This window comes from Copidosoma floridanum, unplaced genomic scaffold (assembly GCF_036245765.1).
Source record: "Copidosoma floridanum isolate Cflo_tuat_1 unplaced genomic scaffold, Cflo_Japanese_pri ptg000015l, whole genome shotgun sequence".
Lineage (NCBI taxonomy): Eukaryota > Metazoa > Arthropoda > Insecta > Hymenoptera > Encyrtidae > Copidosoma > Copidosoma floridanum.
The window spans coordinates 1,860,405-1,932,493 of record NW_028321892.1 but is presented as its reverse complement, the minus strand read 5'-3'; positions in this window follow the sequence as shown (position 1 = coordinate 1,932,493).

Below are 72,089 nucleotides of genomic sequence, written 5' to 3'. Positions count from 1 at the left end.
TCGCTTTTTTTATTTCGTACTTTTATACTTAGTGCCATTTTTTAACACATTTAAAACAATTTTCTTTAAAAGGAGATATAGAATACCTACACCTACACAACCAAAACATCAAATATCACAACAGACGTACGGAGAAGTTACGTGGCGTCAAACACAAATGCGAACCCCAGTAGCTCAAGGCGAGCAAGAAATCGAGAACGACTGCATCATCCACAATACAAACCACGACAATAATTATTATAGACAGAACACAGCAGTACCATTTTATTCTGCAGAAGAAGACGAGTTAGGTTGGGCAAAGAGAAATTACTTAAACGCCCAAGACCGATTTACAGTACCCCCACATTACACAGGAAATCCTAATTACGAACGCCCAATTCAGAACACACCGTCATCACTAAGTCACCAAGCAGCAAACATACCGATATTTGACGACGATTCCATTAAACTACCCCTTTACTAACAAATGGTAAGAGTAATATCGTGGACGGTAAGCCCCATATATGAAAAAATTTTTATAGGCTCACTAGCAAATAAGCTGAAAGAAGCAGCCGCCGAATTTATACTGCGCCTGGCGCAGTTCTCATCTATAGATGAATTCTTGGTAGAATTGAAAAATAGATATAGCGTTGACACGTTATTGGCAAAATTAAAAGTAATGACAACACAGAGGGGAATTAGTAGAGAAATAAAGCAGGTGCGTTCAAAAATTATACGATAGAATAATAACCCTATACGATTCGGACACGATACTGTCACCCGGGCGACGACACGCTTTAAAGGAGAGTGTTGAAAAAGAAGCTATAAAGCAATATGCGTACGAGAAACAATTACCTTACAACTACAGGGTAACATGCCTTAACCCAAAAACGTTAGGCAAAGCTATAGTAGCCACGCTGAAAATGGAAAGCGACTTAAGCCTACGAGAAATAATACCGGCACGAATCGAGGCCCAAATATACTGAGCGAGAGCAGAAACAAGAGATACGGACAATCGTACGAGCAGCCATGAGCAGGCAGAAGTACGCGACACAACAGATAAAAATAAAATAACTGGGGACTATCATTGCTTATATTGCAACGAATACGGGGAGCATGCTACAAAAGTATGTATGAAATTAGAAACAGACGCAGCAAACAAAAGTATTCTAAACCCAGACATAAAAGCAAATGATCCACCAGTGCAGGTATCACAAGATGAACAAAACGTAAAGGATAAGAATTGCGCTTACTGCAAACGCAGGGGGCACTATACAAGAAAATGCCGCACACTACTAAAAGACATAGAGAATGGAAGAATAAGTCAGTGCGACGGACGCAAAAAATTTAACAATGATAACAGGGAAAATACGAAAGGAAATTGTAACTACCGGAATAATTATAATCACCCCCCTAATACGTGTAGCCAAAACTATAACAACGATTAAAGAAGGAACCTATATAACAATACAGGCTACAACAGATATGATAACTACAACAGAAACGCTGATTACTCAAGAAATGATAATAACAATTACAATAACCAGTACGGTAACTACAATAATTATAAAGGAAATTATAATTATAACAGAAATGTGCTCCACAAGTTCCGAGCGGGCCCCAAGAATAGAGAAGAAGATAGAGCATAAAAACGAAACGGAGTTAGCTGGAGGAGAGTAGCAAGCAGAGTCAAATAAAATACGCATCGGAGGTAAAGATGGCGAGACATCACGCAAGGAAAAGTATATGAGAAATGAAGCAATTAAAGTATCGCTAGAAACAGACTCCGAGCTGGCTCCTGAAACGGCTGAGAATGCTCACAAAGAAAAAAGAATTGAAACAGAATTTATAAAAAGTAGCCCTTTAGCTGGTAAAGGAAAAATCCATGAAAGCATAAACCTACCTCTCCGCAAGGTAAATATATCGAGTACTGGAAGCACACCACCATTAGTAATATTAAACAGCAATCAGCTGCAATCTTATAGCGCAAAATTTTACGTGGATACTGGTGCCGAAGTATCAATTATAAAAGAATTCTGTCTCACAACAGACACGCCAATAGAGAGCAGAGAAAAATTCCTAATAACTGGTGTCACACACAGAGCACGCTGCACGTTAGGGACGACTAAAATACCTCTTTACGGTATAATAATGAATCTGCACGTAGTCCCCGATACCTTTCCGATAGAAATGGAAGGCATTATTGGCTGGGACGCTTTTAAGTTGTAGAATAGCCTTATAAGAGCCAAAGAAAATTATTAAGAATTAAAAGGCATTAGAATTTTATAACTAAAACCAGAATATTTCAAAATCCCTGCAAAATCGTTAGTTAGTCTTTGTCAACGGTAAAGTATCAGCTCTCACGATTTTTGGGAAACACGCATAGTGTCTTGCCACGAAGTGAATAACGAATTGGCACTAGAGGGATCAGCAATACAAGCAATTACTAAGGTACGGAGAAAAGCAACTTTGAATCAAGACTAAGGTGAAAGATTATCCAGGACTACAATAGAAGATTGAGCAAACAAGCATAAAAAGGGTATTGGTTTACATCGTTCTAGCCTAGAGTATGTGGTAAGTACTTAAGATTATAAATAAACAAATATGTTTATACAGTCCTGGGGGTCCTGTTAAATTTTTTAGTGCAATATAAATTCATTTTTGTTGTGTAATTGATTTTGCATTCGATTTTCTCATAACATCTGTGGCGCGTCATTAGAGTAATTTATCGTGTGTCAGAAATATTTTAGATTATGAAGAGAATTGATCGGATTGAAAGCGAGAAAATAATTCATAAATATATTATAATATAATTACGCATGCGATAACAATTAAAATAAAACGAGCTCACCATCATGGAATAGGAACGCAAAGAATCATACTCAATTTTATAAGTGCTTAAGAATTTTCATATAGGCAGAAAGTAAGGGATAACCAAAAAGAATAGTAGAGTACCTACAATAAAAAACTTTGACGAAGCGCAAAGTCACGCAATGAGTGTTAAGGAGGATAAAGCTCCCTCGTATCCAAAAAACGAATTAGAGTCGGAAATGCTGACTGTATTTTCAGAACAAAGCCTGGAATTCTAAAAAGATTGGGAAAAATTGAACAAAAAACAGCGCATTATAATGCTAAAATTTTTGAAAACAATGAAACCAAGCATTGCAAAAGGAAAATTTGCCTCAATGACTGTACAAGCAACTTGGCCAAGTTCGGAAAGTTTTAATATGGAAAATACCGTAGTAGGTGAGTCACTCTCGAAAAACGCGGGACATGGGGCCCAAAAGAAAATAAACGTCTACACCAGGGACGGGGTAGTACGTGCGGGAAAAACAATCAAAAATTTTAATATTTAACAAAACGCACAACATCAATTACCGCTGATTTCTGAAGAGCTCATGGCTCCAGGATTCGGGAGATTTGCTCGAACGCAGCAATGAGGTATTTTGGGACTTGTTGACGATTTGACAAAGGTGCAAAACCAAAGTGCAGGATGCCAACAAAGGGCACCGTGAGTTGATTTTCTCTGGGAAAGCAATAATTTAAATAAGGAATTTTTTCAACATAAACATTCGGTTCAGCTAGATATGGTACATACCAGCCACATAGCACACCAGCAAGCCGAATACATGTGGAGTTTAAATGCACACAACATACTAGATCATATAAATAGCGCATCGGGAGGCATCCCAATATTTAACAGGGATCCAATTTACTTTTCGCTATTAAAAGAGATGGTACAGATAGCGAAAACAACAGTTCCGTGGCTACATGAAAAATATTTTATAGGGACATTAGGTAATAAGTTAAAGGTTTTAGCTGCAGACTAATTTCGTGCACGGCTTTCACTACTTAACACGGTCGATAAATTTTGACTAGAACTCTCGCGATGATTTAGAAGCATGGGGGATGTGGAGACGCTGAATCGATTTCACAATACTGCAGCTGGGCGCACAGATTATGTAATAGAATCATGATGACCCATGATGGAAATCCACACCTAGGGGAAAGAGAGAAGACATTACTGAAAAAAATTCAAGTAGGGAAGCAGCTAAGCAATTAGTGTACGGCCCAAGGGCACCATAGAATTAGAATGTAGCCTGACTTAAGCCAGCAACGATAGAGGAAGCTGTAGAAGCACCCACAAGCGTAAACAACGAGGTGAGCTTGCGTAACACAGGACATAGACCATACAATTTCTTTACAACATAGGAAAGTTACCACAGAGATAAAAGGTATTTTGAAATAGGTGCATTAGCAATTAATAATGTACCAATAGAAAGCACAGGCACAGAATACGTAATGAGTGGGTTTGACGTAAATGATGAATGGTGTTCATACTGACGGGGACACTACAGACACTCTCTTAGTAGAGTGTTATTAGATAAGGAACTGGATATACACAATTTTTTGGAGGAAAGATTAGACAAACTGTGGGTGCAAGCTATAATTGACGTAAGAAGGCAAGATGTAGAAGGAATCCCGGGAATAAAGATTGACATGTGGGAGCCCAACGAAAATGTACCTAAGGTAGAATGCGTCACAGAAGTAAAGGAAAGAAACATACCAAATGTTGCGTAAAACTGACTAGTGAGTACAGTTTAAAGGGCCAAGGGATCAAACAGTTGGAAAGCTTAACTCACCATCAGACAAAATGGCACTGACAGAAAAGTGGCTGGTGTATCCTAACAATGATACACAAAGAGAAACGAATAAGTGCATTCAACCTTATAATATACTCTTTTCAGGGCCAGGACTGCGGCACGACCCGCTGGTAAACCACCTATTTCATAGTCTTATATTTTTATTTAATCTTAACTTTTCGACTGACAAGCTGAGAATCATATTTAAGAAAATTTTAAATACCTGCAAAGGTGTAGAGAGCCAGAGAAAACAGAAAATGTACTAAAACTGCGTACATCATATTGCAACGGATGAGGAAGAAGTCGGTGACATACATCTTAAAGGTAACGGCGAGAACGCCCATGACATGCCTCTAAAATGGAATTCTAACACCAAATCGAAAAGTGATTTACATTACGAAAAGCGCTAAGGGCCCTCGCCTGAACCACCACCACCAGACTCTTTAGGCAACTGCAAGCCATTAACTAACGACAATACTACGACAATAGTTATAATAATAATGATCATAATAATAATAATGATAATAATAAAAAACAACAATAATAATAATAATGATAATAATAAGAATAATAATAATAACAATCTCCAGGCAGGGGCAGTCAGCCTATGGGGTGCGTGCTGTCCGGGTAGCGGATGGAGGCAAGCTTTCCGCGGGTGTATGGCTTCAAGGCGCTGCGGCGGTCAGAGCTTATACCCGCGGGTGGTGGGAACGAAATAAAATAGTTCTCGTGATCCAAAACGCTGAGGAAAACACCTCGCAAAAAATCTAGGGTTGGTTCCTGAATAAAACCAAACATGGGTGACGCTAATATAAACAACGTACCCCAGGCAGTAACCTCTCAGACTCAGAGGAAATCTGCCGCCAGTTCTGACCTGGTGAAAGCCCGGGTAACTGGTGTTGGCCTCACGGATTCTGGGGGAGGCCATAGAGGTGTCCAGTACGAAAGTGCTATGCTTTCTAACATCCAAAAGCAAATGACAATTGGTGGTTGGTTAAACGATCGAACCAACAAACCACGGGATATAGACCAGAATAGCCAGAATAAACATCTGCTGACACTAGCTAAATCAACGGTAGTCACTCACCGACAGAAAACTTTGAACGACACAGAAAAGCAGCAGAAAAAAGTACGAGGTAGGATGATAGACGTCCTACAAAGTATTAAAAAAGCAATTGACAGGCAGCCAAACGTCAGCAGCACAGTCAAGGAAGCCAGAGTTCACCAAGACGAAATCTGTGGGATCTCAAAGGCTACCACCAGAAGACTGTAGGGGAAATTTTAGTGCTGAGAAAATCTCTGCCAGCTCGTGAAAATTAGACAGCCTCCGAAAAAGAGAGGTAGAGACGATAGCGCTACCAAGAATCGGAGCGTATCAAAAATAAGCAAGAACAACGACGACGACGACAAACTGTTGAGGGAAGTCGTAAATAAAAAGAAGCAGGCACTTTTGAATCACAAGGAGCAAGCGGCTGCTAGAAAAAAGCGGGTAGGAAGTACACTGACTTCAAACAAAGGTAGGCCAGCAAAGGAAATAAAGAAGCGGAGAAAGGCAAAGGAAAGAAACGAGACCATCCTCGTGAAACCAGCCGAAGGCAAGTCATACGCAGAAGTATTTAAAGCATTCCATAATGCGGTCAACCCGAGAGACTGTGGCGTGGAAGTTACCAGAATACGCAGCACAAAGGCTGGTTGTATTTGGTGGAGTTCGCCAAAACCACTTGAGACAAGGAGAACAAGGTGCAGACCATCTCACTGGTTATCGGTACCGCAGGAAAGGTACAATCAAGAAAATCTAGGGTTACCTTGGAGGTACTAGACTTAGAGGCAGTCGCCGATAAAGAAGAAGTTTTAGCAGCCATTTAAGAGGCTGCTAAAACTGGAGAAGATCCAGGCAAAATTAAAGTGGCCATGCTACTGCCACACCGATGGCTGGAAAAAATGACGCTGGCCGAAATGGACGATGCTGGCGTTCTGTCCCTTTTAAAGAAAGAGACGATAGCAGTGGGTTGGATCCGGTGCCAACAAAGGTGCAGGATTATCATCCAGCAATGCAACAGGGGCCTGGGATATGGGCACAAAAGATACGACTTCAAAATCACCGATACAATAGACAGAAGACGCATGGCACGCAAAACAGGATGGAATGTTAAGAAGCTAGACACAGAACGACTAGCAGAAAAAGTTAATAATGACATCGCTGCTATCCAAAACGTCGAACAAAACCTAAACACAGCATAAGAAGTACAGAAACTTACCGACGCAACTATACAACTCCTAAACACCGCATGCGAGGCCTCCATGCCCAGAAAAAAAATTTGGAACACTGAACGTTTAACTTACTTGTGGAACAAGAAAATTGTACAATTGAGGCGCCAATGTCTCAAACAAAGACGCCTCTGCCAAAGGGCCAGAAACAGACTAGAGGCCGGACAAAGGTACTCCGAGTCCCAGCTTCAAAGAAAGACGATACGAGCTGCTATCAAGAACAGCAAAAAGCAGTGCTGGTAGACTCTGTGCAGCTGGGGAGCATCTGCGTATTATTTTGCTTCATTTCTCTAAGTAAACAGAGAAGAGCAGCTTGGATGCACGACAGAAAATAGAAAATTTTTTAGAGGACCCAAAAGTTACCAGACAAGTTGGCAACGAAACACTAAAAGAAGCCCGAACCAGGGGCTAAGTCTCCGTGGCCCCAGCTTGAAGTGTAAATGCGAGAGCAGATTCCGAGCCGGGTGTCCCAGGAGAAAGGTCTTGCCAATTTAGTGGGTAGGGTAATAATGAGTCCCAGGGAAGTGTTTGTACACCCTTGTATCGTGCATAAAGGCATTCTGGACAACTTCGGAAAAAAAAACAATAATAATAATAAAAATATTGATAATATTATTATAAATAATGATGACAGAAACAATACAGGATAGAAAAATAATATTGATATTTTTCATTATTTCGCTGCCTCTGGACGAGGCACAAATGAACAACAAATTATACGAAAAAAAAATGTAAAATAACTGATGACTGCGTAACTAACAGACATTTAAAGAATCATCACATTCCCTTTCAAAGAATGAATATTGATCAAATACGTACAAAAATTTTTTGTTTAGAAAAGTTTTTTTCAAGTTCAGAATCTCTTTTAGCTTGAGCCAGATATAATCCGCTTGCAATAATAATAGTATGATAAGTTCGAGTCCATCAGCCATTGCCTTGACAATTTTAGGGTTCTGTTTGTCCACTATGTATGTAACTCTGTAAGCGTAAATTTAATATGTGTTATGATGATTATTGATTGATACCGTGTATGTACGAGTACTGTTGTAGTGTATTTTGTGCTGCTATTAATTGTCATGATGCGTAGGTTACGTGTGAAATATAAATATGAAAATAAAATGAGGTTTATGAGAGTATTATAAAATAAGCAGGGAATACATGGGTAGATCCAATCATTACTTATCATGCTAGGCCGAACTGTTTGCGGATTCAAAATACCAAGAAATAAGTAGTTGTAATCTATGCTGAAGCTCAATACTAGAAAAAAAAGTTTTACAATATAGTAACATGCAACTATGATGGAATACAACATGCGTTCTTAACTCAAAGCCTCGGAGTTGTTTTATTTTTTTATTTTTTTTATGCTTTTAATATCTTTTTTTCAATTGTCTGTGTCCAATGAAGTTTAAATAAGTGGTACTAATAATTAACTTAATGTAAAATTGCTTCTTGATTCTATAAGGTTAAAAATTAAAATCTTATTGTTAGTGATGTATTGCTCGACGTAGGAAGTATCTTGTTAAATGGTAGGGTTTAATAATTGGGTTTATTTTCTGCTACTTTTGATTTTTTGGCTTTGTTCCTGAAGTTTGTGTACATTGTTGTCTTCTTTATGCAATGGCATATCTTGGATATTTCATTATTTCACACTGTTGTTAACATTAAAAGGGTGTCAACTTTTTGTTTAATTTGTGTTTTGAACTCCTTTTAATTGGTTCGGCGTATCTCGTGCTATACTTGGGTCCATCGTTCTGCAACGTTAAAATGGTGTTCTCAGGATCCATTCTTATTACAAATCCTTGAGATAATCTTTCCTGCTGATCTCTAACGGCATAACAATATTCTAGGATATCAAATTGAGAGAAATGGTTAAAGAGATCTCTCTTCCTTTGTGTTTCTTCTATATTCTACGGTAAAAGACACATGAGTATTTTTGGATCAATGTTTGGTCTATTAATGTTACTTTTTTGTGATGTTGGTGATAAAATCCTATCTGCTTTACAAATAGTAGATTTCATTTTTAAAGTGGAAAATGTCTGAGCTTCCTCTCCTATTTTTGATGTTTTATTAGGTATTTTTATGAAATGCACTACTATTGTAAATAGTGGTTATAGTTCGATGTGTATAACTATGTAAATCTGAAAATATGAGCATTTTCTTGACGTTTTCCTCATCCTCTAATTGTTTAATAACTTTATGTCAAGGATGATTGACGTTGACCATAGTCCTTATTGTTATTTCATAACCAGGGTTCATCGTGCAGCCTGGAAGGAGAATAGTATCAAATTACAATTGATTTGTAAGTCCATTCCAAACTTTTAGGGTGTATGTTAAAAAATATGGCTAATTAGTCATATAATTATGTATATATATATATATATATATATATATTCCTCTGAATTCATAAAGCAGATATCATCTAAGCCAGAAAGTCCTTTAGCAATGCTTCTAATAACTCCAAAAGGTGTCACTCCATATGTTCGTTTGTTGAGAAGTGGAATAATATTTTTTCTCGCATGGGTTCCCACAGTATTAGTTATATTTAATAGTGTTGCTTTGAGATTTGTCAATTGTTTTATCTTAAAATTCAAGAGGCCCATCTTTAAAAAGTAAGTGCAATTAGGATAACCAAACTGTACAATATAATATTAAAAAGTTGAACTTATTTCATGAGTAGGTGTTAGTTTCAACATGGATTTACTAATATCCAGCCATATCACAATCTTCCACTCAGCTCTTTTGATTTCTATAATACCGATTCGTTCATAGTATACTCCAGGGTTCGTTTCAAGTGGTTATATGCTATAGTTGCCATGACTAGCATAGTATAAATCTGGACAACATACAAGCGCTATTGTTATTGAGATGGTCAATACAATTTGCATCGTTGTGTTTTCTTTTATTTTAGAATACATGTAGAATTTATTTCATACAAGGATATTATTATCATAAGGAAACTAGTTTTTAATTTATCCATGGGTTTCCGTATGGTTTTACCATTGATTTTTAAAAGTTACACATTATTTCCCTCTAAAACTGTTTGAACGTCTAGGGGTTCATTATAAAAGCGATCAAACTTATGGGAATGCATTTCTTTCTTTACTCAAATGTAGTCTCCTGGTTTAACATTCAGAGGCTTTTATTTTTTATCATATTTTATTTTTGCTTGTACTTTAATCTTTATTTGTTGATTTTCCGCTACAGTTTGCATTTCTCGGACTGACTTAATAAGATCTTGTAAATACAATGGATAGCTTCGTAACCTCTCGTCTTTACGTGTCTTTAAGGGCAACCTTGCTTTTCTCCCAAGTACTAGTTCATAGGGTGTAAAAATTGTTGCACTAACATTCGTGTGATACTCAAAAGCTGCTAATTTTGCTACATTATCCTAATCATCCTAAGTTTTAGAGTAAGTTCTTATAATGTCAGCGAGGGCAGCACGACTTTACTTTAGTAATTCGTTTGTTTAAGGAATATATGCTGATGTAGTTTGATGATTGGTCAGGGTTCTCATAAGTTATTCCAATAAATTAGACACAAATTTAGCATGTCTGACTAATATTAGATTTCGTACGAGTGCATCAGCGAGCGTGCTTTATGTAAGGTCTAGTACAGGGACTAATATTATATACTGAGTTTAATTACACTGTATGGTTGGCAAATGGCAGTTGCCATTTGGTTTTATTCTTAATTTACCAAAGATATCAATGAAAACTTTATTGAAAGCTTCAATAGGTGTATCTGTAAGCACTAAGAGCTCTCTTATTTTTATTCGTTAAATTTTTTTTGTCTTGACATTAACTGCATTTACGAACATAATTGAAAATATCATTCCATTTTCCAGGACAATAAAATCGGTCTTTTATTTTCCGATAAGTTTGGTTTCTTCCTTTATGTCCTTTAACAGGACTGTCATGTAGTGTTTGTAATATTTCATTACGTTCATGAATTTTCGAAAAATGAATCTTACCAGAACAGACAGTAATTCGGATAGGTGTTTTATCAAAAGTTGTTAAAAAAAATTGCGTTCCCAATCCAGGTTCTAATTCATCTGTACGATCTCTTCTTGAAATTCGGAAAGTTTTCAGATTTCGTCTCAACAATATTTTCCTAAGTGATTTAAAAGCTTTCGTGAGACTTTCTGAAGTTAATGTAGATGGTAGATGCTTTATTATTATCGATTGACAAAATATAATGTCCTCCATAAAGTGTTATTATTATTTGGCCAACTTTTAGTAGCTTTGATTTCAAATAACTAAAGTTAAGTGCACCTTTCGATATCAACAGTCTTGGGAAAAATGTGACTAATTGACTATTTTTGCTTATAAATTAAACTATATCATCTCTTTTGTATGTAAAACAATATCTGGTGTTGATAACATTGTTAATTAGCTTAGCTCTGTTAACGTTCTTATAATTGTCAGTACTACTGCTATTATTACTAAGACTTACATACACCTTTCCGTACTGTTGTTTGTATCGATTGATTGGTAAGAAAAGGTATTAGTCTGATAGAAACATAGAATCAGGTGCAGTACTTTAATTTATTGATTTTCTTGCATTGCAGTTTGTATGTTTGTTTTTTTTATTCAAGCTATCTGCGTGTCTCCTGTTATTCGTTTTAAGTACAGTGCTTTAGTCTGTGTTTTGCAATGACAAAAGTATTCGTGTGCATCAGTATATTAGAACTTAAGGGTGTATTTTCTTAAATACCAGGGGTAATTAATTATTTTCTATTTGTCACATATTTTCTAAAGATTTTACCTTCATCCAAAAAAGGTTTAAAGTCTGTTTTACATCTTTATGAGTCTTTAATTTTTTCATACAATACAGAATCACCAAGACTATCGGGATCATAGGTGTTTATTTTGATGAATATGTCCTAAATTTTGGGATCTAGTTTAACTTTATTAAAAAAACTGGTTACTAATAAAAAATTTGCATCAGTTAGCTCGGATTTATTATCTTTGTTAAACTTGTCTCAATATTCCTGAAGACTTTGGTAAAATTACTTTATTAAATTTTGTATTTTCTGATAAGTAACCTTATCAATTTCACTTGTCGTTGTTTAAGGTTGATTTTCAAGAACGTTGTCGTTGAAACCTTCACTTAGTGAAATAGGTGTAACGAAGATTTTAGTATTTGTTGCGTCTGAGTTTGAGTCACTATTTGTAATTAAGTCTACTTCCGTTTCAATCAGTTCTTATTTTAATTCACTCTGTCGAGGCTCATATACTGATGGTTCTGTATCTCTTGCTGACGATTTTTTAGTATCACTCGTGGCATTTTTGAAAAACACGGTTATCCTTGAAGATGAACCAAGGTTAATTTTATCCGTGACTTGTAATTGTTGCATTTTTTTATTTTAGGAACTATTAGGTCTTATTCTAGTAATTCCTGTATTCGTATCACTAGCGTCTAATGTTAAGGCTACTGATTTAATTGTTTTTAAATGAGCTAGAATCTTTTGTTGTATTTAAAGTGACTTTCATTGATATACTCTGTCGAGACGCAGATGATGTCTGTCATTGTAAAAATGTTTTCGTTTGTGTCCTATAAGTAATCACAGTCTGATCTAACTTTGGCAATTCCAGCAAAGGTCCGTTTGTTCCTAGTTTGGTCATGCTTCCTAGTATTGTTACTTCTACTGTCTCCTTCAAGGTTGTTGGCAATTCTTTAAGTTTAATCGTCGTTAAATTGGATGTTTGTACTATTTCTCATCTCTTAATTTGTAATTCTGTTTTATTTTCTGTATTTTTCTTTGACCTATCATCATAACTCTCAATAATAGTAATCCATTATTAATATTATTCTACGCATACAGAAATGGTCCTACTATAGTCCTAGATAATGCATCAGAACTGGTACTAAGTTCTCGTGACTTGTATTAGAAAGTATATCCATAACATAAAAATTTAAACATCCAGTGCCTTAAACTCTGACCTAAATCTTTTTTTGTATACATCAAATTGAACGGCTCATGATCAGCTACAAAAACGAATTCATGTCGTAATGAATATTAACAAAAATGGTGTATTGCGTATAGACATATTTTTTTTGCTTAATACTTCTCAAATAGCGTAGTCAAACGCATCTGTTGTCAACTTAAATGAGTTACTAAAGTTAATTAATTGTATAATAGGCACTTGACATTAAGGGTCTTTTAGTTCTCTGAGAACTCTTTTCTTGGATTTTACTCTTTTCCAATTTTTTTCCTTTTTTTTTAATACATCTAATAATGGCTTAGCTGTTTCTTAAAAATCTTTAATAAACCGCTTATGATATACTACTTGTCCTAATAATTGTCTGACATTTTTCATAGTTTTTAATCATCATTATCATCATCATCATTATCATCATCATCATTATCATCACCATCATCATCATCATCATCATTATCATCATTACTATCAACACAATAACCATTACCAGCATCATCAACATTTTCATCATAACCATTATCATCATTATCATCATTACTTTTAGCATTATTACGTAAAATATTGTTACGTACGTAGCGTAACGTATGGGTTGTTACGTACCAGAGCAAATAGCTATGCGTGGGTGCGTCCCCACTGGCCTAGCCCAAAAAGGGTAGAAAAAAGGGAAGTGAAGGCAAGGAAGGAAGCATAAAGTAAGAAAACAAAAGATAGATTAACTAGAAACACAAAAGCAGGGGGACCTGGCCCGTGAGATTAGAATATACGCGCATAGAAGTAATCTTCCCTCGAATAGAAGTAAATCTAATAAAGCATAAGTTTACCACAAGTTGGCCCAGTAGAAGCTCCTACACCATGAAATCTACGTAACACCATCGTTATAATTATTGAGCTTTATCTTTACCATTGCCATTAAAATCGTTTTATCATCATTATTAACATCACTATGGTCCTTATCCTTATTGTCAGCATTGTCAAAAACGTTGTTATCAGTAGATCTATACCACGACGATCTTTATGTAAATTGATATTACAATCGACAATATTATTATTATTAACTAATAATAATTAACATTGCAATCATCTTGATTTTAAATGTTATCTTCATCATTAACATTGTTACCATTATTAACGTTAACGTTGTCATTGATATTTTCGTCATTCTCATAATTATCATCATTTTCATCAGCATAATCACCATAGTTATAATCTTTGGAGTTTATTCTTTAGTATCATAATTGTTAGCATTATCATCATAATTATAACCATTATCATCATTATTATTATTATCATCCTAACCATTATCAGCATCATTATCATTATCATCATCATTATCATCGTCCTAATAATTGTCGTTATCATCATCATTAAAGTCTGGTTTAATTCTACTGCTTTCTAGTTAAATATTACTTCTTTTGACAAAAATGTAACTTTTCCTGGCTGGAGTACCATATTCGCTGATCTAAACTAGTTGAAAAGTAAGCTTACATTACAGTCATGATCTACTAGATGTTTTGCGCGAATAATTATATTATCTTAATGCACTAATTTTAACATTTAGTAAATTTCTTACTATAAGATTTAATAATTTTTGGAATGCAGTAGGAGCATTTTCAAACATTTAGGCATTCGTCTGTATTGGTTATGCCCATGGGGTCTCGTAACTGCTGTTGTATACTTGTCATGTTTAGCCATAGGACTAGCTACTACGATGAAATTTACTTGCTAGGTCAAAAACTGAGAAACATACGGATTCTCCTAACTGGTTTGTCACATATGCCATATTGAGCAATTTATATGTATTAGTCTTTTTATTAATTTTAAAGTAGTCAATTTATATTCTTAATCGTGGATTTCCATGGCTATCAGGTCTTAGACAATCCAGAGAGATGAATTATACGGGGATGACAAAGGCTTAATCAATTCGTTGTAAAGTTTTCTTGCTTCGTGTTCCTAAACTTGACTACATACTAGTGGGTGACGACATTTTTTGGTGTTAATAGGGATGGTATTTTCTCTCGAAATTGTATGTGCAACAAAATTAGTACAGGGTAAGGGATCTCCTAGTAGCAAAAAGATTTTTGGGAACTCGAAAATCCGTCGATAAATTTAATAAAGTATCATGGTCAAATTCAGGTGCGATATTTCGAAGGGTGGAGTTTCTCTTCGATTAACTTTAATTATTATATCATGCTTTTTAGTTTTTTTCGCCATGCTATTACACTGTCTGTTTTTATTGTTTACTTTCACTTTTTCTTAATATACGTCATCACACCCTACATTGACTTATGGTAAGTATCCTTAAGTGCAATTTAAATAAATTTAATTAATTCTTACATTTTGATGTGTTCAAGCACTGATCGTAAATTTAGTTAATTTGTTAGTGTTGTTTTGATCCTTGTTAAGGCAATGAATGCTGTTCCACACTAGGAGTATTTTTACTTTATTTATTGACAGGGGGTTGGAGCGTATCTTGGTTGTTTAGTAAATTATTTTTACTTAATACCCCACTTTTATTAGTTTTATCATCAATGGGCTTCATAAAATAATCATCCCTCTATGATTAAATCAATCTGTCATATTTATTTTAATAGTGCATATCAGCTTTCAAGTTTCCAAATTCTTGTAATTAGTAAACTAGACTTTTTGAGCTGGCCTACGACGTATTCGTTATAAAATTTTTGTTAGTCAGCTTTTTCCCTAGAATAATCCGTTTATTTGTTCGTATTAGGAGTGGTAGCTAAAACTAAATTTTTCTGCGCTTGTTTTTTAAGTTTTATTGAGTTAAGTTTCTTTTTAACTCTTTCCAATTGCTTTATTTCTTCAAGAGTTTGTAAAAAAGGAATGGGGCTCAGTACGTTACCTAATACTATAGCATCATGATTATGTGATAATGTGGCTTGTCGTTCTTTACAAAAGTTTCGACCTAATAAAACGCAATCTTTGATAGAAAAATCATTAGGGATCACATGGAAAGTAAAAGGTTTTCCTTGTATAGTTATATACGTTAAGCGCGCGGTGGCTCAGTCGGCTAGGTCACGGATTGGCACGCGGGAGACTGCGGGTTCGATTAGCGGCCAGTGCGGCTTTCAGGCAAGTACCTCTGTAAGTCTCACATGTGCTTTTTCACCACGCAATGCTCCTTGAGGAGGGCTTAGGCGACCTCCTCGCAGCAATAATTGACTAATTTCCCCCTACCCCCTCCCAGTAATGGGAGGCCTCCCATCACTCTTCCCTTCCTTCTTCCAAGTGCCAAGTGCCCATAGTAGTGCCCTTATTAAAAGGAGCCGGACGTAGAGCACTATAATATAAAAAAAAAAAACGTTACATACGTTGTTCCTTGAGTTGAGACTGGGTGGGGTGTAATTTTACAGAGATTAATAATTTTACTAGTCTCTACGCATGAGTATCAATGCCACTGGTCTAATTTGATTAGGTTTGTGGTGGCACCATTATCAATTATGAGTATGACAGGACGATTTTTATAACCAAGCTCTTTATGTCACGTGCTAGGGGGGCTAGAATTTTGAAAGTGACAGATTTCCATGACACAGAAGTCGCTTACTAGAATTCTCTTTCTCCTAATTCATTTTATTTTCCTTCTTACCCCGTCACCCTCACCATCAGTCCCCTACACACTTTCCCTAACCCTGTCTCTTCCAACCGTGCTGTACTTATCTCTTCCACACCTCCTCTCATCACTCCTCGTTTTGCTTTGCCCTGCCATTCCCCCTCACACTACACCATTAAAGCACACACACCAAGCATTTAATCTTTTATTAAATCATAACTTTTTTTCCCACAATAGTTCTTATTCAACTTTAAATTTTCTTCTTCTACAATTCTTCAAAAAAAAGAAAAAAAAAAAAACACTTTCCAAGAGATTTGAGCTCTCCACCTGCACACGAGCCCATTCTGCTACGAGCGCTCCCAACAAGAGAATTTTGGTTTTTTCTACTTATACTGTGGCTCATAACTTAATTTTAATTTAAATATTCTGATTACTAATTTATTTGATTCAATCATGTGCTGTTTTAGTTATTAAATTTATTGATTTTTTTTGTTGGATAATTATTTTCCAAACTTAGATACAAAATTTTTTTAGCAGCAGCTTTTCCATACATTAATAAATATGTGTTTTGTTTTTATTAATTTGTAAATTTTTAAATTAATAAATAAATAATTATCTATACAGTTTTTTTACTCTTTGCAAAGTTTTGCAACTTTTTTTCCATCAGTCTTAGATTTTTTAAAATCGTTTTTTATCAATGGTTTTTTTTAACGAGCTTCTATGAATGAAGTAATTAGTTTCCATTGCGTTTTATTCTTTTATAATTTTTGTATTTGGGAGTACAGTGATTTTTTGAGTTAAAAACGTTAATTAAAGTTAGCGGTGGCAAAGCTTAGAAAGGTAGGAGGAGCGCAAATATGTAAGAACGCTGGTAGTTATTTTTTCCACATGTATGTATACATATATATACTTTCATGAATACTTGACCTTTTCTAAAAGAAGCTAAAAAGAAAGCGCCCGGGATTCGAACACATGACCTTTTGATAGATTTCTTTTTCTTTTTTTTTCATCATTTTATTTCATTTCATTTTTCAATTTATTTTTTATTTTATTCCTTTTTTTTATTTAATTTTTCAATTATTTCAAGCGTTTAAACCGCAGGGCTATCGCGGTGTTAGGAATCACGGTAATTTTTATTGTCTACAATAAGTATGCTACTGGAAACATAGTTTTAAATTATCAAATTAATTAATTGACCTTACAAATGGTTAATATATTTTCTAAATAATAAATTTAAAAAGACAATGTAAGAAATAATTTAAAAATTAAATAAAAAAAAGGAATGAATTAAAAAAAAAAATTAAAAAATAAAATGAAATGAAATGATGAAAAAAAAAAATGAAATAAAAATCAAGAAAAAATAATTTAAAAAAAAATGTAAGAATATAAGTGAAATGGAAAAAAAAATAAATTTAGAAAAAAATAAAAGCAAAAAAAGTAATGCAATTAAAAATAAAAAAAAATGAAATAAAACCAAAAACGCATGAAAAATACATTTAAAAATACAATGGAATGAAAAAAAATAAAATACAAAAAAAAAATGAAAAAAAAATTCAATAAAAAATAAAAAAAAAGATTAAGTAGAAAATAAAAAATTAAATGAAATAAGGGAAATTAAAAAAAAAATAAAAAAAATTAAAAGAAGCAAACAAATGAGCACAAATGGGTCATTGGACCTGCGGTAAGAACGAATTTCTTCATACATGAGATGAGTGCCGAAAAATTATTTAACATGAGATGTGTGTCGGAGAATATCATAAAATAAAGAAACACAATATTTCAGGTAACAAGGAAGTCACGAGACCCATAGAAAGAACGAAGCTCTATAAAAACAAGTATTGCATTTATGTAGTTCAATAAAACAAAACCTTGAAAAACGAATAAGAAAAAAAAAAAAAAACTCTACAGTGGTTCACTTTTATGATTATGTCATGCATAAATTAAGTACTCACGAAGTTAAACTATCATAAGTACTAAGCTAATTTTTTTTCTTATTCGTTTTTCAAGTTTTGATTTTATTGAACTACTTAAATGCAGTACTAGTTCTTATAAAGCTTCGTTTTTTCCATAGATCTCGTAACCCCCTTGTTACCTGAGAAATTGAGTTTCTTTATTTTATGACGTTTTTTGACACACATCCCATGTTTAATTACTTTTCAACACTCATCTCATGTTTGAAGAACTTCGTTCTGACCGTTGGTCCCATGACCCATTTATTCCTTCTGGTTTTTTTTTTAATTTCCTTTTGGGACTGATAACTTTATGCTTATAGGCTCGTCGCATCATCTTCACCAAGTTTTTGACACGTACCGATGTGGACAGTTATGATTGTGTTGCAACATTCATTACCTGAGCCATAGTACTCAATGTTTGGTTCTGATTGAAATTTTGGGGGACTCACCTCATTACGACGTTCAGAGAGGAGCCACCTGCGAGTTTAAATGACAAGTTGAGTAACTATCTCTTAGCTGTTAATAGTTCTAAAAATTTTGCCTCTGATAATTGCAATTAAAGTTTTGTTGGTTGTGACTATTGTAATTACCACGATTATTATTTTGGGGTTATCTATTATAATTATTTATTGGACCTTGATAACCAGATAAGTTATTACTAGAATTAAAATTTAAATCTCGCTGTGCATAATAAACTTTAAGATTCTCAGTGTTATCTTGATTAAAATTATTTTGCCCATAGTTATTACTATTTCATTGATTTCCATGATACCAGCTTTTTTCGTACCTAAAATTTCCTTAAAAATTAATATTGTTATTTAATTTCCTAGTAGGATTTATATTTTCATTGCTGGTTTGGTGTTTATCAACTCGTCTTATTTAATTTAAAAACAATCCTTGAGCGGAACATTTTTGCCATTGAATATAGAAATGGATTAAATCACGTGCTAAAGTCAGAAGTTAGCATTGGAAGACTTCACCTGTGCCTCAGCTCCTCTCATATCAGCATTATTCTCTTCATTGACCATTTTCTCAATTGTACAATTTGCTTTCTGTGGGTTTTCTTCTTCTTCTTTGTGTTTATTTTTATTATGTATTCTGTGTGTGTGTGTAATGAAAAAAATATATGTATTATACTATCCTTTTGTTCGTTAATTTTTTTCCGAAAAATATTCTATGAAATCCTTGACACTCATCAAAAAGACATAAGTTAGAAAGAATGTACTTATGTGTGTATCTATATGTCTCTAATGTAAATGTTTGTTTGGTGTATGCATGTGCAATGAGTTTGCTTTAATTTTTATAGGTATATGCCTGTTGACGAAATGATAAGTGAACTATGTGTATGCCCAGAAACTGAAGTGAGAGAGTGTGATCAAGCGCGCTTGTATAATATTTTCTGCTTCAAGCAAGGAAGTATACGGTACAGGAATATTTAATACGGCATGTGCAGCTGTATATCCTAATTGCTACCCCACCATAGTCTAAGGCATGACTTAAAACTCTTTTTTCCTTCATTAAATGGCAGTATTTACCTTTTAGCGTGCTCTAATACGCTATTGCTGTATCTACTCTCGGCCACTGATTTGCATACGTATTGTGAATAGTGTATGGATATGTGTTTGTATGTTCTGCACAATTACGTAAATGTGTGAAAATTAAGGAGCTGACGCCATAATGCCAACTCCACAGTTTGTATCAATACAGTATTTATGTGCTTGCTTATATAAGGTGTTTGGTTCTGTTTGTTTATTTAGTCTCGGTCTTACATGAATTTATTATGTGTAAATACGCTAAGGGCGCCAATTTCGTGTATTATATATAAAAGTTAATATACTTCATAATCCATCATAACCAAAAGTGTGTGTTTGAATACCAAGCAGAATACAAATGCTGCACGCTACAACTATCTTTACTGCTACGTGCAGTCTGTCACATACAACATCTCCAATCCTACAGGAAGAGTCTCTCTGACTTAATTTAAGAGTAAAAATTTTTCTCTTACACTGTATAATAACGCACGCCTATATCTATACGGATCTGAAAGTGATCTGATGGACCCAACAGCGGTTTTCTTTAAGTAAAGTTGTATGTCCCTTTTGTTCTTATTAAGTACGGTTACACATCCCTAGAAATATATGCCCTGTGACCTAATATGGTAAATAATATTATTACACTCAAATGAGTGTCCTGTATGTATGAACAACGCGATATCTATGTGCCTAAAAATCATAAATAAGATGAGGGGAAATTATAGAAAGTTGTGAAATACAAGTCAACTTCCAGACTTTTCTTTTTTTTAATTTTAAAAGTTCCTTTTTCCGCAAAAATGATCGAATTGTCAAATTGTTCATTGACTTCTACTTTTAAAAAGTTAATTTCATTTTCCGATGATTTAGTGATTTATTTGTGTGAATGATATTAATAACTTTGTATTTAATCATCAATTAATTCCAATCTTTTTTCTAGAACATTCTTCTCTTTTATAGCTCCTGCACAAACAATTTCTTAACACATTTTTTATTTTTCTTATAACGCACAAAATTATGTGTCAGGGGTTTTATTTAGTATAGTTTTGGTAAAATCAATTATTCAACTTTGAGTATGTAAGTAATAGAAATAAATTGTATAAAATTTTTACCCCATCTTTAAGAGTTTTTCTCCTACAACTAAGGATAAAACGTGCGAATATGTCTGTGTATGTGTAAATGTTATTGTGGAAGATCGCTTTAAGTAGGAAATCCAGGGTACAGAGTATACTCTTTTTCAGCTGATCTAATAAAGATAAACAGCTCTGGTTAGCAAACTCAAGAAAAGAATATAAGAACCACACTAATAAGCAGATATAAGGTATCGAAAATCCAGGAGTCAAGCGAGACTGGACGGATAAATCGCTCTAATTAGCAGGTTCAGCATAAAATCAGAAAACTGATTTGTCTTGTTAGTGTAAATCTGTGTGTGTGTTGTAAAGAATCACTTTCTTTATTTTACTACTTTTATATACTACAGAATTTCATCTTATTTTCAAAACTTTTTCCGTTTTATAAGAACAAACTTTTTCCGTTCATTTAACTATTAATTGATAGCAGAATTACTGCTAATTTATTCATTTTCTTTAATAATAACAAGACAACGTATTAATAATGACCTCCGCAAAACCACAGCCCAAACAAGTTAGTGCACATGCCATCAAAACAGATATAACGCAGGTTTCATCTACATGTTTCATTTTAATAGTGTTCTATGTTTTTTTTAAATAAGCTGTAACAAAACATAGAAACCCACAAAAATAATAGAAGACTAAACAACGCATGACATAAGCACCTTAATGATGATAAACAAATGAAGATAGTGACAATGAAAATAATAATAACGATGATAAAAATGGTAATAGTAATGATATTAACAACACGTATAACGGTGAAAATAATATTAATAAAGATAATTATAATAATAATAATTATTATTATCATAAAATTTATCATTACAATGATGATAATAGTAATAATTATAACGATTAGAATAAGGACATAATTAATAATAATGATGATAACAAAGATGATGATAAGAAAAATAATTATGGTGATGATGATAATACTGATAAAAATTATACTAAAAATATTGATAATAATAACGATAAAAATAATGATCATATTTATGGTAATAACAAGAATAATGATAATAATAATAATAATACTAATAATAATTATGATTGTAACGATATGAGAAATGAGAATAGTGATAATAATAAAAATCATGTGAATAAGGATGATTATAATAACGATGATGAAATCAATTACAATACTTAAAAAAGTAAAGGTAAAGGAATAAATAACAATGATAACGCTAATGATGGTTATTGATATGATAATAATGATGATTATGATAGTAATATGCATGATTGTAATAAAAACGAAAATAATTATAAATAAAATACTAATCATAATAATATTATAATAATAATGATGATAGTTATAATGACGATAGTAATGGTTGTAGTTATAATAATCATTATGATAATTAAAATAAAGAATATAATGATAACAGTGCTAATAATAGTGCTAATAATAAAAATACTACTAAATTTGATAATAATAGCGATAATGGTAATAGTAAAAATAATAATAATAATACTAATAATAGTATAAGTAATGATCATGATGATAATAAAAAAATAATAAAGATATTATTAATGAAAATGCCTGAAAAAATTGTGTTCATCATAATAATAATGAGCACGGATATCTATGAACAATGATTGTAACGTTAATAGTAATGCTCTTAAGGTTCATGATGATAATAATAATAATAATAATAATAATAATAAGAATAATAATAATAATAATAATAATAAAAATAATGATTATAATAATAATAATAACAATAATAATAATAATGTTGAGAATTAAATGATAATGTTGAAAATGAAGATGACAAATATTATGTTCTAAATAATAAAAATAATAATGAAAACAATAGAAATAATAATAATAGAAATAGTGATACTGATGATGATGATGATGATAATGATGATGACGATGATTGATACTAATGATGATGATGATAATAATAATGATTATTATGATTATAATCATTATCATATTTAGGAAAATATAAGTAATAATTAGAATGACGATGACAAAAATAGTAAAAATGATACTTATTAGAATAAAGATAACGATAACAATAATAAAAATAACAAACATTATCAGAGTTGTTATGATAATAATAATACAGACGATGACGATACTTAACATAAACATGATAAAAATAATGTTAATAAAGATAGTGAGAATGATGATAATAATAATATTAATCATGATGATAATAATAACAATTTTAATGAAAATTGTAATATTTAAAGCAATAATGATTATGACGATGGTAAAAATAATAATTACAATAGTAAAAATGTCGATAATTATATGAATAATAATGATAGTAATGACAAAAAAATACTAACGATGATGATAATGATAATAACAATAAGAATGATGAACAAGATATTATATATAATCATTTCAATAATGACAATTATTATGATTAAGATCATAATAATAATAATGATGACAATAAAATAAAAAATAGAAATAATACTGTTGATTACGAACGTAAAAGTAACAATGACAATAAAAATTTCGAAGATAATGATGATAAAGACTATGATGTTGATGTTAGAATTAATAGTGATGAAAATAACGTTGATAATTATTATCATAAAAATAATTATAATTATAATAATAATAATAATGATGGTTATAATTATGATAGTAATGATGAATTTGTAAATAATGATAATAATACCAATTATGATAATAATATTTGTAATAATATTAAAGACGATTACACAAACGATAATGAAAATAAAGATGGTAAAAATAATAAAATTAATAACAGTAACGAAAATCATAAGAATTTCAATAATTATAATAGTTATGATTAAAATATTAGTGGTGATAATAATGATAATAAAAATAATAATGATTGTAATAATTTAATTAATTATATTAACTATAACGATAAAAATAATGCTAACGATAGTAGTAATTATGATAATCATAATAATAATAATTATAATAATAATAATTTTTATAATGCCGATGATTAAAATAAAAACAATAATACTTAAGATAATGACAATTATTATTATAAAAATTATAACATGAATATAATAAATGAATTAATAAGTATGGTAATGATGATGATAGTAATAATAGTCATAATAACGATGATACTAATGATAAAATGCAGTACAAGATATAATAATAATCATAGAAATGTCAATAACATATACAATAATAATGTTAACATTAATAATGATGACAATAATCGTGATAATAAGAATACAAATCGAAATAAAGAAAATTAAAACTAATTAAATTAATAAAGATAATGTAGCAAAGATACTTATAATGTTAACGACGAAGGTAATGATAATAATAATAATTATAATAATAATAAAGACTACGATCTTCATGATCATGATAGCAATAATAATAGAAATACCAACGATCAAGACAACAACGTTTATAAAAAAGGCCACAACAAATTTTTTGATAATTATGATAATAATGATGACAATAATGAACAAAAAAGAAAGAATATTTATAAAAATAGTATCAAAATAATAATGAAAGTGATTATAATAATAAAAATAAAAATATTGGTGATGCCAATGATAAAAATAATAACATAATCATCAATCATAAACAAAAATTTTTATATTTTAAGTGGTAATAAAATGATAATAATAATATTCAAATAACGATAGTGATAATAATAATGCCACTGATAGTAACGATGATAATTATAATATTTATTATTATAGTCATGATTGTGATAACGATGAGAAGATAGAAGTGCAGATAATGATATTAATGAAAAATTTGGTAATAATGATAATAATAACAATAATATGATGATAATAATAATAACAATAATAAAAATTATAATAATGATGATTTTCATGATAAAAATAAGGATAATGGTAATAATACTATTTTTTATGATAATATTTAGGATTATGCTGATAATATGTAAATAACAATAGTTATAATAATGATGCTCATAATGATAACAATAGTAATCATAATTATCATTATCATAGTTATGATTGCGATAACGATAAAGGTGAAAGATATGCAGATAATGATATAAATAATAAATTTGGTAATGATGATGATAATAACAATAATATAATGATTATGAGAATTATAATAATAATGATAATAACAATAATAGTAATTATTACTATTATCTTCATTATCATCATTTAATGCATCAAGATTATAATGCTTTCAATGATAATAATAAAGATAATAATAATTATACTATCAATCCTGATGTTTCTTAAGATAAAAATTACGGCGATAATAATAGTAATAATAATAATAATAATTATAATGATATTAATAGTGGAAACAAAAATTATAATTTTTTAAATAACAATCATAATTATGCTAATAACAATCAAATCAATACTGATAATAATAACGATTAACATATCAAAAATAATAATAAAAATATTTATGATAGGACAAAAAAAATAATAAGCTTCTTTATATGTTGCTATTAAAAATTATTGTAGTGAATTAAATAATGATAGAAAAAATGGGATAAAGAATTTAGTTATTAATAAAAAGAAAAATAATTAGAATCATAATACTAATAATACTTACAGTTATAACGTTAATAAAAAGCCTAATGATAATAAATAAAATTTTAATTGTAATAATAAAATAATCAATAGTAATGAGATAAAATATATAAATAATTACTCTGTTCAAATGTTCATGATAATAATAAGTAAGATAATAATAATGATGCAGTTTAGGTTGATAATAGTGGCAATAATAATCATAATGTTAAGAAAATCTGATAATAGTGATAATAATAAAAATGACTACAACAATGTTTAAAATAATAAAAATTATGGTAATGATTGTGATAATAATAATGATGATAAGAGTAATAATGTTAATTAAAATAATGATAGGGATGATGATGACGATGGTAGTGATAATGATAATCGTGATAATAATGGTTATGATAGTATTAATATTGTCAATAATCATAATTATAGTAATGATAATAATAACAATTATGAAAACAACAATTTTTATGATAATCTTCATCACATAAATAGAAATAAAGGTGGTTATAATTATAATAATCATGATGATAATAATGATAGTCATCATGACGAAAGTAATAATAATAATGCAGTACTACATGTAATGATAATCATACAAATGTCAATAATACCAATAATAATGATAATATTATGAATTATAATGATAACAATCGTGATCATTCCAGTAAAAGTCATGGGAACGAGAATGATAACAATAATCAAGATAAAAAAGCGAAGATACCAATATTGTTAATGACAACGGTAATAATAATAATAATGATCATAATAATAATAATAATAACTGTAATGTTAATTACAATAATAGCAATAATCATAAAAAGTTCAACGATTATCAAGAGAACCATGAATATAAAAATAGTCACAACAACTTTTTCAATAATTATGATGATAATGATGATAATTATGAATAGAAAATTAATGATATTTAGAAGAATAGTGTAAAAATATTGATAAAATCGATGATGATGGTAAAAATATTAATACTGGTGATGACCATGAAAATAATAATAACATAATTATCAATTATAATAAAGATTATTGATATAATAAGTAAAAATTAAATGATATTATAAGATTAAAATGTCAATTATAATAATAATTATGCTAATGATGGTAACGATGATAATTATGATGATTATTATAATAGTTATAATTGCAATAACGATGAAGTAGATAGAAATGCACATAATAATATTGATGACAAATTTAGTAATGATGATAATAATGACAATAGCATGATGATCATGACGATAATGATGATAATAATATTAACAATTTTATCAATTATTATCATTATTCTTTTTTATTATCATTTAAATCATCATAATTATGATGGTTTTAATGATAATAATAAAAAAATGATAAAAATACTAATAATAATGATGTTACTTAAGATAAAAGTTATAGTGATAATTATAACAATACTAATGATTTTGATGGTGTAATTAAAAATTATAATTTTAAAATAACAATTATAATTATGCTAATTATACTTATACTGATAATGATAGTAATAATAATAAAGATAATAATAATCATGAAAATAGTAGAATTTATGATTATAATGCTTTGTATAATGGTGCTGATTATAATTATAGTAGCAAATTCAATATAAAAGGAATATTGGGATCAATATTGGGGATATTAATAATATTCAGAACAATAAAAACTATGATAGTAATAATACTCACAAAGATAACGTTAATAAAAAGCGTTACGACAATAACTATAATGTTATTTGTTATATTAGGAATAATAATAGAAATAAGAATAATGATATTAATGGTTCCTGATGATGATAATTTAAATAATTATAATGGTGGAAAGTAGGTTGATAATAATGATAATATAAATAATTACGTAAAAAAATTCAATCACACTGATAGTAAAACAAGTAACAAGATTAATGTCCTTAATAATAATACTTATGGTGATTACTATAATAATAATTATAATAGTAGTCATGATTATAATAATAATGATGATAGTGATGATGATTATCATGACAATAATGACAACAATAATAAGTAATTATAATAATAATGATAATGATGATCATGGTAAATATTATAACATAAATGATGAAAAAAGTGTTAATAATCATGATAATCATGATGATAGTTATAATTACAATATTATTAATATATAATTCGTATAATAATGATGAAAGTATAAATGTTATAATTATAACAAAATTGTAATTTATAATTACAATGATAAAAATAAAAGAATCAATTATAATCGTAATGATTGTGATAGCAACAATATTTATTATACAGTTGGAAATAATATTAATAAATAAGATAATAAAGCGAAGATACCACTTATGTTAATGACAATGGTAATGATAATGATATTGATAATAATTATAAAAATAATCATAATCGTAATATCAATCATATTTATGATGACTTTATTGTTAATGATATTGTTAACAGTGATGATAAAAAAAATTCACGATAGTCAAGATGATTACGAGTATAATAACAGGCACAACGAATTCTTTTGATGTAAATGATAATAATGATGATGATAATAATTATAGAAATAATGATGATAACAAAAATAATATTATAGCTATCAGTAAAGTCAATGATAATGACAAAAATAATGATAATAGTAATGACAGTAATGATGATAATGACATTATTATTGATTATACAAGAAATTCTCAATATTATTAATGAAAATATAATAATGATGAGAATATTTAAATAACAATAATAATAATAAAGCTAATGATAAATACGATAATAATAAGGATAATCATGATTACAGTTATAATTGCGATGACGATGATATTGATAAAAATGCGGATAAAGATATTCATGACATATTTTGTAATAATGATAATAATAACAATGATATGATAATAATGACCATGATAATGATAGTAATGATAATAATAAAAATGATGGTGATAATGATTTAATGACAGTAAAAAGCAGAATAGTAATGATACTATTGATAACGATGTTAGTTTAGATGATGATAATAGTAATTAATAGTAATAATAATGATAATGACGTGAATTAGAATTATAACATTTATAATAACAATGATAATTATGAAGAATAAAAACAAATATAATGTTAACAAAAAGCCTAATAATAATAACTTCGATAATGGTTATGATAATGAAAATGATACTACAATTAGAAATAATAATTATATGAATTATTGCTATCGTAAGATAATCATGATAATGATAGCAATAATAATGATGATTATAACAATAATAATCATTATCATAACAAATTTCGTGAAGATGATTATAATAATTACAATGATAATAATTATTCTAATGATAACAAAACTTATATTCATGAAAATAATGACATGCACAGTGATGATAAAAATAATGATTAAAATTATAATGATAATGCTAATTGAGTTGATGATGATGATAATTATAAAAGTATATTGAAAAAGTGAGATGACACAGGCAAAAATAGAACTGACAAGAATAATGTTTTTTATTATTATAGTTATAGAAACGACCAAGATGATTAAATAAGTCAAGATAATAATAATAATAATAATAATAATAATAATAATGATAATAGTTATAATGATAACGATCATAATTATAACGAGAATTTAAAAAGAATTCACTGAAAAAGCGATAATGATAATAATAGTTATTATGATACTAAATATAGTTAAGATATTTATCATAATAAAAAAGAAATTAGTTATAATAGTTATTATAATTATAATAATGATAACGATGATGACAATTAAGATAGTAATAAAAGAAGTAACGATAATAATGATGATAAAGTCGATGACAATAATAATGATCATAATACTTTCAATAATAGTAGTTAAAATAATGATAATAATAGTTATAATTAGAACAATAATAATAAAAATAATAATAATAATGATCATTACAATAATACTAATACTAATAAAAATGACAGTTATAAAATTAATAAAAATGATAATTATTATTACTATGACAATGATAAAAAGATACTATTGATAGTCATTCCAATGATGATGATAATTTTAATTAGAATGATGATAATGACTTAAATAAAGATGATAATGATAGTGCTGATAATTGCGATGGTTATGATAACCAAGATAATGATAATGATATAATCAATGACGGAGATGATCGTAATAATATTAATAAAAAAACCATTATACTCAATATTATGACATTAATAATAGTGATGATATTGAAAATAATCATAATAATGATGATAGCGATTATGATTCTAATAATAATAACGATTTCACTGATAATGATGATGATAACAATAATGATAATAATGAATGTCATTGTATAAATGACAATTTAAATACCAACAATAATGATGATGATGATAATAAGGATAGTAAAAATGATAATAACGATGATGATAAGTATGATGATAATCACAATACAAAAATAACTGATAACGTTTATAGTAGTGAATATTATATTAATGATGATAATATCAATAATAATGATGATGATAATGATTATGATGATGATGATTATAATGACGATGATGATGATAATGATGATGATGATGATGATGATGATGATGATGATGATGATGATGGTGATAATGATAATGGCAATAATGATAGTAATAATAATAAAAATAATGAATATCATTATAATAATAATCTAAACAATTGTAATAATGATAATTATATTAATAGTAATGATGATATTAAGAAGGATAATATTAATGTCAATAATGATATAAATAATGTTAAAGATGACAATACTTATAATGATAGTTATAGTGATAAAAATGATAATAATATTAATAATGATGTCAATCGTGACTATAATAATGATTATAATATCTATTTTTATGGTGATGATTAGAATGATAACGATAATGATTATGTTTATGAAAATGCTACGAAAGATAAAGATAATGATAATAATAATTATTTTAATAATAGTAACAATTATATTCCTGACGATGGTAATAATAATAATTTCATTAATAATAATCTTGATCATTTAAATAATATTAATGATGATGATAATAATCATAATGACTTTAATATTGATCATGATGTTAACGATAATGATGGTTATAATGATGATTATAATAATTATAGTTATAATAATGACAATAATAACAATAAAGATTGTAATTAAAATATTTATAATAATTAAGATAATGATGATGATGATTATGAAGATGGTTATGATAGTAATAATGCTAATATTTAGGATAATATTCATAATAATATAATTACCAATAATGACATTGATAATAATAATGTTGATTATGAGTGTAATAATGTTTATGATTATAGTAATGATAATAAAAAAACTATTATGATGACCATAATAAAATTAATGATAATTCTTGGCCCAAGGCAGTCTGCTTGTGGGGCTTTGCTCTTTGGGCGGCGGATTAAGGCAAGCTTTTCACGGGCGTATGGCTTTAAGGCGCTGTTGCGGTCGAAACTTGTACCTGCGGCTGATTGAACTGAAATGAAAGAGCTAATATAGTACGAAATGCCGAGAAGAAAACCATTTCACAAATTTTAGAGTTGTTTTTTGCATGAAACCAAACATGGGTGTCGCTGATGAAAACAACGTTTCATAGGTGGCAACTTTCTAGAGAAAACCTGCTGCTAGTTTTGACCTGGAAAAAGTGCGGGTGACTGGGGCGAATGTGCTATGCTGTTTAACATTCGAAAGCAAATGACAACTGGAGGTTGATTGATTGAATGAGACCAATAAACCGCAGCAAATAGACCTGAATACCTAGAATGAACATTAGCTGGCGCTGGCTAAACCAACGGTAGTCGCTTACCTACAGAAAACCTTAAATGACACAGAAAAGGAGAAACAAAAAGTACTAGGTAGAATGATAGACATTTGACTGAGTACTTACAAAGCAATTGACAAGCAGCTATACGTTAGCAGCACAATCAAGAAAGCCAGATTTTACCTTGAAGAAATCTGTGGGCTCCTAAAGGACATCTCTTGGATGGCTGCTTAAACGTCCTTTTTATCGGCAACTGCCTCTAAGTCTAGTAACTCCAAGGTAACGCTAGATTCCCTTGATTGTACCTTTCTGCGGTACCAATAGCCAGGGAGATGGCCTGCGGTAACTTCTCCTTGTCTTTGGTATTTTTGGCAAGCTCCACCAAAATACAACCAGCCTATGTGCTGCGAATTCTGGTAATTTTCATGCCACAGTCTCTCAGGTCGAAGGCCTTGCAAAATACTCCTAGTAATTCCGCGTATGACTTTTCTTCGGCTACGAGAATGGCTTTGTTCCTTTCCTTTGCCTTTTTCCGCTTCTGAATTTTTTCCCTGTCCCTGGAGCCTCCTAAAGGACCCCAAAGGCTGCTGCCAGAGGACTGTTGGAGAGAAGTTAGTGCTGAGGTCATCTCTGCCAGCTCGTGTGATTAGACTGCCTCAAAAAAAGGGAGGTAGAGACGATGGCGCTATCAAGGATTGGAGCGTATAAAAAAAAAAAGAACGACGACGACGGCGAACTGTTAAAAAGAGGGGTAAACAAAAGAGAGCAGGCAGTTGCAAACCACAAAGAGCAAAAGAATGCTAGAAAAAAGCCGGTAGGTTACACACCATCTCCAAACAAATATAAGCCAGAAAAAAATTTAGAAGTGGAAAAAGGTAAAGGAAAGGAACAAGGCCATCCTCGTAGCTAAAGAAAAGTCATACGCAGAAGTACTAGAAGTATTTTGTAAGGCCTTTGACCTGAGAGACTGTGGCGTCAAAATTACCAGAATTTGGAGCACACAGGCTGGTTGTATTTTGGTGGAGCTCGCTAAAAATACTAAAGACAAGGAGAAGTTACCGCAGGCCATCTCACTGGCTACCGCAGAAAGGTGCAATCAAGGGAACCTACAGTTACCTTGGAGTTACTAGACTTAGAGGCAGTTGCCGATAAAGAGGACGTTTAGCAGCCATCTAAGAGGCTGCTTAAATAAGATGAGACCCAGGCAAAATTAAAATGGCTATGCTACCGCCAAATCAATGACAGAAAAGAATGGCACTGGCCGAAGTGGTCAAGGATGCGCTTTGTATTTTATTAAGAAAGGGACGATAGCAGTGGGTTGGATCAGGTGCCGACTGAGGCGCAGGATTATCGTCAAGCGATGCTACAGGTGCCAAGGATATGGGCCCCCAAGATATGACTGTAAAGGCCTAGACTAAACAGTCCTCTGCTGAAGATACAGAAAGGACAAGCACAGAGCTAAGGACTGCAAGGCCGAACCATGATGTGTCCTATGCAGTGAATCCGCGCATGAAGAAGAGGGCAATAATCATGTCCCTGGAGCCTGCTGCGCCTTTAGGTAGGTTCTGGACAGAAAAAAAAAGAAACTTGACATTATGCCCAGAGTTCTCCAAGAATACCTGAACGGGGCAATTGTTGCAGATGCCTTTCTGCCACAAATATTATGTGAAAGAAGGGTAGGGTCTGACAGGCAGTACGGACTATGGAAAAGAAGGTCTATCATAAGAGCAGTAGAAGAAGTAGTAAAAGCAGTTCCAAGCACACAAGACATATGCCATAGAGCAAGGCCCCTCGCTCTTTTGGTGATCTTAGATAAAAAGACAACTCTTAATCCAGCAAGATAAAGTGATATGCTTAACACTCTAAAACGCACATTCAGAACCTTAGACCGTCTGTTGAGAGAATAAAGAAATGATCTCAAGAACCCCTTTTTCAGCTACAAAGAAGAAAAAAAACTGCAGGGGCCTTCCAGGTATCCATACTTGGATCTGATCTCTGGAACGTGTTCTACAACCGACTGCTTTGCCAGGAAATGCAAGAGAGGATGTATTTGGTAAGATACGTGGACGACGCTGCTGTAGTTATCGTTCAATACCTAATGAAAATTGTCCAGATACAACTTAATAAGTTAAGCAGAGAGTGGCTTTATGAATGGAGAACTACAAACTTTAAGTTGCAGCAGGGAAGATAAAGATAATACTATTGACAAGGAAAGAGACAAATACCATTATCTCTCTCAAGGTACAAGAAAAGGAGGTAATGACGAAGTATGCCATAAAATACCTAGGGTCGACGCTGCATAGAGAGCTCACATATTGGAGCCACCTGTGGCAAGTAGTAGACAAGGTGACATCAAGAGTAGTGGCTCTAGGGCAAGTCATGCCGAACGTTAGAGGTCTAAAACCTGGAAAGTGCAAGCTCCTTATTTAAACGGCCCAGTCTATTATTATGTACAGGGCTAAGATATGGAAAAATAAAATGAATGTCGAAAAGAACAGAGTGAAAATAATCCAAGTTCAAAGAATAAAAGCCTTGAAGATAGCCTGTGCCTTTCTCACAGTCTTAGAGTCTGCGATAATGGTGATAGCAGGCGTAATCCACCACGACCTTCTTGCGAAGGAATGACGATTAAAGCACCTTACAGAGCAAGATCTAGGGAGCATTAAGGCGAAGAAAAATGGCCTGAAAATCACGTAGGAACGCTGGCAACAAAGATGGCAAGAGAAAACTAGAGGTAGCTTGACGAAACGACTGATAAAAGATGTCAAGGAATAGACTGAGTGAAAACACGAGAAAGTAGATCACTACCTTACCCAATTCCTCTCAAATCACGGGTATTCGCACTCGCACCTCAACAAAATGTAAATAACACAGACGGCTCCTTGCAAGTACTGCAGCTACAGCAAAGATGACGCAGAATATTCGTTAACAGACTGCACCAAGTGGCAAGGCGAACAAAACGTGCTGCAAGACAGGATCGAAACTTTTAATCTTGACAACGTTATAGATAATATGCTGCTGAACGAAGAGACGTAGACTGCAGTAGCCCAATACATACATACAGTTCTCCGGGCCAAAAAAGAGGATGGTTTTCTGGACGACTGAGTGGAGGAGATGCGAGCGTGGATCCGGTGCCATCAGGGGGGACGTGGTGTTGTGGTTTTGGCTGCGGCACTCGGGGTGTTTCGGAGGGGGTGGTGGCGGGACTTTGGGGGTGGGCCAGCTGGGTCTTGCTGCGGGGTAATTAGTCTGTGGAATAGGGGCCTTTGTGAGTGCTTGAATGTGAGCAGGCTCCTGAGAACTGCTTTGCTATATCACCATCTCACCGATGAGTGGCTGTACCTTGGTGGCCCAGGTCTCTACATTTCAAGCTCTGCGGTGGGTGCGCTCCTTGCACCTTTTTTTGGGACGGCCAAGTTTGAACTCGCGCTGGGGAGCATCTGTCTATTATTTTGTTCCATCCCTCCGAGTAAACAGAGAAAAGCAGATCGGATGCATGACAGAAATCAGAAAATATCTAAGAGGACACAAAAGTTACAAGACAAGTTGGTAACGAAACACTTAAGAAAACCCTAAGGGCTAAGCCTCCATGGCCCTGGCTTGAAGTGTTAATGTGAGAGCTGATTCCTAGCCCGTTGTCTCAAAAGAAGGGTCCTGCCACTTAAGGGGGAATGGTCATAACGACTTCCACACAGAGAAGGGTTCGTACACCCTTTTATCGTGCATAACTTCATTCATTCTGGACGACCTCGAGATATTAAAAAAAAAGAAAGTAAGAATTGAAATGGTAATAATGCTGTTGATGACTGTTATTACGATGGAAACAACAATAAAGATAATTAAAATATTTATGATCATGATAGTAAATAATGATAATAATAACAAATGATGATGATGGTAATAATGATGATAACAATAATAATGTTGATGATGATAATGATTCTGGTAAAAATGATAAAAATGATAACGATTATGATGATGATGATTCTGATTATAATAATGATTGTGATGATGGAAATAATAATAATGATGATATTAATGACATTAATAGTTATAATATTGATGATAGCAAGGATAATTATTATAATAATAATAATAATGTTGATAATAATGATACGGATAATATTCTCCGGGTAGAACCAATCAGCCTATGTGGCATGAGCTCTCCAGGTGGTGGATGAAGGCAAGCTTTCCGCAAGTGTATGGCTCCAAAGCACTGTGGTAGTCAAAGCTCACAGATTGAAGGGGACAACTCAAAGGCGTCAAGCATGAAAGTGTTAGTTAAACGATTAGACCAACAAACCACAGGATATAGACCAGAAGAGCATGAATAAACTTCAGCTGGCTCTGGCTAAATCAACGGTAGTTGCCATCTACAAAAAATCTTAAGTGATACACAAAAGAAGGAGAAAAAGGTACTAGGTAGGATGATGAACGTCCTACAAAGTATACAAAAAAGCAATTGATGGGCAGCCAAACGTCAGTAGCACAATTAAGAAAGTCAGCGTTCCTCTAGAAAAAATCCACTGGCTCTCAAAGGACCTTAGAGACTGCCGCTAAAAGACTCTAGGGAAGATCTTAGAATTAAAGTTATTGTTGCCAACTTATATGATAGACAGCCTCTTAAAAACAGAGGTACAGACGATGGTGCTACCAAGGATTGGAGCGTATCTAAAAAAGTACGACCAACGACGACGACAAACTGTGGAGGGAAATTATGAGCAAAAAAAATCAGGCACTTGTGAACTGCAAAAAGCAAGTGGCTGTTAGAAAAAAGCCAGTTGGTAGCAACCGACTCCAAACAAAAATAAGCCAGGAAAGGAACTTAAAAAGCGAAGGAAGGCAAAAAAAAGAAACAAGGCCATGCTCGTTAAACTAGCAGAAGAAAAGTCGTATAGTGAAGTACTGGGAGCATTTCGTAACGCTGTCAACCCTAGAGACTGCAGTGCAGAAATCACCAGAATACGCAGCACAAAGTCTGGATGTATTCTGGTAGAACTCGCCAAAAGCACTAAAGATAAAAAGGAGTTGACGCTGGCCATCTCACTGGCTAGCAGTACCGCAGGAAAGGTAAAATCAAGGAAACCTAGAGTTACCTTGGAAGTACTGCACTAAGAGGCAGTCACCGATAAAGAGGAAGTTATAGCAGCTATCCAAGAGGCTGCTTAAATAAGATGAGACCCAGGCAAAATTGAAATGGCTATGCTACCGCCAAATCAATGACAGAAAAGAATGGCACTAGCCGAAGTGGTCAAGGATGCGCTTTGTATTTTATTAAGAAAGGGACGATAGCAGTGGGTTGGATCCGTCCGAAGAAGATCCAGGTGAAATTAAAGTGGCTATGCTACCACCAAATCGATGGTAGAATGGAACGGCGCAAGCCGAAATGGATGAGGCTGGCGCTACGTCCCTTTGAAGGAAAGGTACGATAGCAGAACGATGGATCTGGTGCCAACTAAGGCACAGGATCATCGTCGAGCGATGCTACAGTCACCTGGGATATGGGCACACAAGATACGATTGTAGTGTTCAGGACCAATCAGGCCTCTGCTCATGATGTGGGAAGAATGAACAAAGAGCTAAGGACTGCAAGGCCAAACCACTATGTGTCCTATGCAGTAAATCCGTGCATGGAGGAGAGAGCATCAATCATGTCCCTGAATTTGGAGCGCAAGGGGTCATTAGATAGGTCCTGGATAGAAAAATAAGAAGCCCGACATAGTTCCCAGAGTTCTTCAAGGAAACATGAACGGGGCAATTGACGCAGAGGCCCTTTTGCCACAAATATTATGTGGAAAAAGAGTAGACGTAGCGCTTTTGAGCAAGCAGTACAGGAACTATAAGCCACCTAAGTGGCTAAGCAACGCACCAAATATATTGGCCATTTCAGTTCAAAAAAAGACAAAATCCGCTAATACGCAAGCGGATCGATAAAAAGTTGAGGCAGAACGTATGTCAGCTGCTACTTTTTACCAATCACTAGTATCACGGAATACAGAAGAAGAATGAATAACCTCGAAGATACCACCAGAAACGGCATGGAAGATGATCTTATAGCCACTGGACACTTTAACGCTAGAGTAGTAGAATGGGAAATGCCTACAACAGTTTTTGAGAGTCGGGCAGTCCTAGATATGGTGGCGAGGCGAGGGCTGGTCGTTATAAACTAAGATAGGATCACCACTTTTCTAAGTCCAGGATTTATTGAATTAATATTAGACAAATAACTGGCTCTGGAGAGCGCTGCACCGAGAGTAAAGAAATGACAGGTAATTAAGGACGAAAATGGTAGCAATCACCAATATATATTTTTCAAAATCAACGATACAACAGACAGAAGAGGAATAGTATGCAAAACTAGATAGAATATTAAGAAGCTAGACACAAAACGACTAGCGAAAAATAATGAGAATGGCATCGCTGCTATTCGAAGCAATGAACGAAACCTAAACACAATAGAAGGTACAGAAGCTCACCAAGGCAACTATGCAACTTCTCAAAACCGCATGTAAGGCTTACATGCCCAGAAAATAAGGATGCAACGGCAAACGCTCATCTTACTGGTGGAACATAAAAATTGTGGAATTGAGGCTTTAATGTCTTTAACACAGACTTCCTATCAAAGGGCCAAAAACAGATAAGAGGCCAGACAAAGGTACTATGAGTACCAGCTTACAAGACAGTCGATGCGAGCTGCTATTTAGAATAGCAGAAAGCAGTGCTTGCAGACTCTGTGCCGGAAAGTAAATAACAACCCCTGGGTCATATCATACCAGAAAGTGATGAAGAAACTAAAAAGACTGACACCAACTGCAATCAAAGACGCAAATACCATGAGGCGTATCGTGAATATGCTATTCAGGACATGCTTCAGGCTCTGAAATACGCATTTAAAACACCAGACTATCTCTTGAGAGTATTAAGAGATTATCTCAAGGACTGCTTCTTGACCTATATAACAACAAAAGGCAAAACAAAGAAGAAAAAAACTGAAGACGCATTCCAGGGAACTATACTTGGACCCAATCTATGGAATACGTCATACGACGGATTACTCTGACAGAAAATTTCAGAGCGGACATTGTTGGTAGGATACAAGAATGATGCTGCTGTACTGACCGTCAAACGCACGATGGAATTTGTCCAGATACGACTTAACCAGGTTATGCAAAGAGCGGCTCCATTGATAGAGAACCATGGACTAGAAGTTGCAGCAGGGAACGCAGAGATGATACTATTGACGAAAAAAGAGATAGATACCATCATTCTCCTCAAGGAACAAGAAGAAAAAGAAATGACGAAGGAAGCCGTAAAATACCTAGGGGTGACGCTGAATGAAAAGCTCATGTTTCAGAGCCACCTTAGGCAAGCAGCAAACAGGGTGGCAGCAAGAGTAGCGGCATTAAGCCAAATCATGCCAAACGTTAGAGGTCCAAAGCCTGCAAAACGCAGGCTCCTTATGTCTACGGCCCAGTCTATTATTTTGTACGGGGCTGAAATATGGGGAGATGAACGTCAAAAAAAAGAGAGTGAAAATCGGCCAAGTTCAAAGAATGGAAGCCCTGAGGATAGCCTGCGTCCATCACACAGTCTCAGAGTCTGCGATAATGGTGATAGCGGGCATGATCTCCATTGACCTCCTCGCGAAAGAAAAACGATTAAAGCACCTTACGGTGTAAACCTAGAAAAAATGGGGGCCAAGAAAAATGCCCAGAAAATAACCTGGGTAAAAGGAATGGACAGAGCGGAACATGAAAAAGTAAATTACTACGTTACTCGATTCCTCTTAAATCACAGGTATATTCGCTCGTACCTCAACAAGATGTGGAAAACACAGACGGCTGCTTGCAAGTACTGCGGCTACGATAAAGATGACGCAGAACATTGATTCTTTAAGTGCATCAAGTAGCAAGCCAAACGAAACGTGCTGCAGGAAAGAATCAGAACTTTTAATCCTGACAACGTCATGGATAAAATGCTGCTTAACGAAGAAATGTGGACTTTCGTAGCCCAATACATCCATACAGTTCTCCAGGCCAAAAAAAAAGGATGGATTTCTGAACGACTAAGTGGAGGTGGTGCGAGCGTTGATCCGGTGCCAGGCGTGGGGGGGGGGCGTGGGGTTGCGTATCTGCTGCAGCGCCAGAGAGGATTAAGGGGGGATGGAAAGCCTTGGGGGTGGGAGTGCTATGGCATGTCTGCAGGGCGGTTAGTGTGCGGCATGAAGGCCTGCAAGGGTGCCTGAGCACGTGCAAACTTCCTTAAACCGCTTCGCTGTATCACCTTACTACCAAGTAGCAGCTGTACTTTGGAGGCCTGGATCTCTGCCCCTCTGGCTCCGCGGTAAGTGCGTGTCTTGTGCCTTTGTTGGGGGTAGTTGGGCTTAGGCTCATGCTGAGGAGCATCTGCCTATTATTTTGCCCAATTTCTCTAAGTCAATAGACAAGAGCACCTCAGATGCACAAAGAAAAATAAAAAATGTCCTAGAGGACACAAAAGCTACAAGACAAGTAACACTAAAGGAAGCCCAAACCAGGGGCTAAGCCTTCGTGGCCCCGGCTTGAAGTATAAATGTGAGAGCAGATACAAAGCCCGTTTTCTCAGAAGAAAGGTCTTGCCAGTTTAGTGGGTATGGTCTTAACAAGTCCCACACAGAAGAGGGTTCGTAAACCCATTTCTCGTGGATAAAGGCGTTCTCGACGACCTCAAAAAAAAAAAAAAAAAAATAATAATAATAATTATAATAATACCAGTCATGCTCATGACAATGATAATAAGAAAAATAATAAAAATAATAATTATATTAATAATAGAAATAAAAATAATGGTGATAATGATCATAATAAGAAATACAATGGTTAAAATAATAATTATGATGATAATGTGGATAATAATAAAAATGATAGTGATAATTATCATAAAAATTATAATCATAACAATAAAAAGAGTATTGATTATGATAATAATAGTATAAATGGTGTTAATAAGGACGAAAATAATAACAGAGTGAATAAGCTCATAAAATTGATAGTGTTGATAATGAAAATAATAATGATAATGACAATAATGATCATAATAATAATAATAATAATAATAATAATAATAATGATAATAATGACAGTAATGATAATAAGGACAATAATAATAATAATGTTAATAATAATAAGAAAAATTATAATAATAATAATGATAATAGTAATAATAAATATATAGAGTTCCGTTGTGCATGCGAGAGAGTGCGGACGTGTCGAGAAAGCGCTCCGTAGGAAAGAGTAATTAAAAAGGAATTAAAGTAAAAATTAAAAGAAATAAAAGTACGAGGAAGTGTAAAAAGTGAAGAAGCAGCAGAGAAAAAAGTGTAAAGTGAATAATTTTGAAAGTTTGAAAGGATGAAGTGAGATTAGTGTGGTAGTGTATGGGTAAAGGGAACACGTGTAAGGCAAGTAAGGAGTGGGTAGTAAGAATAGGGGATAATAAAGAAAGGTATTATTAGTGAGCGGAAAAACGAGAGACAAGAGGACAGGAAAACAGTGTTAAAGTAGTGATAGTAAAAGAAAAAGTGCAGTGAAGTTCGAAAGAAAGTGAGGTTAGAAAAGATATTACAGGAAGAAAGAAGCGGCAATTGGAGAAAGAGGTCGATAAAAGGGGTAATCTGAGAAGTAGATAAGGAAGGTCCCTGAAAAAAAACAATAGTGAGGTCGGTAAGGAAGAGCACTACTTTGTCGAGTAAGGCTGGTAAATAGAATTTCTGTCAGATAAAATTGGTTGTCGGTAAATTAGAAAACTGCATTACCGGCAAAATTTAAAAATGGCAGGAAAGCCGCCTGCAGCAAGTATGAATACAAGAAATAATACAAATACAAAATTAAAAGAACAGACTCTATTGAATTTTACAAAAGAAAATCAGGAGAATAAAGAATTAAACGATAAGATGAGCAGGTTGGAAAGGAAGTTGGACAGCATGATTAGTAGTCTAGAAAGAAGAGAAGAAGATTGGAAAGAGGAAAAACAGATGTGGATAAAAGAAAGGCAACAGTGGACAGAGGAAAAGAAGGCGTTAGAAGAAAGAATAAGCAAGTTGGAATGGGAAACAGACAAGCTGAGAGAGAGAAAAGGAGACCGAACATTGTTATAAAAGGAGCAAATATTGAAGGAGAGAATCTGGAGAAGAAGGTCGAAGAGTATATTGAACAAAAGATAAAAATAAAAGTCAAGATAGAGAAGGCTAAAGTGATAAGTGTAAACGCTGGGCAAAATGTGAGGAAGTTGGTGGTAGTAAGTCTGGCAAGTAAAGAAATGAAAGAAGAAGTAATGAGAAATAAAAAATATCTGGAGAGGGGAGTTTACATAGAAAGCGATCTAACAGAGAGAGAAAGAGAGATCCAAAGATTTATTTTAAACAAGTCAAAAGAGCAGAGGAACAAAGGAAAAAATACAAAAGTTGGATATATGAAGATTTTGATCGATGGTAAATGGCTTAGATTTGATGAAAGGAAAGGAGATTTTACAGAGGAAAGAAGAAGGAGCCAAGAATGAAGAGAACAAGAAGATGTAGAGGACGAGGGAGTGAGAAGAAGAAATGTTAGTGTTTGTGCGTGGAACATTGCGGGAGTGCTAAATAAGGACAGTGAAGTGTGGAAGTATTTAAGTGAGTTTGATGTGATAATGTTAGTAGAGACATAGTTGGAAAAGGACAAGTGGACTAATGTAGAAAGTGAGTTGCCAAAAAGCTATGAGTGGAAGTGTATAGCAGCGACTAGAGAGCATAAAAAAGGTAGAGCGAAAGGAGGAGTAATATTAGGAATAAGCAAAAAATTGGAGAGTAGAAATCATGAAGTATGGAGCGATAATATAGTAATGCAGGAGATTAAACACGGAAATCAGAACTGGAAGATCATAGGAGTATATAGTCAAAATGTAGCAGAGACGATGGGAATTATAAAAGAAAAAGTAAAAACGAAGAAAAGTGGATGCGTACTTATACTAGGAGACTGGAATGCAAGAACTGGGAGAGAAGGAGGTTGGATTAAGGAAAGTGATGGTGAGAGTGATAGTGACGACAAGGACGTAAGGTTAAGAAAGTCGAAAGACGAAAAGATCAATGAGGAAGGTAGAAGACTAATAAAAGAAATAACAGAAGAAGGATGGTGTATAATAAATGGGCAAAAAGGAGAAGAAGGAGAATTCACATACGTTGGCAGCAGAGGAGAGTCGGTAATAGATTACGCAATAAGATGTCAAGAAGCGTTAGATCAGATTAAGGAAATGAAGATAGGACAAAGAACGAAATCAGATCATATGCCGCTAGAAGTATACCTAGAAAAGGAAGTAGAGGTAGGAATTGTAGAGAAAGAAGAGAGAACAAAGGCAAGGAGGGATTGGACTCAAGAATTGATTGATCAGTATGGAGAACGTTGTAAAGACTGGGAGAGAAAGGGAAAAGAGATTGAAGAAAGATGGAGTGAATTGAAAGAAAAAATAGATAGTGCAGTACCTAAGGTGGAAAAACAGTGTAGAGTGTGGAAGATGGGGGATAAAAAATGGCACGATAAAGAATGGAAGGAGAAGAAGAAGGATTTAAGAAGAATAATGAAAAGGTGGAGGAAAAAGAAAATAGAAAGAAGTTATTACATAGATAAAAAAAGAGAGTATAGGAACTGGTGTGAGGCAAAAAGGAAAAGGTTTGAAAGATTAGAAGAAGAAAAGATAAAAAATGCAACATCGGAAGGCGAAGTGGGGAACTATATAAACAAGTACAGGAAAAAACGAAGGAGAGAAATATCCAAAAAGTTCACAGTAGAAGAGTGGAGAAGGTATTTTATGGAAAAGTTAGATGGGAAGAATGAAGAAGGAATTGTGAGGGAAGAGACAAGAAAGGATGAGGCAAGAACAAATGCAGAGGATCAGGAAGAAATGAGCAAGGAAGAGTTCGAGAGGCAGATAGCCAGATTAAAAGTAGGAAAAGCACCAGGAGAAGATAAGCTGGAAAATGAAGTATGGAAGTACATGCCGGGAGAAGTGGATGCAGCTCTGTGGGAATTGCTGAAAAAAGTATGGGAAAAAGGAGAATTACCGGATCAGTGGAGACAAGGTACGATTTGTTTGATTCACAAAAAAGGTGATAAAGATATGTTAGAAAATTATAGAGGAGTTACATTGACATGTACAGCATATAAGATTTATGCGAGTATGTTAAATGAGATGTTAAAAAAGGAAATCGAAGGTAAATTATCAGAAAGTCAGTTTGGTTTTAGAGAAAAGAGGGGAGTAATAGAAGATACATATACATTGAAACACATTGTTGAGGAAAAATTAAGCAAAGAAAGAGGAAAATTATTTACATGTTTTATTGATTTAAAGGAAGCATTTGATCGAGTGGATAGGAAAGTTTTAAAAGAAAGATTAATAGAAATGGAAGGGAGTGAAAAGCTAAGAAATAGGATTATGGATATTTATAAAGAAACGAAAAATGTAGTTAAAGTTGGAGAAGAGGAAATCCAAGGAATTTTGGACAGAGAAAGGTGTGAGGCAAGGCTGCCCACTGAGCCCGACGCTGTTTAACGTGTACTTAGCGGATCTGGAGCAGGAATTAAAGAAAGGGCAGGTGGGAGGATGCAGAGTTGGTAATGAAAAAGTATGGAGTCTATCTTACGCGGATGATATAATACTAATAGCAGATAGAGAAGAAGAATTGATAGAGATGTTAAAAAGATTTAAAAAGTACACAAATAAAAAAAAGATGATTTTAAGTGAGGAAAAAACGAAAATTTTAGTGTTCGAAAAAAAAAAGAGGAATGATAGAAGATGGAAGTGGGGGAGTAAGGAATTAGAAGAAGTAAATGAAATAAGATATTTAGGATATATACTACAAAAAAATGGGAGAAACGATAGGCATATAGAAGAAAGGAAAAGAAAAGCAGTAATAGCTATGAAAAATGCATGGAGCATAGGAGAAAGAATATTTAAGAATAGCTACTAAAGGAGAAGAAAATTATTTACAGCCCTAGTAGAAAGTATAGCGCTATTTGGTGCGGAAGTGTGGGGATGGGAAGAAGAAGAAAGACTAGAAAGTATACAGAGAAGATATATGAAATGGATATTAGGATTAGACAGCAATACACCAAATTATATAGTGGAGGAGGAGTGTAGATTAGAAAGGATGAGTATAAAAGCGTTAAGGAGAGCGTTAAAGTTTGAAGAGAAAATTAGGGAGTCAGACATAAAATTAGTAAAAGAATGCATAAGGGAAAAGGACAAGGACAAGGAAAGAGAGAGAATAGGAAAGGATTCAAAAAAGAGAGCTGAATTACTACGGGAAGAGAAAGTAAAAGAAACAAGATTTATGAAATGAGTAGAATTTAGGGAGGAAGTAAGAGAAAAAATATTAATGAACAAGGAAAGAAAAAAAAAGAGAAGAGAATGGAAAAGATAGAGAATTCACGGTACAACAGAACATATAAAGGTATAAGAACAGAAGATGAACCAGAATACTTGAAAAAGGATATGCCATTAAAGGATAGAAAGTTAGTAGCAAGGTTTAGATGCGGAAATGAATGCAGAAGTAGAGAATACTGGAAAGGAGAGGAGGATAAGAAGTGTAGATTATGCAAGAAGGAGAAAGAAGATCTTAGACACATACTAAAGATTTGCGGAGATACGAGAAATGAAGAAGAAATGGAAAAAATACTAAGCCACGATGCAAAAGAGATAGAAGTGCTAAGAAAAGTAATCAGAAAAAGGAAGGAGTCAGAAAAGAGCTAAAAGATAAAAGAAAGTATGCCGAAAGTTAAGGTAGTAAAGAGAGAAGAAGGATTAGTAGGACAAGAAAGAAGAGAGAAAAAGAAATGCAAGGAAGAATGAAGAATACAAAAATATATGGACAATTTAAAGAAAAAAGTTGTTAATTTTTTGAAATTTTTGATAGTTAAGTAGTATAGAAAATTTTTTTACTGAATTAAATATAGGAAATTTTGATAATTTTGTTAATTTAAGTTGGAAATTTTTGAATTTTTGATAGGCATGTGTTTAATTTTGAAGTTTGAGAATTGAGTCTTGAAGAATTGGAATTGTAGTGATATTAAATTTGTTTTATTTCAATATTATTTTAAAAAAGAAAAAGTAGAATATTAAGAATAGTTAAAGTAAAAATAAATATATTATATAGCGTAGATTAAGTAGATATTAAATCGACGCCTCAATCGAAGACTATTATAGCGTTATACGCTCTAACGAAAACTATCTCAACGCACTGCTTGAACGAAAAGAATCACAGTGCTATAGGCTGCGACGAAAAATAGTACAGCGTGCCTAGTTGTAACGAAGAAAACTGCAGCCACATATGGTTCGACGAAAAGAATCATAGCGTACTTGATTATGACGAAAAGAATCACAGCACAGTCAGTTGCGACGAAAAGAATCACAGCACACTCGGTTGCGACGAAAAAAATCACACCCCACTCAGGTGCGACGATAAGAACCACAGCGTACTTGGTTAAGACGAAAAGAATCACAGCGCTCTTAAATATGACGAAAACAATTACGGCGCTTTTGGTTGCGACGAAAAGTATCACAGCGTACTCGGTTATGACGAAAAGAATCACAGCACTCTGAATTATGACAAAAACAATTACGGTGCTTTTGGTCACGACGAAAACGAGTACAGCGCACTTGGTTGCGACGAAAAGAATCACAGCGTACTTGGTTGCGATGAAAACAATTACAGTGTACTTGGTTATGACGAAAAGAATCAGAGCGCACTTGGTTGCAACGAAAACAATCACAGCGTACTTGGTTATAACGAAAAGAATCATAGCGTACTTAGTTGTGGACAAAAACATTTACATATTTAACGATTATAAACAATACTATATTTAACGATTGTCTTAGAAAATAGTATGGAAAGAGTTACCTTTATGATATTAAACGAAATATTTTTTTTTTTTTGCAAAAAAGAAGTAAATTCTATCAAAAATTAACTTGAGAAAGGTTAAGGTTTTAGTTCAAGTTTCAGCTTTTTAATTTTTTTTTCTTTCTCTTGTTTAAATAAAATGTGAGATGTACAACAATGTTTGGTCAAGCTGTCATATGCTTGAATTCATCTACAAAAATATATCAACTGAAATTCGTTAAAAAATAATATTACTACTATTTTAATGTGTGTTCTTGGTACTGGCATTCAAGCATAATATATAAAATGTTATTATATAATCCATACTAAGGCCTTTCCTTTTGCATAGTGTACGTAAGGTATAAAATTTACCTTGAGATTTACGTGACCAGAATGATATTGCTAACTCTAATTTTACTTCATAAATAACAATAGTTTTTTTCATTAACAGCTTTACCCAATCTTATTTTGTCGACGTGGACGAAGAAACTACTTATAAGCACCATGTTAGTATACATATCCATGTACATAACAAATATAAAGATACTGTAAAATTTATGGAATTTAATCTAGTATTGTTTTTTATTCCAATATAATTACAATAATTTATAAACTCACCACCCTGTCTTTTCATATGAAAAAAGCAGTTTCATTGGAATTTTTTATATGTGTACGTTATTGACACACACAGAAAAGCGTGCACATGTATATACATTAACATACATAAGCTTAGGAATAATTTAATCCTAAATATGAATATATTGCATAAGTTTCCGTGAGCAGCACGAACTTCCATAATTTTTGGATATTCTGGACTACTGGGATCCGGTACGTTAACCGAGATTTTTCACACTTCGGGAAAATAACACATTACAGTTTACTGTGTGATGTGTGTGTTGACTTATCATAAATTTCAGTGATCGAATAATGCGTTGTAATCATTATAACTGTTAGTATTTTTGTGCTAATTGTGCTTCAAACTTTTTGGATTTAAACATTCTCTTGATTATCAACAGAGATACTTCTACGACTTGTATACTATACTGCACTTAATTCAGAGAAAAGCATATCATTTTATACTACTACAATGTAAGTACTCTACATGTAAATATTTTAATTCCAATAGAAGATATTTATCTCTAATCAAGTTTTAATTATATTTTTTTTATCGGCCATAAGTAGTGATTGCGAATTAGGCAATAGTTACTTTGTATTTACATGTTAATAACCGTTGTTAATAAATTAACACAAAGCATAATCAAGCAAAGTCCTTTAAATCCTTTATCTTTACTCATATTTAGTTAATATTTCTTAGATTTCAATATCTAGTTTAGATTTTTCAACTTCAATTTTGCATTCTTGCATGTTTATTAGAAAAGGTTTTTAAAAACAACCTCGCTAGAAAAAACAGGATGAGACACATTATATTATTAACGTTATAAATTTAATATCATTTTTAGGTTGCACAATAATTAATTAACTATTTTTTACCTTGGGGGTTCATGAGGGACTGGTGTACCTTCGGTAGAGAAAATAGTATTCACCACATAAATGCCATTCAACCGGCCTTACATCCCTTGGGCCGCAAAATAGCTCCGGTGGCATGACACTTCTATGACAAAAACTACTATTCCCCCCTTGGGCGAAGTGCGCTCCAGGGCACACTTTTTACCATCAAATTACTTTGCGCCTGTGGGCGCAAAATCCTAGTGTTGTCTAGGGTGGACAGTAATTTACAGAAGTTGAGTGGAGAACGAGAAGAGAGCAAGTAGCAAGAATAAGGAGTAGGTGATAATCTATAGTTTCTGCTTACCCCTACTACTAGATCTTGCATGCTCGCGCCCTACCCTTTGCTCTGAATGATTTCATTCTGGTCCAAACTTCTCTGTACTTATGCTCAGTGATACAATTTCTTTATGAGAGCATTAAAGAGAAGATGGGACCAGTTAAGATAACTTAAGATAAGGTATGAAAGAACTTGGATAATTCAGGACAATTTTGAAGAAAATTATTGTTATCGGATGATTAATGAACCATGAACTTTCGGCCGAAGCAGTAAATAAAATAGTGTACATCACACGGGACGTTACTTGATAATCTGCTCTGTCAGTTTGTAAGTTTAAATATTATGTAATGTACTATTTTTTAAATATTTTTTGACTACATACATTCTCATTGAATTTTAAAATTAAATTTATTCTGTGGAAATAAGTTGTATCTTAATTTAACTTTTCGAAACATCCCGATACTGTATTTCATTATTATACTAACAGCATTCTAAATCTTTTATAAAAAATTAATTTTATCTTATCATTCTGTTGATATAATTTATTGATTGGAAGCTAACGTTTTTCGGTTCATTTTCTGTCTGACAATTTTTAAACTTTCGAAAAAATTTAGTTTTTGATGTTTTGATACTAAAAAAATGCCAACCTGATTGCATTTATAAATGTACCATATAAAGCATTTGAAAATCATAAATTAAGTTGCAATTGTAATTGCAAAAATAATTCTTACCTAAAAACATGCAATTTGCACATTCAGTCGAAGAAAATCTGTTATGAATTTTTGAAATTTGCATGTTTGTTCGTACAACACTGCTTAATCAGGTTTGAAGAATACGGGTTTGAATTTTCAGGTTATAATATTAAACTATATTTATTTGGGGAGCTGTTTTGTTAAAGATGTAAACAAAAGTCAGTTTATTTTACTTAATAGTTCCCCAAAAGGTAGTGAGAAAAAAATTTTTTAACTAAATTAATCGCAACACTAATCTTATCATGGTACAAGTCAAAAATTTGTTCTTTATCTAAATAATGAGTTACAAGTTCGTCGGAAAATATGTCAATTAATTGTATTTCAACACATAAAATTGTCGTTGAAGTACTTGTGAAGGAATTCAAACATATGATTTGAATGCAGCAGTTAGTACGCCTACATTGCGTAAAACAAAATATAATAATTATGAGAAACCATTGTCTCCATAAAATGATCCAACGCCATTTTTTGCATGAATGCATAGAATGGACAAGACAGCCACATGGAAGAGGAAGAACAGCAGCTGTAACAAAGGTGTTCTCGTCTGTCTCTCTCTCTCTCTCTCTCCTTTTACTTTTATTTTTAGTTTTAAGAGGCTTACATTTTTTTTTTTTTTTTTTGCCTTGCGCTCAAGTCTGATTAATTCTTCAATTTGTAATCTCACACCTTGCTCTCTTACTGTAATTTGTTTGTTCGCTACAATTTTAGCTTATTGAAATTAGTTTTAAGTCTGCTTATCTTACTGTATTATACTTTTTTGGCCAGATGGGGGTCTTCCCCAAGGCATAATAAACACTCTAAACACTCTAAACACTCCTCTTACTGGCTATAATGTGGCGTCGGTCGGTTGCACGGTTGCAACTCGTTTAGCGATGCTCACGAGCATCGTCGGCAAACTGCCACTGCCAGGCAGTGGAGGGGAGCACCTTTGGTATAGAGCTGCTTTGCTTCCCCTCCCATCTGCCTGTGCCTTTCTTGTTCATTCCGCGTGCAAACTTCAACCGAAGAGCACACTCATGCACGGACTTGGCAAAAAAGTCGTACAACATAAAAGATTGTAATTGTGCGAATTCTTCTCCATCAACCTTGATTGCCACGGTGTTCACGTAACAACTTATATTACGATGGATGACACGGATGAAGCGTACGATAATTGTAAGTATCCGCAAGCTATGTCAATGTGCTTTTGCCTGATGAAATTTGAAAGTTGCTGATCCACAAAGTTATGTTGTACATAGTGTGCTAAAGTGAAAAATTGTGTGGTACATTTAATTTAGTATAGGTTTACATTAATTACAGATTATACTATTGTTTGTGTCTTTATTTGTGCGTGTACACTAACACTCAGTGAATATGAATATATAGGGTACTCTCGGTCTAGTGGAGCTTTTTTTTTTCCTTCGCTGCTCTCACTTATAGCCCACACATGCGAATTTTATCGTTATTCTACTGCAAAAGTAGACGCGTTCATAGCTACATCTGCTGTAAAGTCATGGCGTGAGCCCATTTCCGAGTTACATGTTTGCTTTTCTTGCCGTCCGAGGCTAGCATTTCCTCCCTCATCCGATATATATAATTATATAAATAGAATTACATAGAGAGAGAGAAAGAGAGAGAGAGAGAGAGAAATGGTGTCCACTATAGGCAGCACAGCAACGTATAACAAATAGTATCCTTAATGCTAAAAATAAAACGCATATTGATTTTTTGTAAACTTATCAGTGCTACGAAAATAAATCTTATTTTTTTAAATGCTATGTTTTCTATTTATCTCAAGTCCATCTTAGTAAATTGCATTTTTTGTAAATAAATTTTCTTTTACTTGTTGCTTTTATAATAGTTTATTGACAATATTAATTAAATGTTTGGAACTCTACACCATCGTATAATTGTCTGTAACAAACTTATTAGATTCAAAAACGTAGTTCTAAATGCATCTTTCAGCAAGTGTATGTTATTTTTTCATAAAGATCGGCGTTGTCTTGATGGTTAGCGTGCTAGTAACCAGAATAATGCCAGTCAAGGAGTCGAGGGTTCTATTCCCGGCAAGTGCGCTCAGATTTTTTGAGCTGTTTTCCCAGGGAAAAATTCCCAAAGAGTTCCGGCTGTTCCGGGGTGGGTTTCCCCCTGGTATTTTTCTTCAGCATGATCACGGATCTTCTCTTGCTTCACAGGTTCTAACATGGACGAGTTCAGAACGGTGGGGGGATAAATGGGAGAATAAAAACGGAAGAAAAATGAAAAATAAATAAAGGTGTAGAGCGATACGCAAAGGCCTGCGTATGGTGTACCTGGAATCTTATACCTAACAATTATTTTTTAGTAGTAACGATGCAAACTTTAACATCTTATTTGAACAAGAAATTTTTTTATAGCTTAGATAATTAGTGTACGCATTTTTAATGTGCAGAAAACTTTAAAAAATGGAAATTATTTTTTCTTTTTTTAACATGGCCTAGTACAGAAAATGCATCGATGTACTTTTATGTACTGTGTCCACCGTGAACTATCATTTAAAACAAAATATCCCAGAAATGGACATTTTTCCGCCATACAAAGTGCATAAAATTATTAAAACATAAAAATTTAATGTTGAAACAGTGCTTTAAAGCATGTATCTTGAACTGCATAAGTAACAAGATCTGAATGTAAGATTTAATAACACAACAAATTTTGTGACATACAAAAATTAATACACCGTTATATAGTTAATAATTTTTTTGGAACTTTTTAATTAAAGCCTAACTTTGTGGCAAACTTTTGTGGCAGACGCGCGCATGTATTTTCTCAGCCATAAGTCATACAACGAATTTGGGACAACTTATTTTCATGGAAAATGGATTTTTTTTGTATCATCAACTGTGAAATAAGGATGTATATTTTTCACATTATTCTCAATTCTTGAAAGTCAGTTATTTGTGAAAGAAAAGTTTCTTGGACGTAGTTGTGGTATTTGTAATTTAAGAAAATATAATAAATCGTAGGATTAGATTGTAGTTGTATGTGCCACATAATGTTGTTTTAAGATCGTAGCTCAAGCAGATTTGGATAGATTACTGAAAATTTTGTGTATATTTTTTTTCTAAGAAAATATGTATGACTTAGCTTTGTTTTAATTATACGTTGACAGAGGATTTAATTTTCTATTGATATTTTATCTTTATGCAGTAGCTAATTTAAAATGTTTATTTTTTAAATAATAAAAAGAAGCAGTATTAAAATGTTATTGATACAAACATTTCGGATTAGGAAGCATTGTGTGGTTACAGCAGTACATGTCTTTTATATTACATCTCTGAAGGAAAAATAAAATTAATTAAAAATAAAATTTATATTGTCATCTGATCCAAAAATTTTTGGCTCACACCTATTACATTTTTAATTCTACATGACAGAAAAACATTGGAAATTGGCTTATTTTAAGGTCGAGCACCATCAGTTGCCTTGCCCATTGTTTGACGCACTGTGGGCATACATTTTTTGTGAAAGTGTCATGAAAAATGTGGAAAAATTTGTTTTTTAAAAAAACGCTGAACGTTGATGAATTTAATTTCAAGCTAAAGAAAACTAAAATACGGTAAAACCTCACCTAAAAAGATTTAAAAATATTTTTATCGTTTTTTTTTTTTTTTTTTTTTTTCGGGTTATCGCAACAGCCTATTGGCCCAGTCGCCGGGGCCACACACTCACCACCTATGTGTGGGGGTGTATTGCCACACCCATTAAATCTTCTCTTTAATTGATACCATACAAATCATACCATGGGCACAGTGGAAGTATCTCCGGTGTAACACACCTTGTCAGTTAAGCTGACACTCTCTGCACCTGAGGGAAGTGCATCGGGTCAACTTGCCACTGTGTAGCCTGGGTCCGAAGCATCGGATCCAGGCTAATTAGCATCCCCGGAGAAGCCCCATGTTTCAGGGGCCACTCCTCGCCGGTAAGGCCGGCGATCCCTGTCTGGCATCGGGCCCGCTAATCCCTACCTATTAGGCCCTAACACTGTTTCGCATTCACCCAGGCCCGAAGACCTGTGGAGCAAGGAAAAAACCCTAGAATTACTCTGAAGGAAAATTCCACGGAAAAACCCGCCCCGAAACAGACGGGGTTACATAGGAACTTTTTCCGGTGAAAACAGTTTTTGAAAAAATCTGCACTCACCGGGAATCGAACCCACGACCCCTAGAACAGCGTTGTATCAGTAGCAAGCACGCTTACCACTGAGCCAACGCCGCTCCTTAAATATTTTTATCGTATTATGCACTAACAAAATCTAAAAGATCATCTACAAATTATATTCCAACATGGCCACATAGGGCTGTTAATACTTTTGAGTTCTCATATTTTGGCTATTTTCTAATATAGTCACGGACTAAAAAATGCATTAGGTTTAAAAACAATTTTTTTTTACTTGCTTACTTACCATGATATGCCATATATATATATATATATATATACATATAAAAGAGGACACTGGTAAGTTATTCTTGTTTTGCGTTTAGCTTGAAAACGTTTTTTAATTTTTGCTACAAGCTGACAATTCCTTCAAAATGCATTTATTATCACGTACAACATTACTTATGTAAGTTATAACTTGCAAGGAGTATAATACAATAAAATTTTAAAACAAATCGTCATACACAGCTATAATAACTTATTTCCTACTAATCATCAACATTTTAGATAATGACAATTGGTATGACAAGTATTCCCAACCACTTGAAGCGGTCGAACGTATTGCTCAAACTGACGAAGCAGGTACTTCAGCACTCATTGGTAAATATTTTATTATACGTTTAAAATGTGCTAATATTAACATGGTATACAATTTTCATGACACTGAAGTTCGGAACGTTCCGGGAACGAAATTTGAAAATTTAATTAATCACTTTAAAACGTAGCAAAAATGCTTCAGAACAACTAAGAGTAGCATTCGAGACTACTAATCATATGTATAAGTCGTAAAAAAAAATAATTGTCCCTTATTTTACCCGCACCAAAAAATTATCATGTATGTGCCTATGCTAGCTTTACTACTCCTTCAAACCTCTCGCTTTCGTTACTATAAAACCAAATCAAAGACCCCGCTTAAAATGATACGAGTTGCTTATCATTATGTAAACAATACAAAAAAATTATAATATCCGGGAAAAATCGACAGGGAGGGTGATTTTCACTCGATTTTCCACTACACGCGTAGTGCAAAATCAACCGGATTCGCTCTTCTGGCCCTCATAACTGAAAATCTAGATCGAATGCCCCGCTAAAAATGATACGGATTGTTTATTATTATATAAACAACAGAATAAAATTAAAATATCCAGGAAAAATCGACAGGGAGGGTGATTTTCACTCGATTTTCCACTACTCGCGTAGTGCAAAATCAGCCGGATTCGCTCTTCTGGCCCTCATAACTAAAAATCTAGATCGAATGCCCCGCTAAAAATGATACGGATTGTTTATTATTATATAAACAACAGAATAAAATCAAAATATCCAGAAAAAATCGACAGGGTGGGTGATTTTCATTTGATTTTCTTCCATACGCGAAAGGCGAAATTAACCACGTGCGCACGTCCGGCGTTTATAGATTGAAATCCTGAGCGAAGGACCTACTAAAAGCAACCTTGATTTTGTCATATTACGCGTGTAGTGGAAAATCGAGTGAAAATCACCCACCCTGTCGATTTTTTCTGGATATTTTGATTTTATTCTGTTGTTTATGTAATAATAAACAATCCGTATCATTTTTAGCGGGGCCTTCGATCTAGATTTTTAGTTATGAGGGCCAGAAGAGCGAATCCGGCTGATTTTGCACTACGCGTGTAGTGGAAAATCGAGTGAAAATCACCCTCCCTGTCGATTTTTCCTGGATATTTTGATTTTATTTTATTGTTTATATAATAATAAACAACCCGTATCATTTTTAGCGGCGCCTTCGATCTAGATTTTTAGTTATGAGGGCCAGAAGAGCGAATCCGGTTGATTTTGCACTACGCATGTAGTGGAAAATCGAGTGAAAATCACCCTCCCTGTCGATTTTTCTTGGATATTATAATTTTTTTATATTGTTTACATAATGATAAAAAACTTGTATCACTTTAAGCGGGGTCTTTGATTTGGTTTTATAGTAACGAAAGCCAGAGGTTTGAAGGAGTAGTAAAGCTATCATAGGCACATACATGACAATTTTCTGGTGCGGGTAAAATAAGGGACAATTATTCTTTTTTACGACTTATACATATGATTAGTAGTCTCGAATGCTTCTTTTAGTTGTTCTGAATCATTTTTGCTACGTTTTAAAGTGATTAATTAAATTTTCAAATTTCGTTCCCGGAACGTTCCGAACTTCAGTGTCATGAATTTTCACTAGAAATTTTTACAGATATCAGCCATCAAGCTATACAACAATCCATTCCAGTGCTTTTTTCTAATGTACTCGTAACAGATTCATGTGTAGTATCGAATGATGCTAGAACTGAAGGTAGTAAATATAGCAATTGAATCAAGTAAACTAAGAAAAAAAAGGTTTATGTTACAGAAAAAAAACACTACCAATTTATTGGCTTAAAGCTTTCTCATACACATGTCTAAATAATCAAATTTTTCATACTGTATCAACCTTCGATTTATAACTTTTAAAAAATTTTAAATAAATTTTTAAATTAATCAATTTAAAAAAAAAATAATAATAATAGTAATAATAATAGCAATTATAATGAGAACAATTTTACACATTGACAAATCAAATACATTCTTTTCCAGCTATGATACGAATCTAGTTAAATAGATTAACAAACAATAATTAGGTGGTATATAAAAATAAAATATACTTTTTCACCGCATCAATAGCAAAAAGACTAATTTTTTAACACTGAAAGTCGGTATAACCTTAATAAATTAGTTTAGTTCAAATATTTTTAACCAAGACCTCTTTTTTTAGTAGAGACGGCATTGCCAGAAGCTTTAACATTCAAGGGGAGAAAAATAATTCAAAGATCGATAAAACAGAAAAGATTGAAAACAAACGTTACTCGAAAAAGGCTGACAAACAGTAGTAATTGGATTGATAATAAGGCTAAGACTGTTAGAGCTGAAGGAAAGGCTGGTATTGGAAGAAAGGATTTTATTGAGGCTAAGACTATGAAGCTGGGATGCTCCAACAAGTGTCCTTCAAAATGCACTGAAAGAATATCGGACGTTGAACGAGAACAAGCTTTCACAGAGTATTATGGCCTGAAAGACAAGGCCAAACAGTGGCAATGTATAAGTAATTGGGTTTCTCTAAAACGTAAGAGAGAACCTGACGAAGAGTCCATCGAGCTTGCAGTTATCTTCAATAAGTCATTAAAACAGAAAAATTTTTACAACTTTACCTTGCCCACATTGAATGGACAAATATCTGTTTGCCGAACGATGTTTCTAAACACCTTGGGTATGTTTACACTTGTATTATAAATTTGATTCATGAATATGAATGTATTAAAAATTTGTTCTACCTGTCGAGCTCAAAGTAATTACAATGCCTGGTTATGGCCGAAAATATTTTCAGCCTCGTTTCCGGCTCCATATTTTTTTTTCAATTTTGATTTTAATTTTTTTTGTTCTTTTTTTTTTATTTTTTTTATTTTGCTTGAATTTTCATAAAATCGAGGTTAAAAATATATAAAAAAAAAAAAAAAGGGTAGACAAAAATAATAATTTTGCAATAGGTTTACAAAAATAACTTTAAAAAACCGCTGCCAATATATTGGCACAAAGGTTTCTCATGCATAAATATATATCGAAATGATACAATTTCATCAATTTAAAAATCAATCTGGGGTCAATAATTTTCTCATAAAAGAAAAAAAACGAAAAAAAAAGTATACTAATATTAAAACTGACAATAAGTGAACACAACGACAAATCCAATGAAATATTTTTCAGCTACGATATGAATCCTGATAAATACACTAACAACGAAAAGTTGTATAATTTAAAAAATTAAATGAGAATTTATTTACCATACTCACAGAAAAAATAAGATATAAACCCCAAACCTTATCTAAAGTTACTTAAACCATAAAAACTAGACATTTTAAGCCAGGAATATATTTTTTGTTGATTTTTTCCTCACTTTGCTTCCTACTATCAATTTTGCGCCTACAGTTGGTAATGTACTCATCAAGCCCTCCGGGCCAAAAGTGATTTGCGGGCGCAAAGTTGGACTTTAAGCCCTTGGCAAGAAAAATCTTTTGCGCAAATCGGGCACAAACATACGAAAACTCCATCCTTCGGGCGTCATTCTTTTACTTTGTGCACTAGGTATGAAATGTTATGTTAATTTATTTCAAGCTCTAAATATCGTGATAAATTTTTAAAAAATTGAAAATGTACATGACAACCTCAGTAGGGCATACATAAAATTTTTATTTTCATGCATCTGCAGAAACATATTTAAGGTTGTTATTGTAGTTCTTTGATTTTCTCATAACGGTTGTCTTAAATCTCATGCATAAAATGCTTCTAATTTATTCTAAAAACGTTTGTATTTGTCAGGGTATAGTGACCGCTTTTTTGTCCATGTTGAATCACGTTCATACTTTATTTCGTTTGGCTTTTACAGATAAAATACTTAGTTTTTCTTGAAAAATAAGATCTATATTAGATACCCTTTAACAGATTTTGATCATCCTTAAAATGTAATTTATTTCTCATATATGTAGTAGCACGATAAAAATTTTGGTCTATACCTTACTAAGGTTGCAATATCTTTCTTTTTTTTTCAATTAGTTGCTTGTTTTGTGGGTCAATAAATGCGTAATCGATTTTAGATATAGAGATCTTATGGAGCATTGATTAAGCTTCATCGCCTATTCAAAATTATGGTGATACCTTTTTTTGTTTCAAACATATTTCACTTATTTACTTGATAATACTAAGCTGTTGTTGAAATGTAAGACACAGATCAGATGCCCATCGACAGATTACAATTATCTATGGCGTTAAATCTCTATTTTTTATCATTTTAGTAACTTAAAAATAGATTATAAGGTTTTTTATACTATAATTTTATTATGGTTATAACGACTCTCACTGTTTCGAATGCGTTTTCCGACATCGGGTATGTTGAAGGGTTGGGTGTGCCCTCAGTAGGAAAAGTAGGATTCACCACATAAGCGCCATAGCTACGCAGCTATCTTACGTCCCTCGGGCCGCAAAATAGCCCCGGAGACGATGGTTCTTATCCGACGAAAACTATTTTTCCTATTTTTACGGTGAAGAGATACTATTCTTATTTTCTACATCACCAAATTATTTTTTGTTCTTTTATTTAACAAGATCCGTATTATAGCTAACATGATATTATAACATTTGTTGTTGTGTCAAATTATTGTAATTATTAATATTTTTGCTATTATTTTTTTTTAAATAAGGAACTTATCGCTCAAAGGTTAATACAGTGTAAGAAATTGGTATTTTTTAAATATATTCATGAATAAACTGCGGGCCAAAAAATTGACTGCAGTTTTTCCATATTTACCAATAAACAAATTATTTCTAATATAATCAACTGTGTACCTAAATTAATGATTAATATTCTAGATATTTCCTATCAAGTAGTGAAGACTGCCATGGAAAAACATTGCAGCACAAATTCCACAAAAGTCATGGATGGTGATGGGAGAGGACGCCATAAGAACCGTCCTTTTAGTTATCCAGTAGAGATGCTGGATGAAGTTCGACAGCACATTGCCCGATTTCCGGTCATAGAGTCCCACTACTGCAGGGAAAATTCGCAACGACACTACCTAGAATCAGGACTCTCAATAACAAAAATGTATCGAATGTACGTCAAAGAGAAGCTTTTGGAAGAAAGTAAAAGAATACAAGAAAATAAAGGAAATATAGAGGAGGAAAAAGAAAATGAAGAAGACGAAGATGAGGATGATGAAGAAGCTAATGAAGAAGAGAACGACAAAGAGCAAGATGAAGAAGATGATGACAAGGAAGATGATAAGGGCAACGAAAATGGACAGAACCAAGAGAATGACGGAAATGAAAGAAACAAAAAAGGAAAAAAGAAACAAACATTTGACGTTGTACACGAAAACATCGTAAGAAAATCTATGTACACAAAAATCTTTAACAGCGAGTTCAATTACGGATTTTTCAAGCCAAAGAAGGATCAGTAAGTCTACTAAATAAGAGCATAAAAAGAATTAATGTTGTTACAGCATATTTTTAATTTTTGAAACACCTTTTTTTGCTAGTTAGATGGTAGAAAATTTTGATATATTTTTATACAGAGATTTATGTTATGCAGTTTTTTTGCCTTCTAATCTAGAAATAACACCTTCGCCACGTGATTTTGGATTTACCGGCGGAAAAATAATATTCGTAACTTTTTAGCAAAGGCTTCTTTATTTACTTAATGTACTATTTTGATTATAATACTTAAACTTCGTTTTTTTTTTTTTTTTTTTTTTTTTTTTTTTTTTTTTTTTTTTTTTTTTTTTAGTACATTGATTAAAGCAAGAAACTAACATTCTAATGAAAAACAAGGCATATGAGAAAATCCGTTTTAAATTTGAATTTACACTTACCAAAAAAAAAATTTTTTTCAAGGCATAGACATGAACCAATTTTTTTCTCATTCTATATGCCCTCTGTATACCCTTGTAATACTGTTTTTCACCCCCCTAAAGATTTTGAATACTGATTTTCTAAAGTTAAAAGCCAGACTTAATTGAAAATTGTCAGAAACTGATTAAATCGTACCGGGTTTCAAAAAAATCTTATTTTTCCGCATTCTGTAGACGTTAGGAAACATTAAACACCCCTAATATGAATAATTTAGGGTGATTTACCCCTTTAAAGCATCCCCATGAATTACAGAACCAAAAATCGGTGTAAAAATGTATTATTCCACCTCTGAAATCCTTTTTCGGGGTTTTTTGAGGTCACTGATCATAAATCGGGGGTCTTTTTACAAGCAGGGGTAGTTTCAACCCCCCAAAATCACCTCAAGTTGCAGTAAATCATCAAAAAATTCATTATTTTGCCTCCAAAATCGTTTCTCAGGGATTTCCTAGGTAGCTGATAACAAATTTGAGGTCCATTTAAGAGCAAGGGTGGTTTTACCCCTTAAAATTCCCTCCACTATAAGAAAATCTTAAAAATTAATCATTTTGCTACCAAAATTTTAAGCCTGAGAAATGATTATAAAGGCAAAATGATGAATTTTTAAGATTGTCTTCAAGTGGGGGCGGTTTCAGGGGATGAAACTACCCCTGCACTCAAATGGGCCTCGAATTCGTCATCAGCCACCTCGGAAGCCCCTGAGAAGCGATTTTGGTGGCGAAGTTGTTAATTTTTAAAATTTTCTGAAACTAGGGGTGATTTTAGGGGATAAAACAATCCCTGCACTTAAATGGACCTCGAATTGGTCATCAGCGACCTCGAAAATCCCTGAGAAACGAGTTTGGAGGCAAAATGATGAATTTTTTAATGATTTACTGCAACTAGAGGTAATTTCGAGGGGTTGAAACTACCCCTGCTTGTAATTAAATTCCCGATTCGTGATCAGTGACCTCAAAAAACCCCGAAAGAGGATTTCCGAGGTGGAATAATACATTTTTACACCAATTTTTGGTTCTGTAATTCATGGGGATGCTTTAGAGGGGTAAATCACCCTAAATTATTCATATGAGGGGTGTTTAATGTTTCCTAACGTGTACAGAATGCGGAAAAATAATATTTTTTTGAAACCCGGTACGATTCAACCAGTTTCCGACATTTTTCAATGAAGTCCGGCTTTTTACTTTAGAAAATCAGTTTTCAAAATCTTTACGGGAAAGGAAAACAGTGTGGCAAGCCCTTGCATACAATTTTTTCCTCATTCCTGAGGTTATATAAAATGAGAAAGAAAGTGGTTCAAGTCTATGCCTCAAAAAAAAAATTTTTATTTTTTTTGGAACTTGTAGATCCAAATTAAAAATGAATCTCCTCATGTATCGGATCGCCAACTAATTTTTAAAAAAATTTAAAGTCTGAAGTAATTGTTCCATTAAAATTGTAGTAATGAAAAAAAAAGATGCAACGTAAAACTAGCGTCACTTTGAGCCCTCGATAAGAAAAACTATACACGCCATTTGAGGACCAAAGTACACTAATTGCCTCCTTCGAGCATGCTAGCTTAGTTTACGCTACAGAGACGTAATGTACTACTTATTTGGTGTTCAGCTAAAATATTTCAATTCGATCTACTAAATTACTTGCCTATCTTATAAACTGACTTGTTCTGTCTCCAGCTGCTGTATGAAGTTAACAATATTAAAAAAAATATTTTCTCGCACAAATATGGGTCAGAATCAATTCTTTCATTTTCAAAGGATTAATCAAGCCTTAATCTGGTTTAATTGATAAAAAACTAGTGGAGAAAAGTAAGATCTATGATTTTTAACCAAATGATGCAAAATTGTTGTTGTGCCCATTGCCCATTTTTCTTTGATAGTTTGAAATTGAATAACTCATGAAACCAATACTTAGACTATATTTGTTCTTTGGAATGAAAAGAATTCTTTTCGTCAACTCTTATTACCGTAAAAAAGTAATTATTCATCTCATAATGAATGTTTCAAAGGAACATACATAATATATTATATCATAAAAACGACTTAGCTGATAACTCAGATGATTCTATGATTTTGCATTTTTTATATGCAATCGCAGTTCCTATTTTCCTCCGCAAATTTTCGATCAATCAGCCTAATTATTGACTTAATGTATTATTTGAGATTTGAAAAAACGACGTTTACTATTATTTTTGCAAGAGAAAACTTTTTTCTCACATTGTAAATTTTATACAGTAATTTTAATAAAAGCAATTTAGTCAATAAAGTAAGCAACTGCAATGATCTGCCCTTTATGGTTTTGAACTTCTTTGTCTGACCTTGATAATTTGCAAAACTATTTTTTCATAAGTGTTTTTAAATAACAAAATGAAAAGTTAAGTTTCGCAGTGTTTACTGTTAGTTAAATAACAGAAAAAATTACAATGAAAATATAATACGAAAGACAAACATTCAATAAATATCGCTTGAGAAAGCTCTGTACTTGTTAATTGCATATCAGGGTCTTTGTTGATACGATTTCTTCTTCTCCTTAATTTTAGGTCACATTTAATCACGGTTATTCATTGTTTTTATTGATATTTTTTTAATTTTGAAGCTCGATTATATGGAAGTATATTAGACTTTTTAAAAAAAAAGTTCATTGATATTTATTAAAAAGAGTAATTTTTCAACAGGTGCGAGACTTGCACAGCATATAAGATGATGTCGCCCGAAGAGAAGATTCAAAATGAATTGACACAAAACACTCATCTTGAAATGAAATCTGAGGCAAGAAGATTGATGAATCTCGACAAAGAAAGCGCTTTAAAGGACAGCAAGATATGCTGTGCAAGCTACGACTTGCAAAAAGTCTTAACCACGCCAAAGTCTGAGATTTCAGTCATGTATTATATGTCCAAGTTATCGGTATGGAATTTCACGATTTTTGAGATGGGCGCTGCTGTAGGGCATGCATTCGTATGGAATGAAACCATAGGGAATCGTGGCTCTAATGAAATTGCATCCTATGTTTTATCCTTACTTCGTCAAAAGGCTCAGACTGGTGTGAATCAATTCCGATTTTACACAGACAACTGCTCAGTGCAAAACCGTAATCGAAATGTATTTTCGATGTACGTGAAGGTCTGCAATGAATTGCAAGTAGAAATTATCCATCGGTAAAATGCTTATACTTTTTTTCAAATAGTAGTTTTTGTCACAAACGTGCATCTTTCCAGGGTGGTACATGAGTCCGAGGGCAGTTGCAAATAAACGCCCGAGGGACTGTTAGAACTGCCCTGGTTGGATGCACATGAGTAGCGAACGAAATTCCTGGTGAGGACGAATTTTTTTCTTTTCTTTTAAGATCTACCCTTTTTTTCTTTTTATAAGATCATTTTTTAATTTTGTAGTCAAGCTTTGCCCCCTGATCCCCAACCAGTGGCTTCCGCCTCTGGACACTTAAAAACTTTACTCGCAAGACATTTTTAATTTTTTTTTCTACCTATACTAATTTGCAAACTTCTTGCAGTTTCAATACATCTCAAATTAAATTTACGGTGGCTATTGAAAATGTAACGATAAATATCAACGTAAGAAACACCAACTCAAATAAATAATATAATCCATGTAATTAACAAATTATTTTTTTAATCATATTAGTACCCATGAGTGTACACTGTTTATTATAAAAAAAGAAAAATATGGTGTGATAAGTAACAAACTTTTGTACACGTTATTAGAGACACTAATAATTTATCTCATTAACTGTGTATTTTTAAAATACATTAGTAAAAAAACACTATTTATTAACAAATTCATAACAATAAATACATAAATAAAAATTATTAAACTGTTAATAACATTTGACTAAAAGTTTGTAACGTACGACGGCATAAGAAAAATTATTGTTAAAACTGGATACGTAACAATAAAAAACAAATACTCGTAAAACTTTTATTATCACATAAAAAATACTAAGACTTTTCCATATTTCCATCTATTATATTGTTACAATTCTTTTTATACAACTATTTTAGATTCCCAGGTAATAACCGAACATACATTATTTCTGTACAGATACGATAATTTCTTATTAATTGTATATTCGATTGCTAAAACAAATTTTTAAAAAACCGACTTTTTCAGCCATAATTAGAATCTTAAAAAATAATAAAAAATAATCCTACGTACGTAAAATATTAAGTTAAATTTTATCATAATTGAAATATTTCAAAACAAAGTATTCTAAAACAACTTAAAAATACAATACAATGATTTATTTAAAATCGATGAAATCATAGTAAAACAAACAAAACGATATTGTTGAAACATGTCAAGCATGGTATTTGGAAATTAAAAAAAAGTGTTGGCCAATAAAAATAAGCCACAAAAATTGTACGATCCGAAGAATGGTACATATAAATATTTAGTTATAAGCCCAGCTGTGTACCCCAGTCGACGAATTTCTGTGGTATGACTGATCTCTCTCTGTCTCTCTCTCTCTCTCTCTCTCTCTCTGTGTGTGTGCGCGCGCGTGACTGTGTGTGCGCGAGAGAGAGGGAGAGAGAGAAACAATTGAATTGAATTGAATTTATTTAATAAGGAGCTAAGAGCTAGTCGCTCTTTGTAGATCGGCTTGTTATGTCTATTACATATCTCAATATAGTAGGAGCCATTTACAACCTACTTATAGAAAGACATAGAGACAGAAATTGCTTTGTTATTGAGTAAATACTTAAGTTATCAATTGTAATATTTCATGAAATTTTTGGTATAATGTACGTACAAGTAGTATATAACTCGTATAAGTAGAAAAAATAATAAAATCGAAAAAAATTTTTTTAAATAGCTTTCTCGAAGTTGGGCACACCCAGTCTGAGGTTGATTCCATGCATGCAAGGATAGAGGGCCATGTCAGAGATAAAACTATTTTTTCTCAAAAGGAATGGGTTAAAACAATTAAAGAAGCTAAAGAAGAAGAACCCTCCTACAATGTGAAAGAAATTGAGCAAAACGACATTTTTAACTTTGATCCTGTAGCAGATTTTTTTGTATGGAAGTCGGTCAAAATAGGAAATGTTCGAGAGATACGTGTTGTGCCAAATAGTTCAGATGTATTCGTAAAATACGACTTTTTCAATGATACACCGAAAATCTGTAAGATTCTCAAGAAAAACTATTCTCTTCAAAACGTCGTTACACATAAATTAAGCGTCGCTTACAAACAATTGATACCGTTAAATGAAAAAAAGAAAAAAGACCTTAATTCAATGCTGAATAAGAATCTCGTACCCATAGAGTCTGTAAGTGAATTTAAGAAAGTTCTTACGATATAAGAAAATATACATATATACAATATTTCGTCATATAGTTATTAGTTATGTTGTACGAGCTTCGCGCAATTCAACTATCAATGCCGATTGCATACCAATGTAATTGAACCAGAAAAAGAAAATTTTCCTTTGATTTTGCAATGATTTTTTCGTCTTCGAAGTCCATTAAAATTATAGCTCATCTAATTAATTTCTAATATTATTCAAAATTTATTTAGATAACTTTAAAAGTAACTTGTATGTTTAATATTTAAATACGCATCACTTTCTGACGATAATGTTAATTTTTAAATAATTTTGTTAGTTTTAGCGATCCTTTTACATCTGTACAGTACAATAATTTGAACAAATTAAACAATTTACAGTAGTTTTAGTATTTTTTAACATAAAAAGTGAAAAATCTTCCAAAAAATTTATTTAGTATCACAATTCTTTTTTTTAACTTATAATCACAGTAATAGTCTAACTATACATGATTGTGATATTGTCAAATTCATCAACTTTTTTTTATTTTAACGAGTCTAAATAATGTATGTATTAAAAAATAGGCTTAAAGATTCAGTTGATAGCTCATAACCAATCATATAACAAATGTAGAGACTAGTGCCTCGTAACAGTCAATCGTGCAAGATCAGAATCATTTTTAAAAGATTTTTTTTTTTATTCTTCTATTTACCACATTACCATGGTATATAATTTGTTCTTTCAGTGAACACATCGTAAAAGATCTGACTGAATGGTATATTTTATTGTTTGTACACATTTTTGTAATTTTCCTTTGATTGTATTATTTCACTAGTTAACATCGTTTTATAGGTAGCGTCAAATGGACTAATCAATCAAAACTAAGTAATATTCAACGATAAGTTAATACCTGTGATAATTACTTGTACCAAATAATTGCAAATAAGATATTGTAGGGTAAAAAATATTGTTTGTCAACATATTGTATGGGAATTTTATATTTCAAATGTATAACAGTAAAAATAAAATTATTGTACAGCCAATTCGAAGATGACTGTATTCTTTTATCATGGTCATAAAATGCAATTTAAGAGCGTGAAGACAGAAAGAGTTTTAGAGATACGTATATCATTCATATATTACTCATCAAAGGAGGAAAATTGTGGAAGAGAAAAAACGGGTAAAACGTAAGTTGTAACATTTTTTTTTTTTTGAGTTAAAAAAAACTAACTCTTCTAAACAATGATTTGCCGATGCGTGTCAGGTTTTCAAAACTCTACAAAAAAGAATTTTATCGGTAAAAGATTATTGGTAAATACCGTAGTTAGTACATTCACATCACATCTTGTCCAAAACTAACTCATAAATGCCCACTATGTGGGCAGTAGTAAACTTAAAGTAAAACTAATCACAGTAAAAATAACCTTTTAACAAAAACAAAAGGTGAAAGTAAGTTTGATGTGTTGAATTCAAGTATTCTAAGAATTTTCAAGGCTTACGTGAAAAGTCAATAAATCACACTGTTATAAATAAATAGGCAGCCTTGCAAAAAAATGAGATAAATATTTAAAGGAGGCCAAGGAGTTCCTTACAGCTAATTACAGATGCATTTTTACGAGATTTAAGTGCCTTTTTGGAATCATAATGAAACGTAATGATTTGTAAGATAATGTACTGCGTTGTGGTATACTATAATCAAATGTAACAAAACGTACGAAACTGTAAGTGCGGACTGAAATCCAACTAAACCTTACATTACATCACAGAAAGTTACGGTTTGTTACGTTTTTCTGACATTAATTTTTTCCACTGAAATAGCCTAAGTTTGATTCAAAGTTGCCTTAGCCTCTATAAAAATTAGTGACGTATAGTTGGAATACATGTAGCAAGTACACAATCAAAAAATAGTAAATACATAAAAAACGAGGCTTTGGACGAGAAATTTTTTTTTTTTCCATTACAGCACAACTAAAATAAATATGTACGTGCTGTTTCTTACATTATTGTTATTTCTAAATAGTTACGAGTTTTGTAGTTAATAACCAAAAAAGCGAAATATTTTTTGAAAAAAATCATTATAATTCTCTGTTCATTGCAACACAATGCAATTTTTTTTATTCTTCAGAACAGAGCATGCTGTTATTTTTTTCGACACAACCACGAGCTGTGATACTTTTCATTAAAACTAAGTACGATGTAATTCTTTTCTTTATAACCGAGTACGCCGTAATTGTTTTCGTCGCAACCAAGTGCGGTCTGATTCTTTTCGTCATAACCAAGTACGCTGTAATTGTTCTCGTCGTAACCAAAAGCACCGTAATTGTTTTCGTCATAATTAAGAGTGCTGTGATTCTTTTCGTCATAACCGAGTACGCTGTGATACTTTTCGTCGCAACTCAAAGAGCTGTGATTGTTTTCGTCGTAACCAAGTGTGCTGTGATTCTTTTTGTCATAACCGAGTACGCTGTGATACTTTTCGTCGCAACTCAAAGAGCTGTGATTGTTTTCGTCGTAACCCAAGGCGCTGTGATTGTATTCGTCGCGACCAAGTGTGCTGTGATTCTCTTTGACATGACTAAGAGCGGTGTAATTCTCTTCGTCACGTCCAAGAGCAGTGTGATTCTCTTCGTTGCAACTAAGCGTGCTGTTATTCTCTTCGTTAAAACTATAACACTATAATTCTTTTAGTCACAGCCTATTGTGCTGTAATTTTTTTCGTTTCAGTAGAGTAGTGTAATAGTATTCGAGATACCCCAGAGTTGGGATAGTTTTCGATTGAGGCGTCGAAATGTACAAAATGTTACGGAACCCCTCCAAACCCGTAAGGGACGGAGTATGAAATAAATAAAATAAAATAAAATAAAAATATAAATTAACAAAATAATTGCAATAATAATAAGAATAGCTTAAATAATGATAATTGTTATGGTATCAATGCTGGGGGCCATAATGATAAGCTCGAAAATCATAATAATGATAAAGATAATGATAAAGATGATTATGATAATAATAATAAAAATGATAGTTAAAATAATAAAGTCATTCAATATACAGCTGTTTTAATAGTAACAATATTTATAAAAATAACAACAAAAGTAATGTTTACAATGATGATGATGTTAAAAATAGTAACTATGATGCTTATAATAATGGCGAAGATGATGACAATAATATTAAGAATAATGAATACAATAATCATAAAGATTTTGATAATAATATTCATTATGATTTGAACATTGATAATAACAATAATTACAAGAGTAATAAGAATATTTATAATAATAATAATAAACATAATTATAATAATCATGATACAAGTAATTATCATATAGTAATAAAATAAATTCAAAATTATAACAATAATGATAACAAAAAAAATAATAATGATCATAAAAACAATAAGAAGAAAGGTATAATAATTATTGAAAAAAATATAATTAATGATATTGAGGATAATAATGACGGAATCGACAGTAATAATGATATTAACTATACATACAACATTGTTGTCTTCATAAGTATTGTCATTATCAATGCTATTTTAAATTATTTTCTTTATTAGTGTTTTCATTATTATTTACTACATTATTATAATACCTATTGTTTTTTTCATGATCATATTTATTATCATTATTATTATTATCATCCTCATCATTATGATTATTTTTCTTCGTCAATATTGTTGTAATCACCGTTAAAATTACGTTCATCATAAAAACTATAATTATCATGATTATCATTATCTTTATAATTATTATTAACATTATCAGAAATGTTATTATTATTATAATTACCGTTATTACTATTATCGTTATTTTTGCCCTAATTTTTTTTGTCATGATCATTAACATTATTATTACCATCAGTATTTTTACTATTATTATTATTATTATTATTATTATTATTATTATTATCATAAGTATTTTTACTATCGTTGTTATCATTATAATAATTATCATTATTATGAAAATTATCACATTTACTTTTATCATTATTATCCTTTTCATGTTGATTATTTTCATCATCTCTATCGTGATTATTAATATTACTCCCTTGATTATAATCCTCATTATTGTTATAATTGACTTCATTACTATTTTTTATTATCACTACCATAATTATTATTGTTTTTATTATTGTTGTCAAAATCATTATCTATTTCATTTTTGTATTATCATCATAATAATCATTATAATAAGCGTTTCTATCATTATTTTCTATATTATTATGATAATTAACATTATTGTAGACATTGTCTGTATTGTTACAATTATTGTTATTTTTTATGACCAATGTTTGAATCATAAATTTTATCACCAACATTTTTAGCATTATCATTTTTATTATTATATTTATCACCTTAAGTATTATTATAATTATTATCATTATTATCTGCATCATAATTATAATAATTATTATCACCTCTATGATTAACATCATTATCATTTTTAAAATTATCCGCACCGATATGAACTTTTTAAACATCATTATTATCACAAACGTTATCCTTATTATCATCATTATTATATACATCAGTATTAAAATCCTTATGATTATCAATTTGAAATTCGGTATCATCATTATCATCTATATTATCTTCATCTTTATTATTATTATGGTTCTTATCATTAATATTTTCTCTGTCATTATCGTTATTATGAATGTGATTATCATCTTTATTGGCATATTGATCTCCATCATTATTAAAAATATTATTTTTATCACTGTCATCATTACTATCATCGTCCAAATCTTTACGTCCATATAATCATCAACATCATTATTGATATTTTTACTATTATCACTATTGTTATTATTTTTATAACCAATATCATTATTATTTATCTTATTATTCTTATTATAATTATAATTTTTTTACGAATTGTATTTTGCATTATTATTATTAACTAAATCTAGTTTTTTATCATTGTCGTCTTTGTCATCATCACTATCATGCTTACTATTATTATCATAATTATCATAATTTAAATTATGCTTATTATTGAAATTATTATGCGTTTGTTATTATCAATTTCCACATTGTTGTTGTTATAATTATTATTATTATCATCACTATTATCATTATCCTTGTTCTTATTATCTTTATTATTCTAGTTAATGTAGCATCTTCACTTAAATAATGATTTCTAAAACTTTTAGTATCCTTATTCTTATTATTATCATTATCATCATCAACTTTATTATCATTATAATCATTGTCATCATCATCGTTATTATTCTTATCACTCTTATCAATTAAACTTGTTATAAACATAATTACTATTATTTCTGTTATTTTTTTTATTATTGTTATTTGTAATGCTATCATTACTATCATTTTTATTATTATTAAAGTCATTATTAATTGTTTTATTTTTGATCATAATTGTCATTATCAGTAATACTATTATTATCATCCTTATCATCCTCATTGTAATAACTAAAACCATAAGTTTTTTTTTTTTAATGAATATCGTTTATATTTCCCAAAACATTCTTATTGTTTTTAATGTTCTTGTCGTTATTTATCTAACTATTATTATCTTTGTAATGATCACCATCAATATTGTCGTCATTACCATTGTCATTAACACAATGATTAACGTTAAATTTATTTTTATTATTGCATCGTTTTTATTATTCGTATTGTCATTAGTGTCATCATCATAATGTTTGTAATCATCGTTATCATTATATGTATCCCGTCTTGGTTTGTCACCTCGTCTTGGTTTGAACATTGGACTTGAAATCTGGACCCAAACTATTACGAATACTGATTGATCCTAAAAATAATAATAAGATTAATAATAAAGTGATAATTAGAATGAGTACCAACAGAATTCTTTTCAATGTTAACATCAAAAATTATAATCATTAATATCATAATTATCATCAACATCCTTATCATTAAAATTGTTACTATAAACGTCATCAAGCATGAAAAGTTTTGCCATTATTATGCTTTTCTAAGATTTGTCATGACCATTCTCATTGTTATCATTATTATCATAATTATAATATACACTAGTATTACAAAATTTCTTGCCATATTTATTATTATTCGAAAATAGTCATGACTAATGTGATTATCTTCTTACTATTATCAGTATCATTATCAATATTATCATCATCGTCGTCATCATCATTTTTAAAATCAATATTATCATTGTTATCGTCGTCCTAACAATAAATATCATTATCGTTGTCAACATTATTCTCATTATCACAAACATTACAATCATAAGCACAAGAAAGGTTACTCTGACTTATAAGGCAATACTTTTTTCTTTATTATCATTATGACCATTATTGTTGTGTTAAGACATCAATATGATTGTCATTTACAACACCACTATTAAGGTAATAATAACCATTAGAAAGGTCAACATTATAAGCACTATTGCTGTCAATAGCATTATTTAAAATAGTTCGTTAGCATCATTATAATTTGTATACTTTTATTAACCTCATTATCATCATTGACACCAATAAACATCATCATTATCATTACTATTATTACCATTATTTTGATTACTATTATTTTTGCTTTTGTTATAACTATCGATATTATTATTGTCGTCATCAATATCATCATTATTATAATTATTTTTGTTGCCATCATTATCATCATTAACATTATCGTCATAACTCTCATTATTAGCATTATAATTATCATCATAATACTATTATAAAAAACATCATTAATCTTATTGTCATAATTTTTGCAACTATCGTTATCATCACATTTAATTCTATCAACGATATCGGTATTATAAGTTTTGTCATTAGCATGACTAGTAAAATTTCATCATCTTATTTATTAACCTATTAATGATTATTATTATTAAAATTATAAATATCATATCAATTGGTACAGTCATTGTCGTTATCATCATTGTTACCATTATCATTATCAATTCCATGATTAACGTCATAAGAGTTAGTATTATTATTAGAATTATTTATATCATCATCATTTTCATAGTAAACATAATAATTATTAGTACTTTTGCTGATAGTATTGAGGTTAGAAAGTTATTATTTTTATTACGTTTACCCTTGATATTATACTTATTATAACTGACATTACTAACATCATTATTGTCATTATTAATTTCATTATCGTTTACTTTATAACCACATTGTTATCAATCATATCGTTTTCATTATCATTATCATAAGTACAATCATTATTATCAACATAATTATTAATATCGTTGTCATTATGATAATTATACTAAGCGGTATTAATCTCGTTATTATTTTAAGAGAAAAATCATAACTTTCGTCATCATTAACTGTATTATTATAATCATAATCGTCATGTTATGAACATTATTATCGTCACGATAACCATTGTTATTTTTATAATTTTAATCTTCAGTATGGTAACCGTCCCCCGATAATAATTATTGTTCCTATTTTCATTATAACCATTATCATTATTATCCCTAATAACCGGATCAAGTCCATTAGTATTATAATTATTATCATCGTGATCAACATTAATAAAATCTTCATCT